The 57,479-nt window shown below is 32.7% G+C and overlaps 2 protein-coding genes and 1 long non-coding RNA gene across 3 annotated transcripts; 1 reads left to right on the forward strand and 2 right to left on the reverse strand.

Annotated features, from left to right (window-relative positions):
• Window positions 1-853: 853 nt before the first annotated feature.
• Window positions 854-11,515, reverse strand: BI-1 (Bax Inhibitor-1). Its single transcript, XM_088231407.1, has 4 exons — window positions 11,300-11,515; window positions 10,965-11,194; window positions 3,125-3,351; window positions 854-1,164 (listed from the first exon to the last, which is right to left on the reverse strand). Exons 1-4 carry the CDS (start codon window positions 11,344-11,346, stop codon window positions 964-966), a joined length of 705 nt encoding a protein of 234 aa, XP_088087533.1. The 5' UTR covers window positions 11,347-11,515; the 3' UTR covers window positions 854-963.
• Window positions 11,516-11,816: 301 nt separating this feature from the next.
• Window positions 11,817-26,353, forward strand: LOC148278431 (pre-rRNA 2'-O-ribose RNA methyltransferase FTSJ3). Its single transcript, XM_088231406.1, has 11 exons — window positions 11,817-11,939; window positions 12,041-12,798; window positions 13,592-13,741; window positions 16,585-16,710; window positions 16,794-16,955; window positions 17,834-18,041; window positions 18,143-18,403; window positions 19,975-20,268; window positions 23,795-23,994; window positions 24,884-25,071; window positions 26,023-26,353. The coding sequence occupies exons 1-11, from the start codon at window positions 11,873-11,875 to the stop codon at window positions 26,279-26,281; spliced, it is 2,673 nt and encodes an 890-aa protein (XP_088087532.1). The 5' UTR covers window positions 11,817-11,872; the 3' UTR covers window positions 26,282-26,353.
• On the reverse strand, window positions 21,649-22,124 carry LOC148278432 (uncharacterized). The gene is made up of 3 exons (XR_015823203.1): window positions 22,073-22,124; window positions 21,891-21,958; window positions 21,649-21,785 (listed from the first exon to the last, which is right to left on the reverse strand). It is a non-coding gene; the product is annotated as an uncharacterized LOC148278432 (long non-coding RNA).
• Window positions 26,354-57,479: the final 31,126 nt, after the last annotated feature.

Consider the following 57,479-nt stretch of genomic DNA (forward strand, 5'->3'; position numbering starts at 1 on the left):
TATAGGGGTAGGAATTAATTCATTTTTATTTGCCAGTGCACATGAGTATATTCATTTTTCAACAATGTTTTGAGTATGTCCAAATGTTTGCAGAATGCTGGATCTCCTCCCTAGGTAGTCATTCAGATCTAAATGTGTTGCCAAAACATTGTTGAATCAACTAACTGATAAAAAAAAGTATACAAATTGGAAAATTGTTTTCAGGCGTTGCCTGGTAGTTGACATGGTTGAGCCGGATGAATCTCACCCACATGATTAAGGTTTTTAAAGGCTCTTTAACTTTACAAAAATAGATGGATGGAAGAGTAGCCACTTAACCCAGCCAATAACAGGTCATAAGCCCTGAAAATGCCTAGACTTCCATATTCCCTTCTCAAAAATGTTTTCCCTCTGCTGCAACAAATTTAGATATTCATTTTTATTTGCCATCAGCATATGAGTATATTAATTTAAAATGAAAATAAATCACCTTCGTTTTAATAACTTATTATTATTTTTTAATGACGGGACAAAACTAACATAAATTACTAATTATTCACTATAATTTTTCTAGAAACTTGATGTTTAAGCAATGAAGTATATTGTTTTCCAATTCTAATTTTAAAAAAATGAATCCCATACCTGATGCTGGAGACTAATATGAATATTATTGTTGTAATTTATTTATCAAAATAATTTAACTTTAGACGTTTTATTTTGTTTCCTAATCTATATAAAAATACAAACTGTCCAATATTTAAAAAAAAAAAGTTAATTGATCGAATAAAAATCGACGATTCTTGAATTCAATTTAGGGTTCGGACCCTTTAGAATGCTAAGGTGAAATGAAGTGAAAGTGAAATGTCACACCTTCTTTTTGTAAGTTCATGTATTCCATACAATTATCTCACTCCAACGTGTAACTCTGTGACTCCGCAGATCCCTACATTGAACAGGCGGGCAAATGTTCTTAGAAAAATCTCGCTATAGTGAGATCAATGAAGAACACCGTACCTTCTGCGTGAGAATGATGACCAGACGCCTAAAGACACCGATGAAGTCGATGAACAGGTCCAAGGAGTGAGTGACGAAGTCCTTGTTTCCAGCGCGGCGCTTCTCGATTATCAGTTGGGTGTCGTACAGGATGAATCCACACATCAACACCAGACCCAAGTAAAGGTGAGCCTGTAACATTATTACACCGATAAATATAAACCCTGTAAAATTTATGTCAATGCGGTGAGCAAATAAAAATGTTTTTTTAATGTACCGAGAAATTTAACTTTCCATTTTATTTTACTCGTGTTTATTTAATTTTTTATGAGCACACAATAAACTAATTATTACAGAAAGTTATGCGGTGCTTTAAATGCAGCATATCTCTACTGACTGTTAAAGCGCCTTATTTATGAATATTTCATGTCGACCCTCCCAGGAATCGAACCCAAGACCTCAAGCGTGGTAGGCGAACGGGCCAACCACTACACTACAAGGCGGACTTTCCTCCACTCGATATCGGTTTTTTATTAATTACAAAAGATATAACTTAAAATTTTCAGTTTCAATGCTTGAATATATATTTAAATAGAGTATTTTCTACGAGATGTCATATTTATTTCTTAAAAAAATCGCATATTTATATTTATTTACGACTTGTGCCCTTTTTCTTTATTTTTTTCTTCACTCTACAGTCGATTCGGCACTAAGTGCACTCAGGCCTAAATTCATAGATACATTTTAGCTTTGCTATTGCTCAAATGGGAGTTATATTTCCACCAAGCACAAATTTTTTCTACATTTCTACTTATCTTTTCTTTCTCAAGCTCACCTTCAAACTGTGCTGGAGGCTCAAACGATACCGATACTTTTTCCTGCGGGTTCTGCCATTTGCTGTCGTACTGATACTACTACTACTACCATCACGCCATATCTCCGTAGGGGTAGGCGGAGAGAATGGAACTGCGCCACGTCTATCCTGGCATACATTTCTAGCTTCTTCCACATTCATACATCTACACGCCATTCGGTTCTATCTGCTTTTGACATGACCAGACTGAAGATTTTGGTAAATCTGATCATGTCACACCTTTCTTGGTCATCTTCGTCGCACGTTACCATTCATCTCGCCATATATACCTGTTTTACCATTCTTTCGTCATCCATTAGATCTACACGACCAAAACATCTCAGATACTCTTTCATAATTTTATCAATTATACTTGACTCAGATTTACATTCTCGTCTGATTTCATCATTTGTAACCCTGTCGTACATTGATTTCCCCCCACACATTCGCCGAAGAGATCACATTTTGATCCGCGTTCACTCGGCTGTCATCCTTCTTCTGCTCTTACTGATATACTAAAGATATAATGTATCATGTATCATTACTGAATCTCAGTGAACATTAAAATATTTTTCTATTCACGTTATAAAGGAGATAATTTTTTTGGCTGTAGACATCTTCGACACGGTGATATCTTGGAATTTGTCTTCTTATAACAGGAAATATGTGGCAACAATCACACTACGCAGACGGACGATTCAGGTTTGACATTGACCAGAAATAAAATTAGTGCCCTTCTACAATGTCGTAGATTAATATTATTGCTTTGCACTGCGGGCGCAAGTCGACTTGTGCTCGTATTCCATGTTATAAAATTAAAATTTTTGTAAGAAGGTACGACTCGAGTCAGGTCTATTTTCTTTGATACTATTTTTCGAATATCGACTTAAGCCTAAATGTAAAATCGGTTTTTTATCGTTGTGGTGAGGAATTTTTTTACTTTTCTTTATTTTACTTGTGTATCTGCAAAATGGAGTATCAAATTATATTAATAACTCAATTTGACAAAAAACCCGACTTATGCCCTTTTTCAGTGTCAGCACAGATATATAAGCACCAGAAATATTTGTGTTCTTACAATTTTTGCAAATATTTAAGTTTTGGAGCAATTCTCAATTAGTAGTGAATAACTGCTTGAAAATTAAGAATAAAGTTGTGGTAGGGTGGGTTTCAAACCTTGGAGCTGATCCATGAGTTCGCAATACTGCCCTGGGCAACTGATTTCAATAAGTCATCTTTATTTCCTCACTCTCATACATCCGACGATGGGCATAACACCGCTAATTACACGAGGCCCACCTGGTACAGTAGCTGCGACCTGAAGAAGATGTTGGCGAGGGAGAGCACAGCCACGGTGCTGAGGAGGGTCATCAGGGTCCCGCCCAGGAACAGCCAGCGCCCGCGCTCAGCCAACATGGCGGCGATGGTGAAGGACACGAAGATCAGAGAAGTGCCGGCCAATGCAGTTACTATGATGGCGGGGTTCAGTATGATAGCGTAGTTGAGGAGCGGACCCAAACCCATCCCTGAGAACAAGCGGAAGAAGACGTAAGATTATAAGTAAAACAGTAAGCCTTCAAATACAATAATTTACAAGGCGCTGATATTTTTCAGCTTTAATTTTATGTTCTTTTATAATATTGACCCATCTGCGGTTATGCCTGGTATAGCCATTTAAATCGTGTCTCTCATTTAGGAAATGTTCAGACATTGGAAGAGAAAAGATAGCTATAGCCTACGTTAAACTGAAGTAATTATATCGCCTCCGTTCAGCACTAACCCATAAAAACACCATTTGATAAAATGGTATTTTGAAAGCTTGTGCTGACTAAGGAAAAATCAGATTTTTTGTTTTGGAAATTGTATGCATACAACATAATTCCAACATGTCTTTTCAATAAATTACATTAATATTTTTTTCTTTAAGAAACATTTTCATACACCTGGAAGGCTTTTCATGTGGCAAGGTGGCTAAAATTTGGTTTAGTGACATTTATAACCTTGAAAATGCAAGCAAAAAGAGTTAGTAAAAGGAAGAATATATTATAAAGAATTATAATAAATGTGGCTAAAAATATGTTCAATGGAAAATGGTTGAAAACAGTGTTTATTTTTTAAGTTTTACTATGCAAATACCTTAACACAAACAAAATGTTGTTTTTAGCAACAAAAAGAAACTGTGATATTTTTTAAGTTTGTTTTTTCAAATAATTCTGATTTATGCAACTTTGTCTAACTAAGTTACCTTGGTGACTTTTTCCTCTTAACCTTTTCCTCACTAAGCATCCAAAAATTACACATGATACGAACGGGGGGACCAAACGATAGCGCCTACATGTATATGGCGTCACGAGAATAAAAAGTTGTAAGTGTTTATGATCATGCAATAATTTATTCATGTTTTCACGTACACATATTTTACTCATCCGTGTATTTTATTAATTTTTGTTAGTTTGCCGAATGCTAATTTACATAAAGTGAAATCGACCCTTGTATTATTTACATATTTTTTCTGTTTTAATTTTAACGATTTGAAAATTTAAAAACAAAAACAGGAAAATGCTTCTTTCTGTTATTTACACAATTACAAAAAATATAGTTATCGAATTAAAATCGGTCTATGGGGGATTCGAATCCCCCCCTTCGATCTGGCTAGGTTAAAGAACATAATATTACGCTTTAAATAGCATATTCAACTCAAAACTGACTTTTTGAGGTTAGTGACTTGAATGATCAATGACAATATGGTAGGATGGTATATTGTGTCCCTTTAAAAAACAGTCTGCAACAAAAGTGTCACAACACAATTTTTGCATTTTTAATTTAAACCATCAACTACGGCCTAATTGGAAGTTAAATATTAAAAAAATAAGAAAGTTATGATATGTGTCCAGATGAGTAAAAAATGTCCGCGAACATGTTCATTAATCTGTGAAATTCCACAATTGAGGATGCCACCTACATAAATGATTTCTATAAAAATCTAATACGTCTATGTTTGATTAATTGTCAGATTAAATAAAACATCATCATTATCATTCCCCTATTCACACCCAATGATGCACAGGGAACTCCATTGGTACTCCAAATTGCAGCATACCTGGATCATTTTTGTTACATGGAAGGCAAGGTGATCAGTCCTACGCTTCAGGTGCTGGTCTAGGGACAGTGAAATATTGCAATCGAACCCGGGAGCTCAAGCATGGCTGTGAACACTCTAAAACCACTACACTATGAGGCGGGATTTGAAAACACTTGAACCGTATTATTTATCCGCTTGGACACGGAGTAAAATATTACAGAATTCAATATAGTGTATACCATCCAAGTATTTAAAATTATACAGTATCTAAATGTATTTTATTAATTTTAATAAATTTCTTATTAGATTCTAAAATATACGAAGGTACTATTTGCAAACCTAGCAATTTTTTTTAAATATATTTATTTATCCAATTTTTATTACAACCGGTTAATATTTTATAATCATGATTTTGTCAAGAAACAAAAGTGAAATAATTCATTTAATTTTGGAGATTGCCAACTTTGCAATACTCAAGTAGAGGTTGCCATGTTTGCAACTAACTTAATAATTTAAAAGTCAGATTCTCACAAATAAACCCGTAGTTTGAACTGAAAATATTATAATTATTGTAAAAAAAATAATTGTATTTTGAATAAATTTCAATTCAAATGTCACTTTTTTAAGATTTTGGATTTTCCCGGGTTCGCAAGTAATACCCTTATATCAACACAGCATTTTCGAGCTCTTTTTATAAACTACAATTTATTTGCAAGTAGAATATTGGGTCAAAGTTAGATTGCTCAATGAAATATAATTATCCCGAAAATGCAAATGTTTTTCCTATGGTGTTCTATCCTATCTGATTACTCTAAAATTACTTTTGTTTGTGCAAATACTCAATACTAGTATGTACAAACAAAACAATCTAAGGTGTGGTTCTTATCTAACTGTAAACAGGTTTCATTTGTACAAAGTGATTTCTAATTGGAGAAAGTCTGAATAAAAATACTGAATTATATTAATAGTGAGAAATTCTATCAAGAAGAAGACGCATAATATTACTTGCTGAATACCGGGATTTTTAATTAATTTAATTTTAACATCAGGTGCTCAGTCAGGATAAAGGCTTCCAACCACAATTCTGGAAAAAGCAGTTTAATTATTTCAAATGTGTTTTAAACCGATCGCACACATTCTGGCAAAATGATTTAAATCAATAGCCATTTGTAGTTTTAATCCTTTTGCTAGAATGTGAATAACACATTTTGATTGGTTTAAAGCATATTTGAAATAATTTAACTGCTTTTTACAGAATTCTGGGTTGAAGCCTTCGTCCTGAAACATGGTTGATATTACAACACATGTCTATCTAACAACTATTAAAATTCATTCACTACATATTAACATACAAAATTCTTGGAGATTAGTATTATTCGATGAATTTTTTTTTATATGCATTGAAATGTAGAGACATTTCTTTTAAAGCAACTAACTCATTATTAGAATGGATGTATATAATGATGTGTTCTTAAAGTAGATGTATATAATAAATGTTATATATAAAAGTATATTTTAAAAATAAATAAATAGGTACATACTCTTAAGTCTGAGGGCCTTACTTATAAACCTGGTATAAAGTTACGCCTATGCATAGTGGTAAAGTAAGTATCCTTATTACAGTGATAAAATAAGGATGGTATTCCCATCCGTATTCTACCACTATACCTAGACGTAACTTTATGCCAAGATTATGAGTAAGGCCCTTACTGTTTTTACTTTTGACTGTTATTGTGGAGACAAAGGTTTTAAGTAGAATTTTGTTTTTTAAGTTTTAAGTAAAAGGTAAATCTGCACCAAGAAGCCATGAAAAGTGGCTTGATGGGATTTTTGTATTTATTAGCTAATATTTATATTTTTTGTTTTGTATATGAAATTTATAAATGTACTTATAGATATATCAATAAAAAGTCACCTTTTAATGTGTTCGGGAAATAAAAAGATGAGGTTATTCAGAGAAATTGTAATATAGGATAAGTAACTCGAATACATTCTTCTTCGCAGTCTCAATCCTGAGGATTGGTTTGCAGCAAAGTCCTGAATTTCATCTTCTACGTCTATTATCTGCAGCCTTCTTCAGCTCAACATATGAGACGCAGTTTAAGTCCTCGCACACATGTTCTAAATACTCCCGCCGGGAGCGCCCTCTGTGATTTGTCCCCTCAGCCATTCCCTCTATTGTGTCATGCGGGAGACCTATTGGGCTCGCTTGTCTGAGATGGTTCAGATTAGGCACCTTATGTGGTCTCTCGAGGAAATTCCTAATATTCCTCTGTAGCACCACATCTCAGAGGCCACTAATCTTATTTTTATTTTTCTGTAAGGCACCGTGTCTCACACCCGTACATCAATATGCTCCATACATGTCTTGGCTAGTCGCTTGCAGAGCTTTAGGTCTATGTTGTTTGCCTCGAAAATCTTTGATTTTTTGTTGAACGCAAGCCTCGCTTAATGTATGCGGCGGTCGACTTCTCTTTTTGTTCTACCATCCTGGTGATCCTGCTTCCAAGGTACACAAACTCTTCCACATTTTCCAATGTTGCTTCACATATAACAATTGAGTTGTAAACAATATCACATTTACAAAAAAACCACCTACTTATGTATTGAATAACCTTGACTATTCTTATTTGAGATAATATTATAATTTAACATTGGTATTGAGGTCAAAAAAATAAGCCTTGTTTCCTATGTAATTTCCTGAATACTAACCGAGGTGCATCCATGACCACTGTTGTGTGTTCATTTAATGGAAAAAATATTCATGCTGTCCCTATTGAATCCAAATGCCGAATATGCAGTTCGTTGCCAAAATTTGTCAAATGCAGTGAGTGTTTATCGGAGAAGTGTTTATTGCCATCGCCTCTACACCGTTCAGGCCGGGTGGTAAGTTCTTTTCAGGGCTACCGAGGGTAACTTGTAGTCGGTGCAGTCTTGCTCCTAGCTTCCAGCTTTGGCTTTGGCTCTGTTTGGTAGGGCGGTCTCCCATTTACGCCGGGAAGCCTGACTGTGATAGACAGGCGGTGGTGAACCAACGCACTCGTAGCAGCACTTACGTTACACAAAAATGTTCTTCATATTGTAGATATTTGTGTAGTTTATGTATGTCCATAACGATGCGTACACGTAGATTTATGTTTATCGGGCACGAGAATGTGCGGTGCTTACGTTCGTGCGGCGGTTCATGTTAGAGTGCTTTGGTAAATCACAATTTAATTAGTTTATAAAAAAAAATACTTTCAAACATGCTGAGTCATGTTAGATGGAGATTAACCTAACCAGTATTGTTTCCTGGTTATCCATATCTGGATAGTGTCGGAAGGGAGGGAATTTCTCCACATTTCTTCAGTGTTAAAAGTTGACCATGTTCTTGTTATTTATTTCACACCACAACAGGCCGGGAGGCCCAATTACAGTAGTGAACTACAGCACAGAACGCCCAGGCTTGAGAAAAATTACATTTAATTTCTTCATTCTCACCGGGAATTGAACCCAAAACCTTCCAAGTATGAGTCAAGCGTCTTAGCTATCACACCGCAGAGGCCGCCCTTATACCACTGTGTTGGTGATTGGGGAAAAAAAGGATAATAGAATTGTTCGAATTTAGGAATATTTCAACATCACTCTGGATTTAATACCATATCCCTTTGGTTCAAACATCTGCATTAGCAAACAACATTATTGTAGAATACGTCAGCGTAAAATATTGCTTATCAAGACTTTACAGATGCTACTAATCTCTTTTCTTAAACTAATACACAATTTCATTTACTTATCGTTTCATTGTTTTGCTGATTTTTTTATTCACATAACAACAAGATAATTTTGATTAAAATCTATAAATACGCGCCTGAAAAACTGTGTTTGAATATAGTAGTATTATTTTCTTTCCAGAATAATAACATACTTATTTATATCAGAGTTTATGTACCATAATCCAAATAGAAAAGTATGCTTTTTATTAAACTTATACTTATGTCCTGAAATGAGTATTTCAAAGACTTATTAAAGGAGACTTGCTGGCATACAGAGATTTGACACACATTGTATTTTGTATAACAGGAACAAATTTGTATGTTTTGTGAATAATTTCGAACATAGTCATTTTGGATGACACTATCAAGTAGAGAAGTATTTGCGATGTGACACAGATGGACAGCTACATACTACGGAAATACAAAACGAGATAATAGAATACTTTCTTGTCTGTTTTACCGCATCGTGTCATTTGTAAAAGTAAAAGATGTATATGCATAAAGTGTCGTACCATATCTCCTCTAAAACAACCTCATTAGACGCTGTGTCCGTGAATGAGTTTATAATATTCCTTATTATGTACGTATGTAATATGTTTCTTAATACCATAGAAAAAAAATCAAAGCTAATTAATAAAATTTCAAAGACAGTAATTTAACGTAAACCGAAATAATCATTTTCTACATAAGCATTTGCTCGAGAAGGTGACTCCCATGACAGTAGTTTAAACTTGATTGACATAATTTTTAATATGGAAACTTCATTTTTAATATGGAAACTTCATTTTTAATATGGAAACTTCACTGGTCCATTAGAATTAAGTCCAATTGTGTAAAATATTAAACTTTGTAACTGTACTGTATGTTTCCTGAATAAAAGAAAATAAAAAAATAAAAAATAATTTTTCTAGGAAGTCAGAACAGGTTCAGTCACAAAACCTATGTTTGTTGTTTTGTAAATTAATAATTTTTTCCGAAACTAAACTGATTTTATAAAACCTGGGATGGTATTTCAAACACTCGCGGTCGTATTATCTTGTGTATTTACATACAAAATACACGAGAATCTGTTTTTTCGTGCCGCGAGAGTGGTTTAGAATAGCACCCCCGATGTATTTTGTGTCATTATGTATTGAATTATGTACAAAATACACGAGAATCTGTTTTTTCGTGCCGCGAGAGTGGTTTAGAATAGCACCCCCGATGTATTTTGTGTCATTATGTATTGAATCACTTAATTTATTTGTTATAGTTACTTTAGACATAATTTAATTATATCCCTTTCGCTCCTGGCCAACACGTTTGTGTGTACAAACAAAAATTCCAATTGCCTTCCATATTCTGTTAGATTCTGGCCACAACATATTTTTTATATGATAGCTCCAGAATCCAAAGTGGAGAGATGGTCCAAAAAAAGGAGAGTAAAGAAAATTTTGAAAAATATCTCAGGAGCGAAAGGGATATATCAGTTTTTTTTTTTTAAGACTGGTTGACTACACAATTTAAAATTTGCATTTTGCAGAAAACAGCCAGATCTAATGTTGAATGATACCTCATTCAAATTCTGTATTAAATCATATTTTTATTACAGGTATTTTTCGATTAATGAATTTAAGAAATTTAAATACGTATGCATTTATCCACTTAAATGTATTAAAGTTAACTTTCGAGATTTAGATTTCTAGGGGCATTAATCTTCCCATCTCGTACTGTGGGTGTTTTCTGCAAATTGAGAAATGTCGTTTATATGATCAACACTATTTTTAGAAGGCGATAATTACAGTTTTTTGTTTGAGAGCGGCCTGGCTGTTTTTAACAGAACATGGAATTGACCTTACTGCGCACCCGATAACACCAATATATATATATTTTTAAAATTGTGGACTTGCTGCTTTCTGCACAACTACATTCAATTGCGATTTCTAAAAGTGGTGTTTTTTGGGACAGCGACTTTTGCCTGAATGGCGACAATATTTGTTTGTTAATCGTTTGCTTATCAGTTTTTCCTGACGCGATATAATATAATAAATATGCATGTGTTGGTATTGGTGTACTTTTAAAATTATTTGCTGATAAAATTGGAACAATAACCTAGATCCAATCACAGCAGAAATATATTGTAATGTCATAAACTATTGTGCAATTAACATACGAGGATGACTTTGCAGTTAAATTAGGATTTGCATACTAAACGGGACTGAAAGCATTAAATTATACGACGTCATGTCGAAAACAATCATAAAATAGGGGTCAAAGTTTTGAAACAAGGTTCGGTTGATAAGCCGACATGCCTACAGCTCACCTGAGAGGAATCCAAAGCCGAGCAGGTATCCCAGTCTCTGTTTGGTGTTTTTGCCGTTGTCGGGGGTTGACATCAACAAGAAGATAAGACCCAGGGCTCCGAGGGTGGTGATCAGACCAGCCTTGAACCATTCCGTATATATGTCGACATAGGCCCCTGCAGCGGCAGAGACCGATGTCATTGTCAAGGAGGCGTAAACATTTTTGAGATGCAGGCGAACAGGCTCTTCGCTATAATAAACAAATATATTTTTTAAAAGAACCATTCACTAAAAATAAAAACATGTCAATATGATAACAGTTTTGTAAATACACAGGTGTCAATTATTAACTTACAGCCGATTGCTGAACGAATTAATAAACGTATTTAACGTAGGCGCCATCGCAAACGACGATTTCACTGAGAATTTTCAAAGAGAATAACAGCAGCGCTTTGCAAAATATCCACCAAGTATTTTGATACACGTCATGTACAAAAGCGATGATTCCAGAAGTTTTGATTGGATAATAGAGGGGGGACAAGGCCAAGCGTCACATCGTTCGATTTCGTACAATTTCGTCACGTATCACATTTGCTGAAGCACGAATTCAGCGTTTCAGGGTAATATTGCAACTGGGAAAGAAATACTTTGTTTCAGATATCAACCTGTGAAAGGGAGAAATATTATTAGATGTACACTTAGATCTTATGACGGAACGCACTTCAAGTAAAATGGTTGCGTTTACTTTCTCATGAAGCGTTGGTAGCATTGATCGCGAGTCCTCGTTAGTTGATAGCTTCATAATACTGGTACCAATACACAAAAACATAATATTTTTGACAGCTGACATTGATGTTAGCCTTAGCCAAACTAACCTAAAATATCAAAACCCGAGTTTGCACACGTGCAGTGCGCGTTGTAAACAAAAATGGGTAAAAAAACAAAAGTAGGAAAACAGCGGAAGGATAAATACTATCAGTTGGCTAAAGAAACAGGTAATTATCGACATGCTAGACAATTTCATACTTGCTTTTGACATTAAACGTGTAAACGATGTACGATGTATGTAAGTGTTATATTTTATTCGAAATTTCAGGTTATAGGTCTCGTGCCGCTTTCAAATTAATACAGCTCAACAGAAAGTTCGGTTTCTTACAAAAGTCTCGAGTATGCATAGACTTGTGCGCCGCGCCGGGAGGATGGATGCAAGTAGCTCAACAGAATATGCCCATGTCCAGCATCGTCATCGGAGTGGATCTCTTCTCCATCAAGTCGGTGCCGGGATGTATAAGCTTGATGGAGGACATTACAACAGACAAATGTAGAACTGCGTTGTCGAAAGAGCTGAAAACGTGGAAAGCTGATGTTGTTTTGCACGACGGTGCGCCGAATGTCGGTAAAAACTGGCTTCATGACGCGTATCAACAGGTTTGCCTAACCCTGAGTGCTCTGAAACTGGCCACACATTTCTTAAAAGAAGGTGGTTGGTTCGTAACCAAAGTCTTCAGGTCCAAGGATTATCACCCTTTGATTTGGGTGTTCAAACAACTATTTAAAAAAGTTCACGCCACTAAGCCACAAGCCTCTCGTAACGAATCGGCTGAAATCTTCGTAGTTTGTCAACATTATATCGCTCCTGATAGTATAGATCACAAGTTTCTGGATCCCAAATATGTGTTTGAGGAATTAGATATTGAGCCGGGAAAAAAAATGAACATTTTACATCCAGACAAACAAAAGAAAGCGAGGGCCTTGGGTTACCCGGAGAATGATCACACGTTGCATACCACCATTTCTGTTTCTGCTTTTATTGAAAAGGAAAATGTTATCGAGGCATTACAATCTTGCTCCCAGGTAATTCATTAATTGTATTATTAATTAGTAGTAGTAGTAAAAATAATATTGTTGCTAACCCGAATTTATAAACCGGCAATGAATATCATTAATTTAAATGAAAATGAATAGAAATTGGAAAAATTGTTTTCAGGCATTGCCTAGTATGAGAAATAATTTAATCAGATAATTCTCTTCACCACGATAAAGGTCTCAACTCTCACTTCTCTAAAATCAACAGATGGAAGAATTAAAGAAATATGGATGTTCAAACATAGTCAGAATGGTACACAGTGTGTTAAGTGTGATGACAGGTCATAAGCCCTGTAAATGCCTAGACTTCTATATTTCTTTCTCTAAAATGTTTTCCATTTCTGTTATTTGTCAATGAAAATAAATCTTCATCATCATCATCATTTCCTTTTCCACACCAAGTGGTGCATAGGGCATTGGTGCACCAAATGCAGCGTATATCGATCATCTGTTACATGAAATTAAGGCGATCAATCTTTTGCTCCTGGTGCCAGACCAAGGACAGTGAAATATTGCAGTGAACCTTAAGAATTTATATTTCACGTTGACCCTGACAGGAATCGAACCCGGGCCCTCGAGAATGGTTGGTGACAACTGCGCCAACCACTACACTACGAGGCGGGCATATATCTCCGCTTAATTTCCCTTTTCAGGATTCTTATCGAGTAGCCATCATGTGGAAAATATTATTTATTTATGGACATATTAAGTCCATTTAACAATACATTTCTTTATAATATAATACAGGTGTACAAATGAAAAATGTTTTTTTTAATTTCAGATTTTACTAGATGACCAAGAAATATTACAACACCCAAAAACTACATTAGAAATAAAGGAATGCTGTAAAGATATTAAAGTTCTGGGAAGAAAAGATTTAAAAACTCTCATCACATGGTGGAAGGCTATCAAAGAATTTAAAAAACAACAGGTACACTCATCTAATATTATGTCCTTTTTTTATAATTCAAATTTTATTAAAACTATTTTCAATAAGAATTGATGGCTCTTGTGGCTAAGACATTTATTTGCCAAACACGCAAAGGCTTAAGAGTTTTTAATGAGGGTTCCGAGTTGGATCTAAAGTGAAATCACATTCATGAAAGGTGATCATTCACAACCCCGGGTATTCTGTGCAGTAATTCACCGCTGCAATTGTGCTTCTTGGCCTGTTGTGGTTAAAAAAACAAAATTCAATGGGGCCTCGAAAATCCGGACAGGCAAAAAACAGGGCCTTGGCGGATTAACAAGGCATCCGGATTGTGGTCTGCAATACTTGAATGCTAATAAAACATAAATGTTTAGCTTTAGAAATTTCTTCTATTATCAAAAGTCAAACTCAACAATATTAACTATAGTGATTAATAAACATGTGGGAAGGCCGCGCGTTTGTAATGAAGCTAAAAAAACAGAAGTTTAAGTAGTTGTCGTACACGCAGGTCGATGATTGACAACAGATTGCTTAGCGCGACATTCGACACAGGTGTTAAGCATATTGTAAAATAATTTAGATTATTTTATTTTAATAATTAATTTAAGTAATAAGTAAAATCTACACTACAGAGGAGGGTGGTAAAAGTGCATAGAAAAGAAGGAAGGGGAGGGGTAGGAAATATTCAAATACATTGTGACATTTCAACCCTGATTTGTGTGTGAATACTGAAGGGGCATTTCTAAGATGCGAGAGTAGATTATTTCATGATTGAGCAGCACTCACAGTGAAAGAAGAAGCCATAAAATTACAGCAGTGAATGGGTATTAAAGGCGTTCTCTAATCACTATAACAATGAAATAGCCCACTTTTAATAAAGGTTATAAAGTATTGGTACACTAATTGCCATGCATCTTGGTCACAAGAAGAAAGGCAAGATGATAAGATGACTAAAATTTCAGTAAAACGAAAAACTCCTTTTAAAATAAGCATTTGATGTCAAATTTATCGGGAATCGAACCTGTGACCTTATGCATAGTAGCCCGATGCGCTATCCACTATGCCACATAGCGGAATATAATTTTGATGTTCAAAATATTAAAAGCAGTAAGTAAGCAAAAATTATGTTTAATAAAAGTAATTTTATACCAGTAAACGCTGAATGAGGCAGAGCCAATTTCAGTGCTAGGGCCTATATTGTTTATCATATACATAAAAGACATCGGTGAATCTCTAAAATATTGTAAAATCCAATTTTTTGCAGATGATGCAATAGTTTACATATTATGAGATAATTATGATACAGTGATAAATAAGATTAATTACGATTTAGGAAATATGTATATCAAAATGGTTAAAAGTGAATAAATCAAAATTAAATATCGCAAAAACAAAATATATGAATATTGGGAGAAAAAATATACCCCAGGGATACAATATTAATATTGATGATTAAAATATAAATTATGTGGATGAAATAAAGTATCTCGCAGTTAACTTAGATAGATATTTTAATTTCAAAGCACATTCTCAATACATAACAATTTTTTTTTATAAAAACAAAAAAATATGGTAAGATTACGAAATGTAATGGATATTAAGAGTAGTGTGCTTATCTATAAAGCAATCATATGTTCACACATAGATTACTGTTCTTCCATTATTTTTTTATGTAATGAAGGGAGAAATTTAAAATATACAAATTCTTCATAATAAGGCGATGAGGATTATACCCAAAAGAAATATGTATTCTAATGTAGAAAGAATGCGCAAAGAAATTGGCTTGCTCACATAAAATAAATAGAAGGAATTGAATTATTTAAAATTAATTTGGAAAAATGTGTTCTTGATAAATTTAGAAAAAAATAGTAATGTTAATAAAAGTTGATATCAGTTCTTAAAATGTATGAACTAAAGTTATTAAGTATTAAGTAATAAAGCATAAATAAATAAAATGAATATAAAAAAACATGATTTTCATTAATAATTGATATCATCATAAAAAGAAAGAAAAAAAATATTCCAAAGAAATGAAAATAAGTAAATTAATTGAATCAAAATAGCAAAATTGACAATGTAGTAAAAAATACAAATTTCAGTTTTTTCTTCACTTTTGAACTATGAAGAAAGCCATAATTTTTGTTTATTTTTATTTTTGTTATTAATAAAATATATAATACAAAATCTGTACATATTATACTCCCAGGAAAAATAAAACTCATTTGGGACGAACATATAAAGAAAACATTTTTGTGATCATAATATCATACATCCGAAATAGTAATAAAACATAATTTAAAAAACATAAAATACAGTACTTTACACCATCTATATAAATTACATTAATAACTATCACTATCAAAAACATTTAAGTAATATTTTTTTATTGCGACACTTTTGGATTTTTTATTAGACTTTTCGTGTTTTGGCTCATCGGGCAGTTTATGAAATTCGGAATGGCGAATATTTTCCAGAGACCTTCTGCCGAACTTCGTCGAGTGAAACTTAGACACATGAAGATTCCCTGAATAATGCATGTTGTAATTGTAAATATATCATGACCAAATGTGTACATATTTTTAATTTGTGTGAGCAGAAAAGTTTATGATAATTTGTAGATAAGTATTCTCGAGGGGTCTGAAAAGAAAGCTGTATCTTAATTCAGTTTCGGGTATTTTAAAATAAACTTTATTATTTTATTCTGACATTGATTTTTATTTGTTGGTTCTTTCAATAAATGTAGTTAAATAGAAAATTCACCTGTTTTTATAAATAAAAAAAGTATCAGGTAAGGCGTCAGACATAGTAATGAAAATGGTTTATTGATTTTTTATATTGTTTAGGAAGCTGACGAAGTCGGCAGTATCGCTGGTGGAGAAACAGGGGAAGCTGGAGAGAAAGTTTTGACACTCGAGGAACAAGAAGACCTGGATGATGAGGCTGTCTCGAAACAAATATCAGACTTGCAGGTTTGTTGTTTTTTATTATTTTACGATAGTTTAAAACTTTTTTACGCAGTCTACATTTTCTTAATTATTTTATTTATGTTCAGGAAGAAGAAAATCGTGAAGCACGTCGCAAAAAGAAGAGAGCGGGCAAGGAAAGGCAGAAACTTAATGAGAAAATGAATCTAAAGATGGTTCTCAAAGGAGATAGTGGACCCACTGAGGAAGCTGATGATCTTTTTAAATTGGACCAAATTAAAAGTACCAAGGTGAGATTTGTTTAAATTAACATAAAAAAACAACTGCTAGAGTTTTTTTTAATTTGTTAAGAAAAATATAAAAAATATTCTTGCTAGTAATTTTTTACAAAAATTTTATCCATAACATTTTTCCCAACAGAATGCATTTTTATAGGCATTTGATATGCATATTCAACATCATTTTGAACATAAAACATGTTGGAAAATAATATTGTCTCAACTCTATACGGATATTCTAGCTAGTCGGGCCAGGTTTACAGGCATTCCTGGTTTTGTCACTAAAAGCTGTGTCTTTGAATTTAATAAATTATTTCAATAATGTTATGCCTCTATGTTGCAATTATTTAAGTATTATATTATTATTAAATAACATAAATTGTAGTACTTTTGGAATATTTAACCTATTTCTAAGATTTTTTATGCATTTTTTACTGTCGTAAATGTTATATTTTATCAACGAATTATTATTTTTAAAATACCAAGTTATATAAACAATATTTTGAGGTTGTCCAAATATTTGTAGACAAAAGACTGGAATTATGATATAACATTCAGATTGAAAATTTGTGTTTTTTATTATGATACAGTATCTTCACTTTAAAAAATCTAATTTTAGAACATTCTGTGTTCATTTATTTGTTTAGAGAAGTAAATGGAGACTCTTTTTAATAACATTATTTATATAATCACTTGGTAAAGCGCCCCTGAGGTATTACATTACGAAAATGCCACTTTATAAGTTATCCATTATAATAAAATAAAAAAGCATTTGAGAATTTTGAGAAAATTTAAATGAACTATTTTAAATTTATTAAATTTTATTTGAACTTATTATGTATTTTTGCTATTAAATCTCTAATCTTCAATATACCAAACATTTTTATTAGGATCTTTCTACACTCGCTGAGCAAACCCCAGAATTTCTGGCTGTTTCTGACAATGAATCTGATGAAGATCTAAAGATAAGGAAGAAATATGCACGGTACAGCGAAGATACAACCAGGCTAGACAGTTCCGGAGCGTATTATAAAGATTCGGACAGTGAAGTCGAAATGGAATCTGAATCTGATAACGATGATGGAAAAGAAGGCCTTGGTAAAGTACCTAGAAATCTTTAAAAAGAAATCACATTATCGATATTATTTTGTTTCAATTTTTGCTTTTGAATACAATAATTTTATATTTTACTTTCTCAGGTTTTTCGGATTCAGAAGAAGAAATGCCAGATAAAAAATCCAAAAAAAGTAAAAAAGTTACCAATGGCGAAAATAACAAAAAAGTTCCTAAAGACAAACCATCTAACCCTCTTCTTGTCGACTTGGACAATCGCGACCTTAAAACTAAACGCATGCACAAAGCGGAACTCTGGTTCCAAAAGGAAGCTTTTAAAAATCTAGAACAAGATGAAGATGAAGAGTTAGAACTGGATAGAATTGTAGAGGTTTATAAGAAAAAAGGTCGGTTACAGCTTGTATTATCTAACTATATTTCATATTAATATTACTGTTACCATGTACTGCCACACACATCTATCCGGACACACATTTCTGGCTTCTTCCATATACCTTCATACATGCCCTTTAGTTATGTCTGCTTTTGACATGACCAGACTTGAGATTTTGGTTTACCTGATCATGCCACATCTTCCTTGGTCGTCCTCATCCTACGTTACCACTCATTCTCGCCATTTATATATATTGTACCATTCTTTCGTTATCCATTCATTCTATTTTCATTTGATTAATTCTGATTTTTGTTTTTATTTTTGTTATTTTCCGTGGAAGAAAGTTAAAATCTGCTCGATACAATCTCAAGATATGTATATCAATATTTCATAAATCTTTGCATACAACAAAGGCAAGGTACAAATATTTTGCAACTTAAGAAATAAAAAAATGTCTCATTGACCTTTTCTTAATCCTATCAATTATACTCTCAGAGTAATATTGCGCCAAGCTATAGAGAAGCCTTAGCGCGTTGTTTCATAGGACGGAAGTGTTGTTGGTTAGCGACAACTTCACTCTGCTGGCGGCCATTTTGTTTGCCATAACGGTCCTAATGGACCCTTTTGTAGCTTTGCTTGGCCTTTGTTTGTAAATAATTTTGATATTTACATTATAATAAATAAAAAATAACATTGGTAAATTGCAGTATGTTTAGTTGCAGCAGTAGAAGCGTCAAAGGTGTTAAAAGAGTCCGTTTTCACAGGCAATTGATTTCGAATATTTTCATTTGATTTTTTGCATTTATTGTCCCGACATGTGTATTACATATGTTGCTTAAAAACTTTCCTCATATCAACATATTTACTTCAGATACTATTTTTTCTCAATTTAGGTGATAAATTTGTGAATTTAAGTATGTTTACTGTTGATACTGACAATTGATTACAGGCAATATGTCAGGGCCACACCAGGCATCCATATAATGGCCTATTTATATACATTTTTAAAGTTTTCTGTAATGATTAGAATGATTGAAAATGAAAAGTAAAAAAATGATAATTTTAATTCAAGTGAGAAATGTGTTAATATGTAGGTACTATTTTTTAGCATTCCTAAAGATGACAATACGCGGCAACAATGGATTGAATTAATTCAATTTGGCAATTCTTGACCTGAGTACGGCCTATTGTTTACCTGTGAACTGTAGCTAACTCAATACTTAATAGTCATAGAATGGTTTTCCTACGTTTGGGCTCCTCTATAGCTCGGCGCATTATTACTCTGAGATTATACCTGTCTCAGATTTGCACTTGCCTGATTTCGTGATTCGTAACCCTGTCACTGTTATATTAATACTGTAATGGTAACTCTGTTTGCAAAATTACCAAGGGTGCTTACATTTTTTCGTAATTTTATATTTGTTTCTAATTAACAGTCATACGAAACATAAAATTATTGGTGAAAATAATTGTCCATAATCACAATTATTTTAATTTGATTAATGTTTACTTTTTAAATTACTTTTATAGATCAAAAATCCCTTGTCAAAAGTTTGTTCATAATTATCTTAAATTTCATTTCAGGTGGTAAAATTATTGGAGAAGCCGATGATGATGAACCCGCTAGTAAGAAAGAGAAAAAGAAAGCTGCCAAAAAAGACACTAAAAAGAAGAAAGGATCCACTTCCAAGGACAGTGGAAACTCTTCCGAAAGTGAACTCTCCGAGTTGGATGAGGACACGGATGATGATTCGTCTGATAGTGATTATGATCTGGAGAGACCCAAGAAGAAATCCAAAAAAGGATCGGACAGTGGAATAGAAGACTCTAAAGCTGGAAAGGGGAAAGGCTCCTTCGAAGTTGTGAAACCCGATGAAGGTATATCCATAATATATTTTATTTTGGTAGTAAATTTAGTACAATTTGTACTTGACTGCATATCAATAAGTCCACCGTTGTGGTAGATTAATTAATTTGCAGTCTTTCTCCCGATCAGCAGTTTAGCCATGTTTATAGTTAACAGCCAATTGAGACTAGGGGGTAGATGTTACTGTTATGTACATTGACAGACATGAGAAAAAGAAGAAAAAATACACTCATATTATAAATGAGTAATAAAATGAAAACACCTAATGATAAAATATGACTTTTTGAATATTTGTCACATTTGTGTTTAAATGCTGATCCAATATGATGCCAAGATTTTTACAAGTTCATTACGAGATCTTATGCCTACTGTTTGCATATTGTACAAAACAATCAAAACTCTGCCTGTTCGAGGACTACTGTGGCTTTGCATCATTTTGGAACAATTTAATAGTAATACATTCAAGTTTCCTCTCAAACATAACCATAATACACGCTTCACGTCTAATGATGGCTTGGTAGTACCAAAAGTATGTAATAAATATGGAAATAGAACTCTCAAATATTTAGTACCTAGAATTTATAATTTATTACCAAAAGAACTTAAATTTAACTCACATTGTAACAAGAGCAAAATAAGAGAGTGGCTACTCGATCAAGAGTTTATATATGAATAGTAGCTTAGGTGTAAATATTTTATTTTTTCATATATTTTCTTGTATTTAAAAAATAAATTTATACATTACTATTTGTATAAACATGTTTATTCTGATCTTTCCGGCTGTTAATTTGTATATGTTATTCATTGTTTTTATAAATGTAAATAATATTATTAAGTCAGTATAAATATAATCTTCACCAACAAGCTACAAAAAGTGGCTTGGTGGGATTTTAGTTTTAGTAAAAATAAAACGAGTGAATTTTTTTTTAAATTGTAAAAATGTATAATTATGCTATAAAATAAATAAAATAAAAAAATAAAGAAAACTGCTATGTCATAAATTTTTAAAAAAGAGACAATTTGAACATATGTAGTTATGCAGAAAGCAGCCAGCCATAAAACAGTAAAACTGAGATAATAGCGCTTTTGTGGAAAAAGTGAATAATCAAATCTACACAACAGTTGGAATGTTTTTTTCTTTGAACAGCCACCCCTAGTAAAACTCAGAAATATTTAAAAAAAAGTACATTGTTAAGTGTCCTCGGCACGGGTAACTCCAGTGAGGTCACATTATTTTTATTATTAATCATAGTTTATAATGGAAAAAAATATGAATAAATATTGTGTCATTATGTATTGAACATATTATTTTACATTAATATTAGGGTATGTAATTGTAAAAAATCACTTTATTCATTTGTTATAATAACTTAAAAATAATTGTATTGTGTGTTAAAAGAATTTTGGTGATTTTTTAAAGTCTGGCTGGCCAGCAACCACATAACCTAAAATATGCATTTTGCAGAAAACAGCCAGACCTAATATTGAATGATACCGCATTCAAACATTGAATGTATGAGGTGACACTCTGTAATAAAAAAATATAAATTATAGCAGGTATTTTAAATTAATGAATTTATAAAATTAAAATACTTACGTATTTATCTACTATAATTTATTTAAGAGAACTAACTTTCTGGAGGCATTAATCTTCCAATCAGCATCTGTACTGTAAGATTTTTCTAGTTCTGTGGGTGTTTTCTGCAAATTGAGAAATGCCATTTTTGTAATCAACACTTTTTTCAGAAGCCGATCATTACAGTTTTTTTTTGCATGAAACCGGCCTGGCTGTTTTTAACAGACCATAGAATTAACCTTACTGCATCCAATATCACCAATATAATTTTTTTTCAAAATTGTGGGCGGGCTGTTTTCATTTTACTACTTTCGTTTATGCATCTGAAATAGAACGAATTGATAACTGTCAAAAAGAGTTTGTTATGATATGTTCGTTATTTGAAACTAAACAGAAATAATATCAAGTTTATATTTGAAGCACTAACTTTGTGGTTATTCATTATAATAAAATAAATAAAACAACTTTGTTTTTAGCCACTAATTTTTATTTTTTACCGACCGGTTTCAAAGCCGTTGTTGTTTTATTTATTTTATTAGAAATAATATCACTCTGATATATCTCTGGCTTGTATCTAGAAGGGCCAATAGATTTCATAGTTTTCTTGCCACCATTTTGTAGAGGGGCAGTGTCAGTTTATTTATTAAAAAACTTGTATATTTAACCGTTTTATACACACATACATGTGTTGTAATGTTTTTTTAAATTAAAACTTGTATATTTTACCGTTTTATACACACATACACGTGTTGTAATGTTTTTTTATTAATATTTGTTATCAAAGAAGGCGAGGTCTAGCATGGGCTGCCTTTGGTAAGCTCTCATATATCCTGAAATCTTCTAAGCATTCACGTTACTTAAAGAAGAAACTTTTTGATGCTTGTGTTCTCCCTGTATTGACAGCAGTGAAACTTTTGTGTTCATGAAAAAAAAAATACACAAATTATCAGTGACACAGAGAGCCATGGAAAGGAGAATGCTGGGCATTTCGTTGAGAGACAGAAAAACCAATACATGGATTAGTGTGAGAACAAAGGTCACCGATGTGGTCCACAGGGCTGCCAACCAGAAATGGAGCTGGGCTGGTCACATAGCCAGAACCACAGACTCTAGAAGGACCAAAAAAATCCTGGAAAGGCGACCCAGAACGGGTAGAAGAAGTGTCGTCAGGCCTCGGACAAGGCGGTCGATGACATAAGACGAGTTGCAGGAAGTGGTTGGATGCGGTGGGCTCAGGATAGGGAGATATGGAGACTAAAGGGGGAGGCCTATGTTTACCATTGGACAAGAGACGGCTGATGATGATGATGATCAAAGACGTCGAACAGTTCATTGTAACACCACAAAATGGCTAAATAGTTACTCTCCTGTAATACATATTACAATTGACGACATTGTCTCTTATAGATCCAAGCTACAGATTTATTAACTACTCAACAGTCACTATAGCTGCCCAAATTTGGATCCCATCGGATTGGATCGGCTTAAACAAGATGCTCGTCTTTGAGGCCACGGTCTCAGGCTGGAGAAAACGAGATTCAATCTAAATCCACGGAAGCATTTCCTGAGCAAAAGGGTTGTTGATGGTTGGAATAAGCTCCCACACGAGCTGATCTCAATGTCTAGTCTCAATGGGTTCAAAAATGCACTACATTTGATTCGGAAAAGTTAAAGTGCGCCAACAGCTAACTTTCATTAAAATATATTTAAGCATATCAGCTTTAAGCATATCGCTTTAAGCTGCTTGCTTAAAATGAATATAATAAAAATAATAATATAGCATGTTATCACCCTAACTTGTAAAACTCTTAAGTCCACGAATGGTCGAAAATGTCATTTAGTAAAACCGGCATATTCATGTCGTACCCCATTATCTTAAAAAATATATAAAATGAAAAGTAAGTTGAGTTTTACAAGTTTAGCAGACGATATATAGCTCAATATATTGTTTCATTATTCAGAAATGAAGAAACTGAAGAGGTTGGTGAAGATGGACGAGGAAGGCTTGGCTCTGGGGACACTGTTGGCGACATCCCGCAAAAGGAAACGTGAGCTGACAGATGCTGGATGGAACCGGTACACCTTTAATGACACCAACCTGCCTGATTGGTTTGCAGAAGATGAGAAAAAACACATGAAGAAAGAAGTGCCAGTTCCTCAGGTAATTGAAATATGTATTTACCCCTTGATATATAGTAGAACTTGTAAAATGTTTTATAACTACATATTTGATCACAGAATTAAGAACAGTCCAGAATCATATTTGAATTCACCAAACTGTGTCCAAAAAACCCCTCACTTTGTCACACTTTCGCCGCGCGCATGCGTGAAGTCGCCACGTAATATTGCCAGATCGCGAAAAATATAATCATAACACAAATGTAAGATAATTATATTTAAAAAAAAAAAAAACAATTTGTTAATTTCTATAAAATTTTATTGTACACACGGAAACATTGAATGCCACAATAGAGTAGATAAGTAAAGGGTCATTTAGTAAGAGTAATTGAATTAATGAACTTTGAACTTAAAAAATAAAACTAATTTTATTTGACATAAAACGGATATTTTTATGTCATGTTAAATAATATTTGATGTTTTAAATATAAAGTCGGTCAAATGTCCACCACGGCGTTGTTTAATCAGAGTGGTCCAATTTTCATTAGTTCTCTCATTAGATGAGCAAAGTAGCATAAAAAATTGTCTATTTTGTTTTCTTTGACAATCTGACAGATGGAGAAATAATTACATTTTTAAGTAATGCATTTGCTACTTACACATGCATTTGCTATTTACACATGAAATGTAATCCCACCCTGTTTCTTTAGGATCCCGGCAGTATTTCTACACTTTAAAACGACACAACACGGCATAGTTGAATTCAAATCGGGAGTTACGTACTGAACGACATCTACAAAGAAACTAATTGATCAAAACGTAAAACTACTCCTTTAAGAGCAGTTTAGTTGCCATCTGTTTGATGCGCGTATGCGTTTTCTGGACTATTAATTCTTTGTATTTGATCTTTTAAATTAATTTTTCTATAACAGGAATTGGTCGATGAGTACAAAAAGAGTCTCCAGGATATCAACGTGAGGCCAATCAAGAAGGTAATGGAAGCTAAAGCTAGGAAGAAGAAGAGGGCAGTGAAGAAGATGGAGAAGGCCAAGAAGAAAATTGAGGCACTTATGGACAATGTGGATGTTTCTGATAGAGAGAAAGCAAAACAGATTAAAGAGTAAGTTTTAACTTGACAATTAAATAAGACAATTATTTTAAAGTGGAATTAATCACTTTCAACTTTTTCATTTGTATATTTCTATAAATAATATTTAAAGAAACTGAACTAACCAACCATGGATTGCCGCCTTCATAAGCAATTTTTGTCTATTTTGCCTATAACATATCACACATAAACATTATAGAGGTCCTTCTTAAGACCGCAACACATTATACTACATTTTTACACACAGTTATTTATATAATCGGACAAATCCTATACTATATCCACCCCGGTATCGCTAAGGCTAGACCCGAAAGCAAACCTCTGTCTCCATTGAGGGTCGAGGACTTAGCTTACAGGTACTGGGGTCCCTAGCCAGGAATTTCTACTCTCGCGCATCCAAAACATCTATTGTTTTATGATTACTCAGTTTATCAATATTTACGTCAGTAGTACGAAGAAAGGCTTTGATGTGCTCTCCACCATGCCAATCAATGATACAATAGTATAATTTCATTTTAATTTCCCCTTTACCGATCGATTAAGCTTGCAGTGCACCAACAACTTAACCACACGTATTTTCATGATTCAGGGCATATTGTGATGATATAATAATATTATTAAATCCACAAAGAATGCTTAAAAGGCCACATTTAAAAATGGATCTAATTAGACCTAACACCGCCTCGCACATATTTTTTTTATCCAGCGGACTTGAGTTAACTGAATTCTCTATCCTTACTGTTTTTATATAAATAATTGTATTTTATTAAGATACCAGTCTCAAAGATGTTGCAAAAGCGATGAAACCGATCACTGGTTATTCCAAGTTTGTGGTTGGTTTAAGTATCACTCGTATTTTATTTCTATAATAAACTAAATACTATTAGATCACAACATCATTGGCAATATTTTTTTGCTATTACAATTTTGTTGATTTTTCCTCATCAACATCTTTGTTTTCAGTTTATACAAGAAGGCCAAGGCAACTGGCAAGAAAGAGATCACCTACGTCGTCGCCAAGAAGCACACCACAGCCAAGAGGATGAAGAGGCCCAAGGGGGTGAAAGGCCAGTACAGGGTCGTGGATCCTCGCATGAAGAAGGACCTCCGGGCAGCCAAGGCCAAGGAGAAGACCCAGGGAAGGAAGAAGGGCTCGCTGAAAGGGGGGAAGAAGTTTAACAAGGGTGCTAAACCGAAGCCTAAGGGCAAGACCCGAAAGTGATATTTGCTAAGTTTATTTTTATATTAAGACTGTAAATTTCTATTTTATTTGAAAATAAATTTATAATTATTATATCTTATTTCTATGAAAAAATATAATTCCTCTAGTATATGCATAAAGCACCAGTACATTGAACACCGGGCTAAGATTTTATTTATATAAAAAAAAGGGTTTTCATGATTTACCCATTCTGTAGTCATTTCAATTTTGAACTGTTTTAAACAACAGTCGTACTTGGTTATTACGAGGAAGATGGCACTGACTTAATTTGGTCGTTATAAACATTACTCATTATATACCAGAGAAAGGTTTTTTTAAATCCAATCGCCATTGCATATTGTCACTGTTGAAAATTATAATAAATGCTTACAAACATACCACTCTCTAAATTTCAAATTCAGATAAATAAACATTCATATATTTTCACAATGTGATAAGGACAGATAAAACTCTGTACACACTTCAACATATTTCGCACCACATTCTATTTTACAAATAATTGCCACTTTTTTGCAAATCAAAACACGTCTGCTTGTTAGTAGTCATGTTTACAATTCAAGTGTTAGGTTACTTATCTGACATCACCCTCTCGTAATGTTCATTATGCATTGACCATAGAACATTAAAAAAAAACATTGGAAAAACCTCCGAAACAAGGATGTTATTCATAAACTACAAAAGAAGTTGTAAATTGTAATGAGGTGTCGAGCCTGTGCTTACTAAGTTCACAAAGCTTGGATTTTTTACATGCAATATCATTTTTTACATGTGATACTTTATGCTGTCGGCAAAAACACCAATTAAGTACTTAGACACTTACATAGTATCATAAACGTAAACGGTGATAAGTTAGTCCCCCATTTGGATTTTATTACTCAGGTTCTTATTTCGAAAATGATGTTTTTAAACAATTGAAGAGTTTTTGCTCAACAGTTGACAATATTTTTGTACGGTTTGTCCAAGAAGAAGCTCGTTATAAAAGGGAATAAATGTATGGAAAAAACTAAAATGTCGACTAATGTTTCCTCATTATATCCGAGATCTCGCTATTTCTGTGTTCGTTTTAACCAAGTTTGACCTTAGTTGAAAATAACCGCATTTGAAAATGGGGACCAAGTTGTGGTAGAGCAGGTTTGAACTTCGGACCTCTAATCCTAAGTAACGACACTACCACGGAACCACAATCAGTTTCTGTTATGCAAGAAATATGGAAATCTAGGCATTTACAGGGTTTATGATCTGATTGGCATCTAAAAAATCTATATAATGCATCTAATTAACAGATTGCGTTGGCTAGGGCATTTGCACTGCGTGGGGGATCTGGAGCTCCCAAAAAGAGTGTTGTTTAACGATCCATTAGGGCGAAGAAGTGTCGGCAGACTGAGACTGCGATGGTTGGATGATGTCATGACAGATTGTAGGGCCCGGTAGCAGCAAAACTGGAAGGAGGCAGCCGGAAACAAGGCAGGATAAAGACATTTCTTGGTGAAGCAAAGACCAACCGAGGGTTTTAACGCTGAGGATGGATGTATGTGGATGTGTATGATCTGATTGGCTGGTTTAGTGAGGAAGTTCAGTGTTTTTAAAAATTATTTGTAACAGACTACGAGTATCAAAGTAAGCCAAGTTTTTCTTTGTATTTTCATCGCTGTTTTTTTAAATTTTGAAATTACCACGCGGAATTGGCTTCCTGTAAACCGGGAATTCACACTCTGTCACTGGTGGATTCGGAAGAACTAATGACGTCGTTCAAAGTGGTTTGTTTTTATTAAAATCATTTTTATAATTTTTTTCATTCATTTTCAAAAAGAAAACTTCGCTGTACAATTTGACGCTCTAATTTTTGCCGTGCATAAGAAAATATTTTTTGGACCAATTTCCCGTAGCACTGAACTCCCTCATTGATCACTTCACATTCTTCTGCACGTGATTGGACATCTGTTGATTTTCGTCCGTTATATGACTATCTATATTATGTTCGTCAATCTTGATACCAACTAGAGGGTTGAATCCAGTTCTTGTCTACAAAAATGTGACGTATTCAAAATATTATAGAAGTGTGAACTGTTTACTGGGCTGGTTTCGTAAATATTCAATGGCGAGGCAAAAACATCTAAAACAGTAATTATTGAAATTGCATAAATATTAACAGAGACGGATAACAATTTACTATTTATTTATGTCTAGGCATTTACAGGGCTTATGAACTGTCTTAGTCACTTTTTTCACTCTGTAACATTCACCATCCAGCCTATTTTTGAGCATCCACATTCCTTCAATTCTTCTATCGGTTGATTTTTGTGAAGTTAAATAGCTGAAACCTTTATTTCACTCGAGTGAGATTCACCCGACTGATTTATATCATGGCCTAAAAATATTTTTCAATTTTTATACGTCATTTTGAACCAGTTGGTTTGATCAACAATGTTTTGAGTTTGTCCAAGTATTTGTAGACAAGGACTGGATTTTACCCCTTAGAGAGTTATTAAGACACATAATTCAAATGATGGAGTTGGAGAATATTTTAAAGATGGGAAAATGGAAGTTTAGACATGAACAGGCATTGCTTAATAGCCACTTTATAAACTGTAACATTTACCATTCTGCCCATTTTTAAACATCCATATTCTTACATTATCATATATAGTATCATTACATAAATACATATTTTAATTTAAATAAAAAAAAATGTTGCATAACTTATGAAATTATAAAAATGCCAATTGATAAGAAAATTAGTTGCGCAGCTTGGGATAAAAAAGAGATCTTTTGATAACTCAGATTTTCAAAAAATTGTCGAATCTACGTCTTCGAAATTAAACCGCTAGATGTCTCTAGCGCATGATTTGCGCTTGCGCAGTGCTCGCGTCGCGGCTAGTCAGACCCACAGATTACAGATATCTTGTCAGACCAAAATAATTCGAGCATGGTATAAAATAAACGCGAAAAATTCGGTAGGTATCTAGTATCTACTGCGCAGGGCGGCGCTTCGAGGGTGGGCGCGAGAGTTTAAGGTCGACCTGGCTTCGTCTGTTTACCCTTGTACGAGGCGGGTCAAGGTTCGACCTAAGGCACCCCCGTGAACCGAAACATAACGAAATGAGACGCGAACGACCTTCAATTTCAAGAGGGAGGCTTCGGGGGGAAAATATTACTGGAAATGGAACCTAGGGGGGCGAATACAAATAACCAGCGATTTGAATAATCGGTTATGATGTTCTAATAATCCGATAACCGTTTGAATTTTAAATTTTCAGTAGTAGTTAAACTAATCAACAATGTTTCTTACAAAAATTACAAATCATTGAATAACAAAATATTTTCCCTTTAAAAATGACGTCTGAAACAGAACCACCCCTGACGAAAGTCGGAGAGCTACTAACTGGCTCTGCAAAAAGTACTAGAAACTACTTATATACTGTGAAATATTTATATATTAGGTTAATGTTTTACTTCGTACTCCGCAACATGCGACACATTGATAAACTTTCTACTGTATTGATGATTTATCTCAGAATTTTTGTAAATGCTTATTCTGTTCTTTTTGTTTCTAAGAAGCGTTAATTGTTAGATAAAAAATGTTTTATCTGACGCATGTGTACTAGCTTCACATCAACCGGAAGGGAGAGTTTAATCCACGAATTTAGAATAACCAGTGACCGCTTTCATTGCTGATTCTGATTCAGAATCAACGATGTTGTCACAGATTGGTTTCAGGTCACCACCGGAGTTCGTCAAGGTTGCGTCATTGTACCGTTCCTTTTTATAATCCTCATGGACTTCATCCTAAGGATGTTATTTCCACTTGATTTAGGAATATCCATCTCCTCTTCCCAACAACTCTGCGACCTAGAGTAAGCCGATGACGCGGTTATAGTTGACGATTCAGTCACGGGTCTTCAGGCCACCATAGACAGCTTAAATAGGTACTCCGCATGCATGGGTTTAAAAATGAATATTGCAAAAACTTATGTAGGTACTGTGTAACACTTTATGCCTTGATGCCCAAAATCCCCTGACTCTGTCAAACTAAATCATTGAAAGAGTCGAGAGTTTCAAATACCTAAGAGTATACGTTACGGAAAATGGTTGCTTTCAAAAAGAACTGGGAGTGCGGCTAGGAATAGCAGGCACCACATTCAACAGTGTAAAGGCTGTCTGGAGATTGGATATTTACTCAGTGAAAACTAAATGCCGCCTATATAACGCCTGCATAACATCTATTTTCATCTATGGATACGAATCGTGGCACCTCACTAGGGCCCAAAACAGCAAAATACTGAGTTTTGAGAATAGGTGTCTCAGAAGAATCTTGGGTGTGCGGTGGTTTGACTTTGTGCGGAATGAAGTAATAAGAGAACGGACGCAGAAAACTCCGGTGACATCTGTCATCACGCGGAGGCGATACGGTTGGCTTGACCATGTACTGCGCATGCCTCCTGAGAGCCTTAACCACGCTTGCAAACAAGGCATCAGGTTCTTGACGTCCTGGACGTCCACTGCTGACTGTTCGTCGGCAGTTCATGTCAGAACTACGAGACGCGAACCTGACATGGGAGAATGCACAGGAGCTGACAGCCGACAGAGATCCTTGGAGGATTTTCGTGGACACCATATGCTCCAACTAGGGAGTGGACATGGAATGATGACGATGCTTTCATTGTATTCGTGGGTATCTTTATGATAAAATTAAGTATATTTATACCAAATCTGTAAAGGCAATGAATTAAAAATTATGTATGTACTAACATTTAAGTAATTGAATTAAATTATTTTTGTCTGAAGGACGTTTTCACGAAGTATTACTAGGTAAATATATAATTTATTTACTATTTTTTTTATTTGGAAAAAAACAACAGTTTTTACATTTATTGCTAACAGAAAATAATAATAAACGAACGAAAATTGTGAAAACAGTCAATATACATTTTCCAGAGTGATGTAAGCTATTGATTAAGTACATTATCGGCATCAAAATAGAAGTAATTTTGCAATTGAGAAATGTTAGGCACAGAAGTTGCAAATAAAATAAAAAGACATATATGTATATATAAACAGCAATAAAAAAAAAGTAAATAGAAATAAATTTAAATTTAAAGAATAAGAAAAGAAAACAGTTATATAAACATAATATAAAAGGTACAAAATGTAATAATGAACATACGAGTACATACATAATAACTGACATCGTATAATTAAGCGGGTGTACTGTCTATAAGTAATCTATATTTCAACAATGTTTGATTATGTCCAAATGAAAGTGGCCACTTAAACCAGCCAATGACAGGTCATAAGCCCTGTAAATGCATAGACTTCCATATTCCCTTCTCAAAAATGTTTTCCCTCTCTGCTGAAATAAATTTAAATCTATATTTCATATAGGGGAGATGAAAAATGTCTGCGTGACCGGAGAGAACAGTATTATAATAATGACATGCTCTAAAGAAAAAGTCGTTTTTCCTTGAGTTAGTCCTAGGTACTGGCAAATTAATAATAAATTAATATGCTATAAAACTCAGTAAATAAAATTGACTTTTTTTTACAGTCTCAAAACATTTCTATTACCGAATTGTTTTTTTTTTAAATCAGTATTTTGATAACTGATAATATAATTTTTATCTTAATTTATCAAATTAAATAAATATTTTTCGCCAAGAAACATGTAAAGTGTGAATTTGTGAATTTTAATATGCATATTATAAAATTTAATAAACTGTTATTTTTCAAGGAACATGTCAAATGTATAATGTATGTATGTACTCGTATATTTAATTTATTGATTTTCGAAAGAATTTTGAAAAAAACACGTAAAATCAATGTTAAATATTTTATTTTAGTAGTAGATATATGTATCAAATTAAAAAAAACAAATAAAAATAAGTTATCAATGAACATGTTAATTGTACATAAAAATGATATGTACCTCTCCATGTTTTATTTAATTAATTTTATAGTATATTTATCGAATCAAATCATGTAAAAAAAATCGTTTTTTGTCTAAAAACATTTTAAATGTATCTATGTTGTACTTAATGAATTGTATAGTATATTTATCAAATAAAAATATTGTCAAAAGATATTGTAAAACGTATGTAGTGAACTTAATTCACTGAATTTTATATCATATTTATCAAGCTAAAAAAAATTGTCATAAAACTTTTAAATTGTATAAAATATATTTCATGTACTGAATTTTATAGTATAGATATTAACGAAAAAAAAAACTTTTATTTGTCAAAGATCGTGTAAAATGTATGTAGTATATTTTTTTCACTGAATTTGTATTAATTAGTTCTTTATTGTTATCAAAACCATTTTTTTTCTTTTTGGTATGACATTTTAAACTTATATGTTTAAAAATTTGTACAAAACACTTTAATTTAGAGTTTTTCTTCGATCGGTTTCGAGGTTACTACCTCATCGTCAGGAATCAAACTAACTTATAATTACTCGCGTTGCTATTTATATTATAAAATATTGTATGAAAGAGACAGAAAAATAAAAGGAAGAGAGAGAAAGAAGATAAAATGAATCATAAGGGGAATATTTTTAAAAGAGGACTCGAAGTTAAATTTAATTGATAACTTATTATTTTTGATTAATAGACTTACTAATTTCTAATCGTTCTAAATTGTCTAAACGAAAACCATTTTTATTGACATGCAAAATTTCTACACCCGTTTCTTGATTAAAATTATGGTTTTCGGAAATTATTATTACCGAGACATCTTATATGTTCTTTGATTCTAACTTTAAATTTACGTGAAGTTTTTCAATATAGAAATTTGAGCAATTTAATTTATAAATTCCCAAATGTTTTAATTAATCATCTTTACAATTTGATAATATTTTACATCTATTATTATTAGTCTAAAAAGCTGGCCCACTCTTGTTACGTAAAATTTGAGCGATATTATTAGAAAAAGAATTAATATACAAAATTCTACACAAATTCTCATTATTGTCTCATTTATACAATTTTTTATAGTATAAATAGCAACGCGATTAATTATAAGTAAGTTTAATTCTTGACGATGAGGTAGTAACCTCAAAACCGGTCGAAGTATAACTCTGAATTAAAGTGGTTTATACAAATTTATAAACATATAAGTATAATTAGTTCTTTGACTAAAAGTACGTACATTGAAAAAAAAAATGTTTTGTACTTAATTATATGGTATCTACAATCTACATACATAATATCTCAAAATACTATAAAAGAGTACTTTGTCAAAAAAAAGTTAGATGTATTCCTCTTACAATAAGGAAAAACTTAATTTATATATTTTTTAAAAATATAACGTAAGTTCATTTGGAGATTTGTATTTTTTACATGCACTACGTTTTGCTTCATATAGCCATACTTTTTATTTAAAAAACATTATTTATTCACACAAATACATACATATTACAAAAATAACGTATCCCAAACTCTATGAGACCAAGGGCCCTGTGTTGAGTTGGGATATAACATAATGGAAAGTAGAAGGACGTACATAATGAAATAATAGAAAAAATAATAATGAAATATTATTACATAAACATACATATATTTCAAAGGGCACATATATCGCAGCAGTCTCCTGCAATGGTCTGTTCCCTTAAACAAAATCTGGACTTGTACATTTTTTCTGAAAATGGCTTTCGTTTTAAAGAACTTAATATGTTCTTCCAGGACACTGAACACTCTTGGGGTCACAAAAAAGAAATTGCTCGGGGCAAACGTCGTACATGTTTTTGGAATTAAATAATTTAAATTACTGGAAAACCTCGTACGAGCATTCTGCTGGGACCTACTCTTGTAGCCGCATGACAAGAAATGTTTCAATGACTCTTTAAAAAAAACTGTCTAATGTCCAGTACGCAACTACACTGGCTCAGTATCAGGCATAGAAGAAAAAATCACATTCTATTACTTCTTCACAATATTATAAATAATTCCACTTCGCTTATTTATCTGAGAAAGCTCTTTCAACACGGAAAATCTCTTCGTTCTAGTAACGAGAGAACTCTTTCAATACCTTTTCATAGCTCTAATTTTCTTGCCTCCTCTTTCACAGTAGTAGCTGCTCGATTGTAGAATAATCTACCCACACATGTTAGAGACGCCCCGCCCCTTCTTTATTTACATTCAAGTCAATATTGAAATGTCACTATCTAAATATTTAAGTGGTTCCTTTATCCCTTTTCTTTCCTTCGCACCCCTTTCCTCTCTTCATAGTATAGTGTTCATTTTTATATTTTTTATTTATTATTTGTTAATCCTTGTTTTTAATTTTGTACAAAATCGTAAGATTCAATATGTCCATGTACTTGTAATTTTCTCAAACCTGAACGGTTTGTGTAGGTGGGAATAAATTGCCTTAAGGCAATATGCCCGCCCTTATATGTATATAAATTGTATATATTTATGAAGTGTTAAATAAATAAATAAAAATATTAAAAAAAGCAACTCAGATAAATTGTAAATGAGTGTAATGATTAGGGTACGGTACAAAACTGATACGCTTATTGATTTCGGTGCGTAAGACGATCTTACAATCGGTTTTGAACAATATTATTCTAATATTTGATCGATTACAATTTAACTCACAGCACTAAAAGCGTATTACCTACGTAATTAATTTGAATGAATATTTTACGCGTTGGTGTGGTTTTAAATATTTATGAAAAGATATGAAGGATTTTGGTTCTCACACAATAGGTTTATACTTTATTCTATATATGAAGCTAGGTAGTAAGGTACGTAAGGTACGTTATACATTATCTAAATTTGAATGCGCCCTCTAAATATAATAGATAATATATTTTTTTAAAGGAGCAAAAAATAATTTTAATCTAGGACAATCGAGGACAATCTAGGACACGTTAGAGTCCTTATTAATTGATATTTAATTGTTTTTATTTATTATTATTTAATACTTCAAAACAAATATGTTACAAAATTGGAAAATACCGTCCCGAGGAAGACATTTTACAATGTTATTTTGGTGTGATATACATTTTTTTTACACAATGAATTGTTTTAGACTTTTTACATAGATATACAGAAAACAATTGAATTCAAATACAAACAAAAACACATTGTTACAAGTATCAACTAAGTGTAGGTAGCTTAGCTTGGATTATGGGAATTATAGAGTATAATTTCTAGGTTGATTCCATTTCTGTCCGTTAACATATTTTTTATTTTCTGCTTGAATTTGGAATATTTTGATATGTCGCGAACATTTTTTGGCAGACCTAATAGAGTCAGCAGAAATCATCCTTCTTAGGATGGATTGCCTTAATTTAAAAAAAATAAAAAAATAATAGAGCCGCCCATACGGAGAAAAGCTGTTCTATGATTATTCCCACAAAGTTGGCTACAGCGGGCCGTAGGTACTTGCGTTGAGAATTGCGAGCAGTTCATTTCACGATTGTTGTTTTAACTAAAAACCAAATATTTTGAACACTTTTGTTGTATGCAATAGAGCTTAAGGGCTTCTTTATAGAATAAGGAAATATCACCCCTGTTTTACATTTTTAAAGTAATAAAGGTTCATGAAATACTGTCCAGAAAAAAAATAATTTTTGTTTATTATTAGTAGCAAAAAAATATTTTAAAATTTGTAATTTTTAATTTCCGCAGAAACGGTAATTCTATTGGCCACGCCCCTAATACGTCACGATTCATGTTTATTTTTCTTGCCCATTCTAATTTGTTTTGAACATTGTCACGAATCTTGACGTCACAACTGCCAAGGCCAAACATGTTGCGTTTTTCTAGCAACGTGTTTTAATTAAATTTCTTTTTTACATTTATGTATGAAAAAATTTCTCCTAAATGTCCATATTAATTTTGAAAATATAATGAATTATTTCAAATCCATTTAAAATATTTTAATCGGTATTCGTAGTATGTGATATTTCTCTTTAATTGTGAGGTTCAGGCGAAATAAACAATATGGTTCTGTGTTTAAAATAAAACCAGAACCCTGGACGAATGTTTTGGACTCGGGGCTCATCATCATGACCATCATCTCCCTATCCGAACCCAATGGTGCATAGGGCAATGCATTGGTAATCGAATTGCAGCGTATCTGGATAACGAAGAAGTTCAGTGCTACGGGAAATTTCGTATAAAAAATGTTTTATTTTTCTCAAGCCTAGGTGTTCTGTGATGTAACTCACCACTGTAATTGGGCCTCCTGGCCTGTTGAGGTGTAACATTACGGTTTATGACACTATTTCTTCAAATAGATCCGAGTTACAGAAATTATACAAAAAAACAAAATTTTCATCGTGGAAAATGAATTTGCTACTGCCATCTATGTTTTGTTTATGTGTTTAGATATAATTGTCCCCTTTACATTGAGTTTCGTAAGGAATCCGATAGATGCGTATCTTAAAAACAATATTATTTATAAGGAAAATAATAACATATTTCTGAAAGTAGTATGTATGCGTCAAACCGAAAAAAATCCAATATTTTATTATTATTGATAGTGAATCTATATAAAAAATTACATGTTAATTAATTTTCCCAACAGTTTTATGGGTGAGCGCAATTTTCCAATTTCAGGTTTTATTTGATTTTATTTCATTTATTGCCTTTAGTTTTATTCCACTTTTATTAATAATTTTATGCCTTAAGTTTTTATAAAATTTAAATACATTAAATCCCAATTCATTTTTACTATAAAACTTCATCAAATTATATTTTTACTTTATTTTTTTAATTACATACATTAAAAAATACTTACATTCCTTTAATTCAACTCTTTGAGACACTAGCAATAATAAAATACTATTTTTTCATTGATTTTTGAGTGCAAAAAATAAAAATGGAAAACGCTTTTCCAGCAGGTATGAATTGACTACTACCATGCCAGTAAGAAAAAAAACAACTCTTTAAATCATTTGGAGACAAGTGACTCATGGTAGCAAAAATGTAATGTCTATATTGTACTATTTATTTTATTTTATTTATTTATTTATTCATTAAAAGCATATTACAAAAAAACTGTCGATGTTGTAATAAAGATGAATTTACTACGGTTCTAGTATTTTAAAAAATACGTCGAATACTTGAGACGTTTTTTGTACCACTTTGCTTCAAAGATTTAAATCTGTTGATTTAAATAATTATATAAAATCATGATTGACAACTCCAGCTTTCACGTGTATACGACATGAGGATTTGTTTAGTCCCTCACCAGTCTAACGATGTAGGTTACGACGAAACCTGGTCACTGGTAAATTTATATATAAAGTGAAATAGAACAAATCGCACTATTAGTTTATGATATTTCAATTAAAATGCTGTTCCACCAAGAAATGTCCACCAATTTTTCAAGTTAATAATCGATTTGTGTGATTTGTGACACCTAACTTTAAGATAATGTAATAAGTTTTCCCAAACACTTGTAGACAAACATACACAATATTGTATTATAATAGAACTAGAACGTTGGACGAGTATTTTTGACGCAATGGCTGTTTTCAGGTTAAAATCCTGAGATAGGAAATCAAGTTGAGAGTGGTCTGTCTCGTGGCTTGGTGATTTTGAATCAATATTTGCCCGAATTTCACTAATAACACCTTAGTAACTTCGATTCCACCTCATTTATAAAATCTTGTATGGTGAAATTTGGCAAAGCTCATTAATACTGAATACTAATAACGATTATTTTTTTGAAAATGCATTCCGAAAAACACCTTCGACTACTGGATTGATCTTATTCATTGGCAATTGTTGACGGAATTCCATTGCAATTATTATGTTAGGTATAATTATGTAGTTTCAAATGAGAAAAAGCCATAGCAATCTGACGATGTTGCGAGAATGATGAAACTGATTATAGATGTATCAAACTAAGCGGAAAAAAAACAAGAACAAAATCTGATTATGTTTTAGATGGATACCGAATAAAGTCGTAAATCGTAAAGCGCGTTTTTTACATAAGGATTATTTTTTCAGTAAAGATTTGACAGATCATAAGCACTGTAAATGCCTGAACTTCAATATCACACTTTCACAAAAGAAGTATTGGAGTTTAATTGATTAATTTATTATATTTATTTATTATTAGTTATTTTGAATCTTGAAATAGGGCACATATAAACATATTTTTTTGTGTGCTCTAATAATAATAAAATATATTTATATATTTATTTATTTTTAGCTAGGAAAAACAACATTTGTTTTATAAAATATAAATTAATAGTACATACATCCAATTAAAGTTTTACACAAATATAAAGAGAAAACATGTTACACAGTAAAGAGAATAAATGCTACTCGTATATTACTTAAGATAAGAGAAAAAAAGAGCAAGAAGGTTAAGGGCAGTGGTGTAGGATTATATTAAAAAATAAGGGCAGTGGTGCGTATGCTGATTACTTAAAAATATATGTGTGTTACTAAAAAAAAACACGATCTATTGTTCTTCAAAGAATATAATTGAAAAATTAAGTAACTCTTAAAAACCACGCGACGCGACGAGACCTTTATATGACCAGGCAGTATGAAAGTTTTCGAAATACTTTTATTTAAACATAAAATCTGTGTTTTATAAAAACGTGTACTGAAAACAGGATGTCATGCTGAAAAAAATGTTTTTTTTTCACATAATCATTAAGTCAATAAAACATAAACACTTAAAAGCAGTAAAAACTCCAACCTTTTATCACTGGCGGAAATCTTTTAAAAGAATCATAAAATTAGGCGGTATGTAGTTTAAACTCTTTCATTCCTGTTTTGAAATGGATGGGATGGCAACATGTGCAATGTGCAATGACACATGTTTAGATATTTTCCGGTTATCGGCAATAAATACGTATGTTATTATTTCGAATTGTTTGAAGAGATATAGATATTTTTTGAAACATAATATTAGTTCCTGACCGGAGCAGAAGCGCCGCTCTGCTCAGATAAAAAATGCCGGAGCGCCGCTCCGGTGCGCTCCGGCCCGACTACACCACTGGTTAAGGGTCAAGGAAATAGAGTGGAGGAGTGGACGAGTGCAGGAGTGGAGGAGTGCAGGAGTGGAGGGGTGGAGGAGTGGAGGAGAGGTATTTTTATAATATAGTTGACCGATTCAAATTTTGATATGATAATAACATGGACATAATTAAAGGTACATAAATTTATTACACACTGACAAATGTTTAATTTTTGAGTGTTTCAAAAAGTTTTTTTTGAAGTCAGAAAATTTTGAATTAAAAATACATATAATGTACCTATATATATTAAATATGTAAGTTATTTAACACATTAAAAAAATATTGTAAGAAACCTTTAATCTATAAAACACTATTAGTGTTAGATTACTGTAACATGAATATAAAGTGTCCTCTGGGTAGGTTCGTCACCATCTGACATGGCTCAACCTGTTCTAAGATGGAGATTTTTTGTGAATGAATTTTAAATAGTTTTATATTTAGTTTTTAATTTATTTTTTAATAAATTTCATAAAAGGTACATGTTTTTTAAAAATTCAATACATATCTACTTTAACACATCTAGTAAATGTTATCACTGTAACTCTAAAAAAAAAGAAACTAACTCTTGTGCTTGGAGAGTGGCTTACACTGTTGTAGTTGTTTATTTATAAAAGTTTATATTATTTTAAATACGAGTACATTAGAAAAAAAAAACATATGGGATTTATAAAGAAAAACCATAAAACAATAATACATTCATATTAATAAAAAATGAATGGAGTTTTTTCACGTGTTCAAAAAATTTCTTTAGATTTACTTTAAATGTTATTTATCAATATATTATTTTTAATAGTTTTTAGTTAATTGGGAAGATTATTATAATTTTTTATACCTTTGAAGACAAAGCTATTTTGACCATGACTTGTGTGGAATTTAGGAATTTTTATATTATGTTGGTATCTGAGTGACTTATTCATCTGAAGTTCTTTTATTTTTTCTTCTTTATAAATTTGTATAATAAATTTTATTTTATAAAGGGTGTCTACTGTATGAACCTGAAATATTTTATCTAGACTTTCCGTATTGAATGTTGAGGGTTTCTTTAAAATTACTTAAATAATTAATCTTTGTACTATTTAAGAGGGCTTAATATATTGGCATATAAACCCTACAATACCATATTGTAACAATGATTGTACAATTAAGCTATTTTTAAATTATTGATTTTTAAAATATTCCCTAATCTAATAAATATGTATTTATTTATACATTTTCTAATTTGTTTAACTAGTTCACTAATATGGACTTTCCATTTTAAGTTTTGGTCTATGTATACACCAAGATATTTAATTTTATCTGTTGTATCAAGCACTGAACATGTAAGATCGCAGTTAGTTTTATTGCAATTGCTTTGGTGAATAATTATTTTTACTACTGAATCTAAATTTGTTTTGTTAATAAAAAATGGGATGATTTTAGTCTTTTCCGTATTTAAAGATAATATATTTTTGTCAAACCATAATTTCAATTTATTTATAACGTCATTAGTTACCAAATTTACATTTAGAGTTTCAGTTAACTCCCTCAACTAAAACATCCATATCATCGGCATATGATATTATTTTTTAATTTACATTTTGACAAAATAAGTCATTGACGTAGAGAGTAAATAAAAGCGGACCTATCACCGTACCCTGAGGTATCCCAAAATCGCAACTCTTCATTTGACTAAACTTGTATTTTATTTTAACCATTTGTGGTCGTTGGAATAGATAAATTGTTAGCTATTCAATGGTTTTGCCACCCATTCCCACATCTTTTAATTTTGAAATAAGTTTATTGTGTGATACACTATCGAATGCTTTTTTAAGTCATTAAATATACCAATACATTTTAATGATTTGTCTAATGAATTATGAATATAATGGATAATTTTGCAATAGCATCCTGAGTGCTTCTATTTTCCATAAAACCAATTTGGTTTTGTTATATCGATACAGAAATACATTTATTAGAAGACTAAATGTCAATTGAATTATGTTTTTGCGTTTATTAGTTAGGACTAAGAACCTAATTTACTAAATATATATTCTTATCGAATTGGTAGAAGTGAGTGGACAAAAGAATGTCATTATGAACGTGAGTGGACGCGGTAATACACTAACAGTAATAATGCCGTAAAATATAATCGTCCCGTATTCAAGTAATGTTATTTTCTATATGGAATTCATCCTTCGCCGTGAACTCGGTAACAAGTAACCGATTGCGAATAATATCCTCCATTGCCCCGAGAGGTCATTTCCGCAAGGGTACATGCTACGGTGTGTATTGAGCAGGGGAGGGGTGTGACGAGGAGTGGGGAGTGTTTGAGGATGATTAGACACGTTTTCAAGAAGCACAAATAGCCACATTGATGAGAAAATAAAATATCTACAATTCATACTTGAAGCACTAACTTTCCGTGGAATAATTGTCAAATAATTTTTAATGTTTTGATTTTGTCCAAATGTTTATAAACAGGTTGGAATTCCTTTCTTAGGAGTTATTTAGATCTAAATATGTATCTGAAAATGCATAGAGTTATTCTCTACTCAAAAATATTTTCTCTCTCGCTTGCATCAAATTTAGATCTAAATAACTCCCAACGAAGGAAATTCAGCTTGTCTACAAACATTTAGACATACTAAAAACACTGTCGATTAAACTAACAGGTAGAGGAAGAAATATGAAAATTTAAAAAATGTTTTCTGGCGTTGTCTAGTAGGTGAAAAGGTTCAGCCGGATGAATCTGACCCACATAATAAAGGTTTCAGCGCTTTTACTTTACAAAAGTCAACAGATGGAAGAGTTGAGGAAATTTGGATGTTTAAACATAGGCAGAATGGTAAACGTTACACAGTGTGTAAAATGACTACTCAAACCTTTTAGACTTAGACATTCCCTTCTCAAAATTGTTTTCCCTCTCTGTTGCAACAAATTTAGGTCAAATAGTTTCGTTAAATATTTATTTTGTGTTAAATCATCATCATAATTCCCTGATTATCATCCGAATACGAATACCAAAGGGAGACGTTAAAAATTCTCATTAAAAAAAAGGTTTATTTATTTACTAGTTCATTTTTCTACCATGCTAGAGGTCTCGGGTTCGATCCCAATTCGGTTGACACGCAATATTTATCTATAAAGGTTTTTCGCACTAGAATATTTCATAACATAAAGCGTAAGAGTGATCATCATACTTTCATGCATCATTTCATGATCAGCATAAATGATCAAAATACGCTGCAGTTAGTTTACCAATGCAGTGCCCTATACAACATAAGACGCAGAAAGGGAATAATAATTACAAAGAACGTTTATTTACACGCGTAACAGGATTTTCTACCATTGAATAAAAAACTCGCTGATTGAACAAACACTTTGGAGCCATTCCGGAATTTCTAGATGTAGGTTATGCAGTGCAGATGAGGAAACACCTATACATAATCCATATGAATGTGATGCTTTGCATCATAACAGATGCCGCATCCTCGGAGAACTACTGGTTAAACCTAAAGAGCTCACCCACTACCTAATAGCCCTATACTTTATGGATTTGGAGAAGGAGATTTAGCATTTTCTAATAGTGAGTTTTTTATAACTCGCCGAAAATGGCCACCAAAACTGAAATATTTGGGTAAATTATAAGAACGCTAATATTTATTTTAAAAAAAGGAAAAAGAGCCACTGAGTCAAAAATACGCGTCCAGGATTCTGCTTCTTTTACACACATATAAATAAATTCTTCATCCTCCCGGACACAGAAAAAACACATAAATGTTTAACAACAATATTTTGAGTTTGCCCAAATTTTTGTAGACAAGGACTGGATGAATCTCACCCTCATAAATAAAGGTTTCAGCTCCTTAACTTCGCAAACATCAACAGATGAAAGAATTGAAGGAATACATATGTTCAAATATAGGGAAAAATGGTGAATATTACACTGAGTGTAAAGTGGCCACATAAACCAGCCAATAAGAGACTTCTATATTACTTTTTTCTAAAATGTTCTTCATCTCTGTTGTAATATGTTAATATTAACATCTCCCCAGGGAGTTGAATCCAGTCTTTGTCAACAAAAATTTGGACAAACTCAAAATATTGTTGATAAATCTACCTGGTCCATGAAGAAGTATAGGCATTAAATCGGGTTGTGGTCCCGTGGCTAGTGTCGCGGACTCACAAGCCAGAGGCCCGAGGTTCAAACCCTATTCTACTCCAAATTGATTTCCATTTTCTAATAGTGAGATATTTACAACTCGTTGAAAATGGCCAGCAAAATTGAAATATTTGGGTAAATTATAAAAACGCTAATATTTCTTTTTCTTATAAAAATAAATAAAAAGAATCATTCAGGCGTTGCCTAGTACCTATCTAAGTGAAATAATTCAATCATATGAATCTCACCCGCATACATAAAGGTTTCAGCTCTTTAACTTCACAAACATCAACAGATGAAAGAATTGAAGGAATAACTATTGTAAGACGTCACTCCCCATTATGTACACAAAAATTATTTTTTTCTTTTACGTAATGGGAAACGTTAATGTAAATAAATGTATTTAATTAATATAAAAATTGCATTTAGTAGTAATATTGTATACTTATATAAGTTACCTGAAAAAAAATTGATGTTAAAATATGGGCAGAATGGTGAATGTTACACAGTGTGTAAAGTGGCCACTCAAACCAGGCAATAACAGGTCATAAGCCCTGTAGGTGCCTAGAATTCTATATTATTTTCTCTAAAATGTTCTTCATCTCTGTTGTAATATGTCAACATAAATGTTTATCTAAATAAATTACAAAAGCAGAAAATAATAATATTTGTCATAAAATGCAAAATTTGGATGGATTGAATGATGGGACATCCGACTTCTATCGGCAAGTAGGAGACGCTCAGTGACGTACATTTTCCGCGCTCCCCGCCGTTTTCCCGCCGAGCCAAGGGCAAGGACGCCGTGTGCGCGCGAGACGGAAATACGTATAACAAACATAATAATATGCTACGGAATACCTAATGGCCATCCTCCCATCTCTGCCCACCTTCTGTTCCCCGGAGCGGGAATTTTAATTTCCACGTAGATTCTTATCGTGTTAACGATCGATATTTTTATTTTTCGTACGTGCCATTGCGTATTCAATTTCGTAGGCGCCAATTTGACGTGACAATTACTACACGTTCAGCGGTTTTTAATTTTTTATTATTTGTTAATAGACTATCAAACTGAGCAAAAAAACCATCGCTTCAATTTTTTTTCAAGTTTTGTCATTTTAAAATTACACCGCCCACGGCGGACGTCACGAGATCAAGTCGGTGAGTTTTTCTGATATTCAAAAAGATAATCTCGTACCCTTCAAAACACGCTAAACATGGCTACCCGGAAACTAGAAAACTGTCAGAACACATCTGATTGGAAATTCTAAACACGTGTTCACCTGAACCTGTGACATTTCAAATAAGTTCATATTTTTTATAACGATTTTTTATTATTTTTTTTCAAACATTTTCGAGAAACTTCGTCGTACAATTAAATGCCCTAATTTTTACTGCGTGTAAGATTTTTTTTATATCCAATTTCCCGTAGCACTAAACTTCTATATTAAAGAAACAACGTGTATGCAACAATTCGCCAGAGAAGCCTAGAAACAATTTGTGGACGCCATATGCTCCACATTAACGGCGAGCGTGTATTAAAAAGAAAGAAATAATTTACAACATAATTGCATTGTTCGAGAACATATTATCCAATATTATTGATTTTGATTACGTGAATCCATATTTGTATATTGACGGGCTTATTGCCAAATGGCAATTTCTTCCATCGAATCAATAAAATTACAGGCGTGATTTATATAGTAGTTTTCGCTTCAAAATGTACGCAAGAAAAAAATGGATTCAATTATACAACTTGCAATATGCGGATATCCAGTCATGCTCATACGAGTATATTATAAATGCGAAACTGTGTTTGTTTGTGCTTCCTTCACGTCTCAACGGAGCGACCGATCGACATAATTTCTTCCATAGGGATAGTCGGAGAGGTGAGAAATAAATTTTCAATTTCAATTCAATTCAATTTATTTATTTTAAATATAACATATACATTACAAAAATATATTCAATACGTACATATTATAAAAAAGGAAAAAAAATACACGAAAGAGACTCATGTCAAAGGAGTCGAAGAATCCTGCTCCGGAAAACCCCTTCGGATACATGGAACAGATCAATATCCAGAGCGATGTTGTTCAACATAGCGGTAGCTCTTCCAACAGGCATAACCATAGGCAGGTTGGTCCTGAATATCGGAATATGAAACAATCTATGCTGACGCTGTCTTAGGTAATTATCAGGAACATACAAACCAATGCTCATCATAATTTCAGAATTATCGATCATACCGCGCAACAATCGATAAAAATGTGTGGTCAAATACACATTCCTTCTAGTCTCTAAACTGTTGTAGCCAAGCATACCCTGGAGAAACTCGGTCGGGTAGAGCCAAGGATAATACCCGCACTCTCTCATGTAGAGATATCTCAGAAACTTCTTTTGGATTTTCTCTATCATAAGAGAGTACTTCAGTTCATGTGGCCCCCAAATCATCGAGCCACTCTCGAGTCTACTTCGCACCAAGGAGTTGTAAAGAGTTCTCAGTACGCGGGTATTTTCGAAAACCCTGGCAGTACGCAGAACAAATCCTAACATCTTCAATGCATCACCACTGATTGTCTCTATGTGTTCATGAAATGTCAGAGTGCTTACAAATCTAACGCCCAGATCCTTAACATTCGATGTTCGTATCAGATTCTGGTCATTCATTTTGTAGCGAAAAAAAAGAGTTTTTTGGGCCCTAGTGAAGGACGTGACCGAACACTTGGAAACATTAAACCCAAGTTTGTTTCGCCTTCCCCATTCAGATATATTAGATATATCCGCTTGGAGAAGACGAAAATCGTCAGAAGTTGTCACCTTTAAAAACAGTTTTAAGTCATCCGCAAACAACAGAAAACGCGAGTTCAAAATTACATAAAATGGGATACTACTTTATTTGAAAAAAATGATCAACATTATTTGAAAATGAGCACTAAGGATATAAAAAATGATCATTTTAAAATTAATTATTTAAATAATTTTAGAGTTATTATTTTTGAAAATTTAAAAGTAAGTTTGGTTTGATTTCCGTTGTTGGTAGTAGTAGGATTTTGGATTGTGAACAGAATAACGACGCAACTTCACCATAAATTAACGGACCGACGGCGTCGTATTTCTTTCATAGCGATACTTGAAAGACCAAGCGACTCTAAATCCTGATAAAATATATCATTCCACTGGGAAAAATCTTATTGATAAACGACACAACGAATTTATGACCTAAGTTATTTTTCTCTAATACTACTCGTACGCGAGCAAAGCCGCGGGCAAAAGCTAGTAATTAATAAATTAACGAAGATAAGAAAAAGGAAACAAAAATTCATTCTAGAATACTCAAAATATACTATTTCGTCAAAACGTCTTACATAAACTAAAGATCGTTACTATCAAGTCGACGTAAGCAAAAAAAATACAGATAGCTTAGATATGTTTATTTTTTCATTGAATTATTCCAATTAAGTAGCGGGCGTTTTTATTGTCGTGATATAACTTTTGATTGGTAATACTGTCTCTCATCATGAACGTTTTTTTAAAAAACATTTGTGCTCTGTAGCAATACTAAAATCAATAATGAAACGCATTACGCTAGAACAACATTTGCAAACAAACGAGGAAGTTCAGTGGTTATTAAAAAAATATTTTTATTTGTTGACAGACAGTTAAACTAAGCTAAAAAAATATGCATCGTAATGTCATCGCCATGATTTTTTAAAGTTCTGTTATTTTAAAATTACGCTGCTTGTGACGTGACGAGTTCAAGTTGATACTTTCAGATATTTAAAAGGGAACCACGTACCTACATGTCAAATCAAACTAAACGCTGAAAAACGTGGACTACCCGGAAACCGAAAATCTATCACAAAACATAACAACGCTATAGCTAATTGATTTCTTCCATTAATTCACATGATCCTGTGACGTTTCAAAGTACATAGTTCATTTTAAAAAAAACATTAAAAAAAAAGTTTTAATCAATTCCTCCGTACAATTATTTTTTTTCATTTTTACCGCATATTTTTTAGATATGTCACTTTAGAAATACATGTGCGAAATATTTGCTTCTTTTATTTAAAACAGCCGATATTTTAAACAGTAATATGAACAAGTGCTTATAAATGAGTACAGTTGATTAAATCCTAAAAATATTGGATTTTTATGACCATGTTGTTTAACATTCGACCCAATGAAGGTCAATATCAAATTTTAGAAAAATATTTTTCATTAATGTTCCATGTTTGTTTTAGACTGTATGCATAACATGTGTACAAAAAACATTTGACTGCGCTCTAAAACAGAACATAATAATAGATTTTAATGAAACAAACAAATCATCAAGTTGTTTCCCGGTAGAGTGAGGCAGAGAGGATACATCGTCCTATCACTCCGTCTTTAGATACAAACTACGCTTCCTCTACATTCATCGACTTTAGATTTGTCAAAATACTTTTGAGTTTTGGAATAGGTAAACTAAATTATTCTTTTATTGTCATATTTTCCACATTCGCTCCTAGGTAAAGCATATATATGGTCATCACCAGACGCCCCCAGGAGCCGGAGTCAAGTCAACCCGCGTCCTTTAGTTTCGTAAAATTAAACCGAAAGATCGTCATCGATGGCCTTCCAGGACGGTGGGAGCCCGCAGGAAGAGGCAACATAGGTTTCGGTTCTCCTGAGGTATGTGCAGCACGTATCCAAGCCAGTTCCACCGCCGCATCCTCACAACGCTCGTTTTAGAAAGCTGCTGCGTCCGTTCTCGGACTTCAATGTTAGTTATGAAATCGATCCACCCTATGCCGTATATTGTCCTCAAGAACTTACTCTCAAAATTCAGTAGATTGGTGTTTTGAGTTTTGATAAGGTGCCACGATGAAATTAAATCTTGAAAAAAATATTTTATAAAATAGTTTTTATAAAAATATATAAATAAGTATAAAAAATGCACGTTAAAAACAAAATAAAAAACAGCGAATGAATAGTCATGTCTATAAAAAAGAAAGCAATATCAATACTTCATATTCTTTTTCTTCGTTTAGATCTATTTTGGCAGAAAGCTGCTACTCTTGAAACGTTGAGATTCAATCGTCCCTTCATCTTTTGGAGGCTCTACCAGGAAAACGATGACCAGGTGGAATTTACTTAGCTGTACATTTGTATGCTCACTTGATTCACCGACAGGTAACACCCAAAGGGTTATTAAACTTTCGAACGCACTGCATCTGGTTCCTACTCCCTAGTAAAAAAAAGCATGACAGGCGCCGTGGCGCAGTTAGTAAGACAGCTAACTGTGAAACTAGCGTCAGGGGTTCGATTCCCGCCAGTTGCAAGAAAATATCCAAAAAAGATTTTTTCTCAATTGGTCTGAGTGTTGTGGTACTTTTTTTATAACTTCCTTCCATATCCTATTTCCCACCTGCTGACAAGCATCTAACGAAAATGGTTATTCCTTTTTAAAAAAAAGGGTATCCAGCTTAATCATTATAATTATGGTATATAGGTACTACGCAACATATATTTACATATACGCACAGTACCCAGTACGCACTCCCTATTTAAAAATTATTGCATAACTTAAAAAATACCATCCTGATTTATCACTAAGATCGTGCAGGTACTACGCAAAACCATATATTTGCGTAGTAGTAGAAAATCAAAATCGGAAAATTCGTATCGATAATCAAAGTAAGAACATAAAACACATGTATTGGGTATATACTGAATGTTTTTAAAAGACTTTTTCGTATTACATTTGACCTTGGGCGTGAAATGGAGAAAAACAAAAAATGTTTCATGTTTACGTTCTATTCGTAAAATGTTCTAGAATATTTCAGCGTATCTAGAGTCTGACTAGCCGTGATGTTTTTGTGCGTTTTAATCGTAAATTTTATGAGGGTACTATTAATAATTCTGGACCAAAAACAAATATGTTTTTTTTCTATTGGATACGTAACCGTATGGTACAAATTTACGTTACTGACTAACCGAAATAAGGTTTGTAGCCGAAATAAAACCGCTCCGCTTTCTATTTTTTAATTGGCCACAACTATGGATGTTAAATTACGTAATTTTACCGAAAAGCGCCGTAAAATACCGTAATTTACGGTCATTTTCGGTAAGAAACGAATATGACGTACTAATTTATATTTTTTGAAGATATAACAAATACAAGTAGCTTTGTTTTAGGACACGTTACATGACAGTGAAAAACAGGTTTAGATCCATCGTGTGGTTGTCGAGATATATTATAAGTATGGGACGTTTAAGGTCATTCGGTATGTATTTTTTACACTTTTTTAAATAAAAAAAGTTATGATGTTTTGAAACTTAACAGGATCAGTGGACATAGGGCCCTTAGTAAAACCTTAAGTTTGTGACCTTCAGCGACAACCGCTCATGCCACGATTTTGAAAAAATTAAGTTTTTTTGCTCATAATTACGTCCCTATAGAATTTATTTAAAAAACACGAAAGTCTGAGAAAATAAAATTTACTAGAATATAATTTTTTTTCTTCGGTGGAAAAATGACGTAATTTTACATCTATACTCATCAGTCGGAAGCCGAAACACATTAAAGGTCGCAAGCCACACGGCCGAGTCACGAGCTATAAGATGCACCAGAACGACACTGAACGTAATCTGACACAACCCGAAAGCAGGTTTCGGATGAGCCGAAATTTCAGCCAATTTTTGGCTGAAACCGAAATCTCGACTGAAACTCGTTTTATTAGCCGAAACTGGCAGAAACTGAAACTTTGGTCCGTCACTAATTTACTAAATAAATAATTTACGAAATTAAATAAATATCTACACATATACATACTATGAAGAGGGAAGTGAAAAAAGTAAAATAAGAAACGATAGGAATACGCCAAGTGCGTTAATATCCGCGCATAATCCATGGTGAAAATACGGGAAAACGTTTGTGTGAAAACAAGTCGGACCGCGCATCCTCTTAACAATGCCACAACTCGTATTTTTGCACATTTAAACGAGTAGATCACGCACACCGCTGTAATACAAGTTGGTCTAATACGCAAAACAGAAAACAATCCAATAAAGTCAATATGGCAAAACATAGGACAAGGTCATAGACACTTTTGGCTTTAACTATACAGACATCACATGCCTACATACATTTGTTTACTCGCAATCGCGTTATATCGCACCCCCAGAAGTATACTATCGTAAGTCAAAATTTGGCTGCTTTGAGTTATGAATGCAGTTTATGAGGAAATGCGGTGGCAGAGAAATTCACACAGTTTTGTTGTCACTTTCTCGCAGAGGTTTCACTATCCCGTTTCCCGCACCCCAAAACATTACGGATTTTTTTTTTGAGAAAGAGTGCCGAATGCATAGAATAGTCCAGAAGGAGCGTAGAATCATATTTGAATAAATCGGACTGTGTCCAATAATTCCCCCACTTAGACACACTTTCGCCGCGCGCATACATGAAGTCACCGGGTAATATTGCCAGATCGCGAATATAACCATAACGCGTAAGGTAAAAACAAAACAATTTGTCAATTTTTCTAAAGTTTTATTGTGCACTCGGAAACATTGATTGACACAACATAGAAGTAAAGGGTCATTTAATAAGAGTAATTGAATTAATGAACTTTGAACTGAAAATATAAAACAAATTTTATTTTACATAAAACGGATATTTTTATATCATGTTAAATAATATTTGATGTTTTAAAGGCAATGTCGGTCAAATGTCCACCACGGCGTTGTTAAGTACGAGGTTCAATTTTCATTATTTCTCTTATTATATGAGCAAAGTAGGGTTAACAAATTTACTACCCTGGCAACACTAATGAAATTTTCATTTTGTTTCTTCGACAATCTGACAGATGGAAAAATAATTCAATTTTTAAGTAATGCATTTGTGATTTCATCAATACTTGAAGATGGACATGTCAACAGTAGGAATAATCGGCGTGCGTTTATGAGAAGATATATTAATGTAGAAGAAGCGAGGTCTGTATGCCAAGATAGAGTGTTATGGCGTTCTATCCTCTCTGCCTATCCCTACGGGGAAACGGAGTGATGGTTTGTTTGTTTGTTTGTTTGTTTGTTTGTTTGTTTGTTTGTTTGTTTGTTTGTTTGTTTGTTTGTTTGTTTGTTTGTTTGTTTGTTTGTTTGATTGTTTGTTTGTTTGTTTGTTTGTTTGTTTGTTTGTTTGTTTGTTTGTTTGTTTGTTTGTTTGTTTGTTTGTTTGTTTGTTTGTTTGTTTGTTTGTTTGTTTGTTTGTTTGTTTGTTTGTTTGTTTGTTTGTTTGTTTGTTTGTTTGTTTGTTTGTTTGTTTGTTTGTTTTTTTGTTTGTTTGTTTGTTTGTTTGTTTGTTTGTTTGTTTGTTTGTTTGTTTGTTTGTTTGTTTGTTTGTTTGTTTGTTTGTTTGTTTGTTTGTTTGTTTGTTTGTTTGTTTGTTTGTTTGTTTGTTTGTTTGTTTGTTTGTTTGTTTGTTTGTTTGTTTGTTTGTTTGTTTGTGTTTGCATTTGTGACATACACATTCATTTGCTAATTACACATGAAATGTGATTGCATCCGGTTTCTTTAAGATCCTAGCAGTATTTCTACACTTTAAAAGGACACAACACGGCATAGTTAAATTCGAATCAGGAGTTGCGTACTGAGCGACGTCTACAAAGAAACTAATGGGTCAAAACGTAAATCTACTAATTGTGTGAGTAGTTTAGTCGCCTTCTGTTTGATGTGCGTATGCGGTTTCTGGATTATTCTTCATTCTATGGCCGAATGTATCTTTTTGCATCGATACCTTTTCCGTTTTATAAAATTATTTTTCATATTTGTGTACCGTACGGCCGAAGACGGAATATACAACTGGCCGCTTCTGTAGGTTTTTGGATAATCCTAGCTCCCATAAGATTTTTTTTTTCCAAACGATAGAGAAACGCAAATGACAAATATTTATAGTGCGTAAGCAATCCGAGGAGAAAACACAGGAATACGTTTGAATAATTCCACCGCGTGGTCTCCTCAGTATAAATGACACATTAGGAACATAGAGAGAATTCAAAGAAAGTATTTGAGGTTCGTAAATTTTAAATGAAATATTACCTTAGATAGCATAACACGTATCTATTCAATTTAATTTTATAAGATGATCGAAGAAAAGCAAATGGCCTTCTTTTTTAATTTATATTTTAAATTCGCAGCTCGATTGTTGTGAATTCCTGAATCTTATTGACTTAAATATCGAATCGAGTCACTAGAAATTCGGAGTTGTTTGCAAATACATACGTAGGTACTAACTATGTACGAAACTCTCCGATTCCGCGTTCACACTCCTTAGCCAACAAATTTACTTGTAATATAGACATTTTTAATACAACGATTATTAATTTTAAAACGTTCTTAAATGCATTGTTTAAAACTAATTCGTAAAGTCGTAATAAAACTTTTTTTTTCATGCAATTTTTTCTTTGTTTTTAATGTGTATAATTATTACCTGATCTCTTTCTGAAATTAATTTATCTAATATTTGTGTAAACCATATATAATATTATTATCTTATATATACTTACTGTAAACTAATTAATTATTTTTTTTTACATTAATTTGTTAATACCATTTTTTTTGCTTAAATTCTTTACAAGTTATTTACAATACGCTTTTCAATTCTAAAATTTTTCTTATATCCATATTTATTATTTTTATTTTTCACAATGCAAATTTTCACTTTTTATTTTGCATTGCAGCATGCTTTTTTGTTTCTACATGTTTACATAAAAAAATGTGTTTTTTATTGTTAAAATTATTACTTACTATGTTTGTACTTACCTGTATAATTTTTGTAAATGCCCCTTGCGCGTATTGTAAAATTAAATATTAAAAAAAAAAAAAAAAATACAAAAATCAGACCGCGTTTTACAACAAACTTAATTTAAAAACATTCAAGTTTGTTTTCGGACAGTCAAAATAAAAAAAAAACAGTAATCAATACACATTCAAGTACATATTGCGGACAATGTATACCCCCACCATACCTACATATATGTACTCGCATAACTGCTGATATCAGATAGGAGTCACATTCAGTAAATGAAGGAACACGTGGAAATAGTGAAAATATAGTAAAAAAACATAGTAAAAAAATAGTAAAAAAAAGAATAAAAAGTAATGAGGATCTCCAAAATTCATTTAATAAAAAAATATATTATTACAATTTAAATAGGAACACGTGTTGGCCTTCTAACCGCAACCATCAACCCCTCAGACTCGCTGCGACCAATTTCACTAAGGAAAGTAGTCAGTTTATTTAAACCAGTATATAATTAAAACTTACGTACTGATGCGACACATGCTTTTAGTAACTAAAACTATTGTTCACTCCTTTAATAGGTGTCTAGGCGAAGAGACGGATACGTCACGAAACTGGTAGACACAGAAAAGTCGGTAAGTGTTTGATCACAAAGTTCATGTTTTAACTCTAAATGTAAATAATTCCCCTGTGCGCGGTGATGTCAAATTGTATTACCACAAGCAAAATACGAAATATTCCAAAGTTCAGACATTTGAAAAAAATAAAAACATGGATAAATAATATTTAATAATTCTTTTTCCATAATTTATAAAAATTAGCATATAATTTAGCACTGTTATAGCAAAATAAATTTCAAATCATACATACGCCGTTCATTTTACAAGCGTGCGTCCCCCATTACTGTCAATAACCGACTGGATCCGTTTTACAAAAACACTGGCCATATAACAGCGTCTCTGTCTTCCTTGTTATGAGTTCTATCTTCGTGCTCCCTCTTATGCAGATTTATTGCTGTATTGACATTTATTCATCGTAGCGAGGATAATATTTTTGTATTAAAATCCATCATAGTTGTACAAATTTTAATTTCCAGATCCGGTGAAAATGACAAAAAAAAATTGAGTTCGGTGTCAAAAATCAGCGTTTATTATTATAAATTCTGTTTGCAAAACAGTGAAGAAGGTAAAAAAATATATAAATGAGCAAAATTAAAGTGTAAGCAAACATATTTGGCACTGTCTGTTCTCACTAACTGGTTACATTTTCCACAGAGGGTCGAATACAAACTCTGTTGGCTTATGTATAAGTCACTGCACGACTCTGCTCCGGAATATCTAAGGGAACTATGCATTCCAGATGAACTAGCTGACAGGCGTCTCACGCTTAGATCAGCTACGTCTACGGCGAGAGGAAAAGTTATTATACCTCTACGCAAACAGCGCACTAAATTTAGTGAACGCGCATTTGCGGTCGCAGGCCCTATGGCATGGAATGCTCTCCCAGCAGAGGTGCGAGGCTGTGAAAGTGAAGTGATGTTTCGGAAAAAACTTAAAACCCACTTGTTCTCTAAATCATTTGAATAAATCCGTAGCATGTGACAACAAAATAAATTGTTTGAATTAAATTACAAATTTAAAAGCTTCAATTAAATTAATTTAACAAAAGAATCACTATGTAAAGCGCCCTTGAGGTATTTTATTACGAAAATGGCGCTGTATAAGTTATCCATAATAATTAATTAATTAAAAGTAAATACCTGTTCTGAGGTCTACCGCTGTCTACTACATAAAAAAAAATACGGCACACTTTTTTATCAGAGATGTCCAAGAAAACTAATACAAAATTGAATAATATATTTTTTTTAAATTTAAATTACATTGATAAACCCTTACGGGTTACATACATTTAAATAAATATTTTCACTTTTAAAATTCACATTCTACTGTTAATAATAATATTTTTAACATCTTTTGTAAAGGTTGTCTGAGTCTTTTGTTTAGTTTTGTCTGGTAGTTTATTGTATAATTTTAGTCCATGGTTTATAAAAATACGAGAATCTTAAAAAAATAATGGAACTAAAAAAATGTAGTTTGATGAGTTCTCGACTTTTTTGGGTGGTGAACTGTGGTTTTTATATTCAATATTTGAAGATTACAAAAGATTCAACTTCATCATTTTGAAAAATAAGACAGATAAATCAAGTATTTTATTGTATGTAGACTAGTGTGACATCACAGCCACACAAGAGTTAAATATTAATTTTAAAAATATGTTTGTTTTTGCTCTCCTGCAAAATGGTCGATTAAGACATAGTACGGTGTACTTCACGGGGTGGGATATCATAATACACATATCTAGGTGTTGTGAATATTAGGTCTATAGACTCGCCACCGTTATTATTTATTACGTTTCTAGATGCTTCACTACAAAACAGAGATGGACTATTTAACTAAGACAATATTAAAATTTTGAACGACTAATTGAAATTGACTATGTTAAATACTTAGGACTAACAACAGACCGACAATTGACATGGACAATTCATATCAACAATTTAATTAACCAAGTGGCGACATTATCGAGTCTTTTTTTTATAACCTTTCCCTTCATTGACATATAATACATAGAAACGCCCTATATAGTAGAATTTGTTTAAAAGTAGTGACACGAAAACGTACCCATAGTTACTAAGTACTGTTTATTAAACCAGGGCTGCATTCAACGAGCATGTATATGCTACAAAAAAAATACGGGTACCGTTGCGGACTCACGGATCAGAGGTCCGAGGTTCGAGCCCCACTCTACCCCAACTTGATTTCCATTTTCTAATAGTGAGTTATTTACAACTCGTTGAAAATGGCCACCAAAATTGAAATATTTGGGCAAATTATAAGAGCGCTAATATTTCTTTTTCATGTCATGTCAATGTTTCCCTTACTGTCCCAAAAACATCCGAGCGTGACAGTGCTGTGTAGTCATAGCACATGCAAAAAATAAGAGATTTTAAATCGGGAAAATTGAATATTTGCTTAAATTATTCATAGTTAAAGTCAAGAGTGATAATATATATTTTTTTAATTGCTGAAGACATGAATAAAATATTAGCTCATGCTCTCAGCACGTGCGAAAGAACTGCCTCCGACAACGTCCGGCAGCTACTAACGGGCGTCTGAGAGAATAATAGAAATATTACTGTTCGCGCTTGTAACACGTAAAATTGTTTCTCTCGCTCCGGATTATACCTGTATTATCGAGAGTGAGACGTAAGAGTGTGTGAGACAATTATATAATTACTTTTTTACTACGCCCGCAACATGCGACACATTGGTAAACTTGTATTGGTGATTTATCTCAGAATTTTGATAAAATGCTTTTTTACCCGATGCGTAAATGTATAACGGAGGAATACCGTAAATCTCAACACATAATTTATTATATTTATGGATATATTAAAGTTATTAGATGTAATGTCCCAAAAGGAACACTCCCACACTACCAGAAGTAGAAACTAGAGGATTGGTCATGAGGTCTACCACAAACTCTGAATTCGGGCATGGAAATTTCAGGTTCCTGGGCCCCAAAATATTCAATATGATCGAATATTGCAAAACCATGACCAAAATTCAATGAAACAAATTTGTAACAAAATGGTTACTGAAAGAAATCGAAAAATTTTCTCAAAACATTCTTAAATAATAAATGGTATGATTAACAAATTACATCAGGGAATGAGAACACATTAAAGAAGGGAATATAGAAGTCTAGGCATTTACAGGGCTTATGACCTGTCAATGGCTGGTTTAAGTGGCCACTTTACACACCTTGTTGTGAAGATATTCATTTGACTGAATAAAGGTTTCAGCTCTTTAACTTCACTAAAATCAACAAATTGAAGAATTGAAGATATATGGATGTTCAAACGTAGGCAAAATGGTGAATGTTACACAGTGTGTAAAGTGGCCACTTAAACCAGCTATTGACAGGTCATAAGCCCTGTAAATGCCTAGACTTCCATATTCCCTTCTTTAAGGTATTCTCATTCCCTGTTGTAATTTGTTAATCTTAACGACTCCCGAGGGGGTGAAATCCAGTCTTTTGTCTACAAACATTTGGACAAACTCAAATATTGTAACAAATGGTATGAATTAATATTCTTTATAATTATCTGTATAATAAATTAACCAGTAGGTAGTCATGTTATTATTTATTTTGCATAAAAATGTCTGCCTTAAAACAGGTAGTTCCTAGTCAGGCAGACTAGACATGATCCAGAAAAATCTATTACA

Source organism: Micrasema longulum, unplaced genomic scaffold (genome assembly GCF_059751315.1).
Source record: "Micrasema longulum isolate JH-2025_06_02 unplaced genomic scaffold, ASM5975131v1 h1tg000882l, whole genome shotgun sequence".
Classification (NCBI taxonomy): Eukaryota; Metazoa; Arthropoda; class Insecta; order Trichoptera; family Brachycentridae; genus Micrasema; species Micrasema longulum.

Coding starts and splice junctions, on each gene's coding strand:
- BI-1 (XM_088231407.1), bottom strand. CDS start 11,346: ATGGCGCCTACGTTAAATACGTTTATTAATTCGTTCAGCAATCGGCT. Junction 3,352..10,964: donor CGGCTTTGGATTCCTCTCAG/GTGAGCTGTAGG, acceptor GCTTGTTCTCAG/GGATGGGTTTGGGTCCGCTC. Junction 1,165..3,124: donor GGTCGCAGCTACTGTACCAG/GTGGGCCTCGTG, acceptor ATAATGTTACAG/GCTCACCTTTACTTGGGTCT.
- LOC148278431 (XM_088231406.1), top strand. CDS start 11,873: ATGGGTAAAAAAACAAAAGTAGGAAAACAGCGGAAGGATAAATACTAT. Junction 13,742..16,584: donor AAGAATTTAAAAAACAACAG/GTACACTCATCT, acceptor TATATTGTTTAG/GAAGCTGACGAAGTCGGCAG. Junction 18,042..18,142: donor TGATGGAAAAGAAGGCCTTG/GTAAAGTACCTA, acceptor TTACTTTCTCAG/GTTTTTCGGATTCAGAAGAA.